Source organism: Pogoniulus pusillus, chromosome 23 (genome assembly GCF_015220805.1).
Source record: "Pogoniulus pusillus isolate bPogPus1 chromosome 23, bPogPus1.pri, whole genome shotgun sequence".
Lineage (NCBI taxonomy): Eukaryota > Metazoa > Chordata > Aves > Piciformes > Lybiidae > Pogoniulus > Pogoniulus pusillus.
In genome coordinates this window covers 13,203,960-13,275,182 of record NC_087286.1, presented here as the reverse complement: position 1 = coordinate 13,275,182, position 71,223 = coordinate 13,203,960, and the positions used below count along the sequence as shown (strand labels likewise).

At 43.5% G+C, this 71,223-nt stretch overlaps 1 protein-coding gene and 2 long non-coding RNA genes across 7 annotated transcripts; 2 read left to right on the top strand and 1 right to left on the bottom strand.

Annotated features, from left to right (window-relative positions):
* Positions 1–8,867: 8,867 nt before the first annotated feature.
* FZD8 (frizzled class receptor 8) lies at positions 8,868–12,200 on the bottom strand. Its single transcript, XM_064162572.1, has one exon. The coding sequence runs from the start codon at positions 11,493–11,495 to the stop codon at positions 9,492–9,494; it is 2,004 nt and encodes a 667-aa protein (XP_064018642.1). The 5' UTR covers positions 11,496–12,200; the 3' UTR covers positions 8,868–9,491.
* A 5,934-nt stretch (positions 12,201–18,134) lies between these two features.
* On the top strand, positions 18,135–56,970 carry LOC135185658 (uncharacterized). 4 transcript variants are annotated; one of them, XR_010306560.1, is made up of 7 exons: positions 18,135–18,206; positions 44,771–44,889; positions 51,261–51,311; positions 51,473–51,596; positions 52,264–52,340; positions 53,153–53,244; positions 54,939–56,970. It is a non-coding gene; the product is annotated as an uncharacterized LOC135185658 (long non-coding RNA). The 4 variants fall into 4 exon arrangements; XR_010306559.1 differs by having other exon boundaries at positions 54,744–56,970; XR_010306558.1 differs by having other exon boundaries at positions 54,741–56,970.
* Positions 56,971–56,979: 9 nt separating this feature from the next.
* LOC135185659 (uncharacterized) lies at positions 56,980–68,088 on the top strand. Of its 2 annotated transcripts, none has more exons than XR_010306563.1 (5): positions 56,980–58,112; positions 58,948–59,135; positions 60,684–60,804; positions 62,434–62,605; positions 67,979–68,088. It is a non-coding gene; the product is annotated as an uncharacterized LOC135185659 (long non-coding RNA). The 2 variants fall into 2 exon arrangements; XR_010306562.1 differs by having other exon boundaries at positions 60,135–60,804.
* Positions 68,089–71,223: the final 3,135 nt, after the last annotated feature.

Genomic DNA, 71,223 nt, shown 5'->3' with positions numbered 1-71,223 from the left:
TCACTAAATATCTAAGCAATGATCACAGCTTGGAGAAGTACTGCTGTAGAGGATGTTGTATTTCATCAAACATGATACTGGCTTTGCTCAGCAAAAGAGACAGAGGAAGCAAAGTCAGGAGTATAATATTGTGATTGACCTGGAATATCATAGGATGTCAAACATCACACAGTAGAATCATTTAGGAAAAGAGCAGGAAAACCAAACCCACACTGCTCATACCCTTCATAGAGTTCAAAAGGACTTCTTGCAAGGACCTACTGCAGCACTCTGAACTCTTCTAAAATGCAGATAGAAAAATTGACCCTAAACTCTTACCTTTCACAAGTAGGGTCAATATTGCCCCACAGCTGCAAAGTGAAATCTTTTATAGAATAGAATAATAGAATCAACCAGGTTGGAAGAGACCTCCAAGATCATCCAGTCCAACCTAGCACCCAGCCCTAGACAATCAACCAGACTGTGGCACTAAGTGCCTCATCCAGGCTTTTTTTTCAACACCTCCAGGGATGGTGACTCCACCACCTCCCTGGGCAGCCCATTCCAATGGCAAATCCTCCTAACATCCAGCTTATACCTCCCTTGGCACAACTTGAGACAGTGTCCCCTTGGTCTGTTGATGGTTGCCTGGGAGAAGAGACCAACCCCACCTGGCTACAGCCTCCTTTTGGATAGTTGTAGACAGCAATGAGGTCTGCCCTGAGCCTCCTCTTCTCCAGGCTGCACATCCCCAGCCTCTCCTCACAGGGCTGTGTTTCAGGCCCCTCAGCAGCTTCTTGCCCTTCTCTGGGCACATTCCAGTACCTCAACATCTCCCTTGAATTGAGGAGCCCAGAACTGGACGCAGTACTCAAGGTGTGGCCTGACCAGTGTTGAGTATAGGGGAAGAATAACCTCCCTTATCCTTTTAAGTCTGATGTGTATTGTTGCTAACGACTTACTTGAGAGAAACACCTAAAAAGAAGGGCCCTAGTTAGGCAGGAGTTTGCTAGGAGATGTAAATGCACAGCCAGAGCAATGCTTCAATAGAAACAGAAAGATTGTCCAGCGTTGACAGAGAAATGTACTCCCTTATCATCAGAAAACACAGCACATCACAATCAGTCACCTCAGGGTGTTTACAGGTAGCCACACTGCATTTTAGGAGACATTAAATAAGGTCTCCCTGTCCAGTGGGACAAATCACTGGGGAAAAAACAGCAGGAGTTTCTTAAAAGCACTTGTGTTACTCCTCTCAAAGATGGAAAATAATGTAACTTCATGTAAGCCAGCACATCTCATTTCTTCCAGGAGACAGGTATTGTCTATAGAATACCTCATGTCCAAAATCTTCCATGATGTAGTTGGGATGGAGGGTCTATAAAAGCTGTGCTATGAACAGTCTTCACTCTCAGCTTGCACAGATTCTGGTTTTTGGTAGTTTGTTTTTTTTTTCACTATTGGCTTTTGGACCTTAAAGAAAATTCCACCCTGAATAATTCTCCTCAGGATAATTCTCCATTACCTTCTTTTAAGACATGCAAACAAGCAAATTACTTAAAAAAAAAAAAAAAGAAGTTCTTATCTATCCTATTTTCCCAGGAAGAATTATGTTTGAAAGCATTGTGTGAATTCCTGAGTTAAACCCTGACTCAGAAAAGTGCTCTTGTTCAGGAAAACATTTATGCTCACTTTGAGCACCTTATAAAATTGCACTGAAATCAATGGGACTTTGGCATGCACTTAAATAGTCCTTACCACCCTACATGCTTATGATGGACTTCTATTCAAGAAAGCAATCAAGCACAAGTTTCTGAATCAGGATCCAAAGGTATTCTGTGGAAAAAAAAAACCCCACCACATTTCTATTCCAAGCTCTACTAATAAATTAGGGGTCTTGTGATTTTGTTGTTTTGGTTTTGTTGGTTCTTTTATTTTTCCCATTAAGAATGTATAACATGAATGTGCTTTGCTTCGTTTTAAGCTGCAAAGGCCCATTTTATATACTGCTTGTTAAATCAGATTCTAATGATTCTTTCCTTCATGCAAATCTTTCCTCTCATTCATGGATTGTATTTAAATTCTGCTCAGCTTGCATTCATGATGCCTTGTCAGTGATTTGCATTGCTCTGATGCGTTTGCCCTGGTTGCACCTCTCACTCACTTTGGCTGGAGAACATAGAAGCCACAAATAACTCTTCAGCTGCTAAAAACAACACACACCATTCTTGTACGCTAATGAGCTAGAGGATGGCAGAATGAAGCTCCTTGTGGGTCTCTCTGCTTTCCTGATCAGACTATTCCCAATGCCTTGCTCCACGTTTCAGAAAATTGCTGTTTTCCGACTTGTTATAGGCAAAATACTGCTTCCCAAGAGTTTAAAAAAAAAAAAAGTGACTTCAGCTCAAATCTCAACAGTAAATGTGTTTTCTGCCCAGCAGCTTTTGGAAAAGAAAGCAGAGCAGCTGCCTGCTGAGGGGCTGGTCTGCCCTCTGCACGGCGCTGGGAGGCTGTAGCTCCAGATGGCAGCAGTGCCCCAAAGCTGCAGGTTCTGTAGCTGGATGAGAAACACTCCCTTCCAACAAAAAAAGTCAGATTTAGTTTTATTCCTGCCCTATATTTGGACAGAACTCCAAAGTCAGTCGCCGAGTTTCACAAGCCAGGTTGCTGCTTTACCTTGATAGGGATTCTTTCACTTTCAGCCACTGAGAAATGCTGAGGGTATCCTATCTAACATGCATTTCCAATCAAGGCAGTTCACAGCATCCCTCTAATTTCAGAAGATGTTAAAATGGGCTCTTCTCATCCTGTGTTTATTTTGTGGGGGGAAAAAAATCCAATAGGAAAAAGGTAATCGAGACTAATGTATCTTGGTGAAAAATGTAATTTAGCAATGACAAATGGTTGGAGTAAAGAACATCTAGGTAAGGCATTTGAAACACACGAAAACCTCTAACAAGTCACATCCAAGGCAAAAATGATTGGAAAAGAACAGTTATTATGTTTTTTTCTGCAATAACTGAAATCAGGAAGCAGCCAAGAGAGGCAGCCCAGCTTTCTCCTGGGTACTCTACTGAGTATGAATATCTTGCCCACATCTCCCTGACTATATGTATGTTTTGAGAAAGGACATCCTGGCTCTGTATTTTTCCGCACTGGTTGTGGTGCCACTCAGCTCTACCCGGAGAGTGGCCGCAGGAGGTGTGTGCCAGGCGGCAGGTGCCGGGGAAAGGGCATCACCCCCGCCTCGGCCTCCACTCGCAGCTGCGGCAGCGCAGAGCTGAGCGTGCCGCTACCGCTACAGGTGCCAGGGCAGAGAGCAGGGCAAGCGCCTCGGGGTGAAGTTCCCAGTCTCGGCCGCGTGGGGGCACTGCTGGATGGCGAGCAGCTTGCGGGGCTCCCGCCGCCGCCCGCAGAGCCTTCTGCCGCGCACCGACTCCTACGACGGCTCCTCCGTTTGCCGGGGTTTCTTGCCCGGTGCAACTTCAAAACTGTTGTAAGCTCTCTTTTCCATAGCTGCCTGGCTTAGAGATCAGGAAGAATGCGCACTTTTTTCTCTAGTCCTCTAAATACCGAGTTCACAGCATGCCTTCAGCACAGGTAGCGCGGGTTTGGCTTGGCAAGCCCAAGGCAGGGACTCTGCGCTGCTCTGTTTCTTTTCACCTGACTGCTTCAGATCTCTCCCTGCCTTTTCGGTGAAGAGGACTGCATCTCTAACCCAGGCCCACGTAAGGAGCAGGCTATTGTACAAGTTGCAAAGGCAGTAGCGGGATTGGTGTTTGAGGATGTCAGCTCTGTTGAAAACTGGTGATGGATTCGGTGCTGTTCCTGGGAAGCTGCCTCCACTGTACTGGAGCCATGGCCTTGTGGGGGAGTCCTGGGGGACACTGGTGGGGAGGGCATAGGTGCGAGGGTGTGCTTGTAAAATGGAGTCTTATTGAAAACAGAACAGTCAGGAAATGCCTATTCTTCCCCCAGACTTGCAGTTAACTTTTGTCAGCCTGGGTATTATTAGTGCAATTTTTGTCTCCCAAGAAGAAATTTGACTGTTAATTCACTAGTGAATGTGAAGTGTTTTGAGATAACAGAGATAAGAGACTTGTAGGAGTGAAAAGGTATTACCTCAGCCTTCAAAACCCTTGGTTCAGCATTTGACCTTAGGTACTAGTTTCTGGAGTGATTTGACTATCCTTAGTCACCTCAGATTATGGCTCCACATTTTAATACCAGACACTAGTTATTTCCATACCACCATAACCTTCATGATGTGCAATCCTTTCTGCTGAATGAGTGAAATTCATGTTCCTGATTACAGTAATGATGGGCATTTATGAAAGCTTAAGTAAGTAAAGCTGTCTGAACATCTCTAATTGAGTTCTCTTAAAGACTGCCTAGAAATCATCACCACCACATGCAGGGAGTCTGCCCTGTTTAATATTTCTTCTTTGGACATTCTTTTGTAAATTACTTTATTCTTATTAGGCTTGTCCTGTTGCTTTCAAGGTGACCTTTGCTGTCTGGACTTTTTAATTCTAGAAAGAGGTGTGCTAATTTCCCCATACCATCTAGTTGTGGTATACAAAGGCAAAGAGAGAGGGAAGATGGCCAAGATGGGCAATGGAGACAAACTGTTCCTCACAGAATCACAGAATTAACCAGGTTGGAAAAGACCTCTAGGATCATCGAGTCCAACCTATCACCTAACCCTTCTAATTAACTAAACCATGGTGCTAACTGCCATCCAGTCTCCTTTTAAACATCTCCAGGCACGGTGACTCCACCACCTCCCCAGACAGCCCATCTCAATGAACAATCACTCTTTCCATGAAGAATTTCTTCCTAATGTCCAGCTTAAACCTGCCCTAGCACAGTTTGAGGCTGTGTCCTCTTGTTGGGTCAGAAGCTTGGTTGGATATGGAGGATGGGAGCAGGAGAAATGTGTGCACAGGCTGTGTGGCTCTGGAAACAGGGTGCAGGAGCAGGGCATGCTACAGGCAGGTTGTAACAGGTACTTTGGAAACTGGTTGTGATTCTGCAAGCTGGTTAGACTGGCCCCCGATGAGCCTTCCTCCAGCAGTGTCTTTATGGTAGGTGAGCTTTCAATCTAGGAACATCTTCTGTCATTTTTCAATGCTCATGATCACCAGTTCATTTTCTCCCTGTATTAGGTGACCTGTCAACCCCATATGAAATTTTTGCATCTTTATTGATGGAAGTTAATTTAGTGGGCGGGTGTGTGCTTGTGAAAGCAGCATGTTGAGCACATTCACTGGGATCAAATGTGGTCTTGTACTGAAGATTTTGCATTTCAAAGTGGGCTTAGAATTCTCCCAAAGGCTCTACTATGTCTTTCTCTGATTCCTTTTTAAATCTGGGCGTTCTGCTTTGGCTCCCACTACAGGATTCCTCTTGGGAAAAACTGTTGCTGATTTTTCCTATAAGGTGCCTAGCAAAATGCCTGCCCAAGTAAGTCTGGAAAGGGCCTGGCCTCTGAAGCTGGGTTGAAGCTCAGTGTATGCAGGTATGCACACAGAGGTGCCCCTGCCTCCAGCTTTCCTGCTCTACCTGGGAGACTTTTCAGCACATCTGAAGAATTCTTTAATAGGTGAGCATCCTGATACTTTAATTTTAAAACATTCCATAAGAAAGAAGGGGGGAAAATACAACACAAACCAACCAAACCATCAAAACAGCCAACCTTCTCAGCCTTCACAACCCTCTCAGGAAGCCTGACCACATTCACAGTATTTGAATATATAAGGATTTCCCACTTTCTCCCTGTTTGAAGTCCTTTCCATTCCATGATTATCTACTAAGGTTCCAGGAAAGCTTCCCCTGCACAGGGAAAATTTGTATGGCGCTTCCAGGTATCTGCCAGGACCTCAGCATCAGGGTTTAGGGGAAGTGTGGTGCCCCTCCTGAGGCTCTGCAGCACACCTGTGCTGCTTTGCCTTCTTAAAAAGGCCCACTGGCAGCTGGGACAGTTCCTTTGGAGACTGCCAGGATTATTCAGTTGTTACAGCAGGAGGAGAATAATCCACAGGATTTCCTACTGAAGCAGGAACATGGAAAGCAGAGAAGGGTCCTGGAAAGCAAGTGAACACTAAGGTACGTTACTTTCTGGAGAAGGAAAAATCCCAAGCTTTGTTTCTCTGCTAGCTCAGTCACTGTCCTCCACAGAGCAGTTAGACCTTTCTGTGAGCTGCAAGAGGCCAAATGTTGCCATACAAGCTGTACTATGGCGCCACAGCGGTGACAATGAGGCTCTCCTGAGCTGCCAGGTGCCGCCCTCGCCCATGGGCAAGCCCATGCCAGCAGGGACGCTAAGGGCACTCTTGCTCCATCAGCAAGGGTTTGGGCCATGGGTCTGCTTGGACAAATTTAGGACAAAGGCTGTTCATCATCAGACTTTGAAGGTTTACAGGCAATTCCTACCACCTCACTGGTGTTTTTTGGATCTTCATAGTACACTTGTCTTTGAAATCTGCTAAGGGGAATCATAATAATGTGATGTTCTGTGTAGTTGTGTATTTTTATTTCTGGCATACCTAAATGCCTTGCTGTTCCTTTTCTTCATCTGTTTTTCTTAGACCTAAATTTTAACTCAAAATAACCTGCACTTGTAAATTACCTTCTTTAGCACTGTTTCCCCTGGCTTGTGTTTCTAGCAATTTGATGTCTCATTCATTCAACCTCTATTATTCACAGCCAAAGCAGACAGTTTGTTAACCTAACTAGATGTGAGGCTCCCTTCCTGACAAAGTCCACCTGCACCTCTTAGCTCATTCCAGGGTAGGTTAAGACATAGGGCTACTTCCAACCTGTTACTAGAAATACTTTGATCTCATCACTAGCAACCTGCACCAGTAGTCTGCAGAGACCTACCTGAACTCCTCAGAATAGTTGTGGCTCTCTTTCTCCAGTCTTCCTTACTAGAACCCGCTTGCAGGGGGAGGAACAGAGATTTTTACCTGAAGATATGTGGTTTGATTGTGCTTTGATATGTGGGGCTTCCCTAGCAGGAAGAAGACCTCTGCCTTCATCCCACTGGCATCAGAGCAAATTGCCACGTTGTTTTAAATGTTCCAACAACCGGTAAAAAATGCTTCCAGCAGTACAGGAAAACAATAGAGCCTTTTCAACTTACAGGACTATCAATATTCTGATCCTGGTCACTTGCTGTATAAATAGGCAGCATGCATACATCCCAACATCTTTTGCATTTGAGAAGCTAAAACTACTTTTCCTTCCAAGAAATTAGAGACTGGCATTTAAAATTCCTCCTTTTCATCATCCTGGTAACTTTGTAGAAGTGGAGGAGTCTATTAAGTTAGGGGATCTTTCAAAGGGATACCAATAATCAAGTCAGTGTTCAATGGAAGGAGGATTTTCCCACAAATCATGACTGATGTCTGTGTCATTAGTAGGGTAGCTGCCCATCTCTTATTGTGATTGATAGGTTAATAAGGGACCTGGGGCTATCTTTTCACTACTAGCACACAACCTAACCAATTGGTTTTAAATGATTGCTAATTCGACAGAATATAAGCACAGGGCATTAAAAAAAAAAATCTGTAATCATGTCTAATGCAGTTTTTACTCCTGGTAGAATATTCTGATTCCATTCTAGAAAACAGAATGTAGTTAACAGATTTTATGGTTGTTGAGTTTTTTTTAAGATACTCAGGTTTTAAAGAAAATCTTGTAGTTGTTCCTTAGTTCAATTAGGAGCAAAAGAGAAGGGAGTTTTGTAATGCAATTGTCCTGTAAAGGAAAATGTTTTAAATTGGGGAGATTATGTGAGCAGACCACCTGTAGGGCATTCATAGCCCTTTTCTATAATGCTCCAAGCCATGCCTTGCTGCCTGCAGTCTGGCTAACAATGCAGGGAAAAGCTGTTTAAAAGGCTGTTCTCCCTTTTCCCTCTGGTGTTCACTAACTGTTACAAGTCTTCCTCTTAAAAAAAAAAAAAAAAAAGTTTAGGGGTTTTTTTTTTAAGTAAAAAAAAAAAAAAAGTCCCACGTCCCTTTAATTGAAGAACTTTAAGGCTCCATGGTGGCCAATTGGTCTGCAACAAGAGGAACTGGGCAGCAGGCAAAGAAACTTCAGACTATACATCACGTTTGGTGAAGAGAAAAGATCAAAGTTTTCCCAAACTCAAAAGAAACCAAGTTCCCTACAGATTAACCCTATTCATTTAGCTCCTCTTAAAGGAATGATGTTCTGAGCCACTGGGCAGACAGGTAAAAAGTTCAACAATTGCTAAAGCATTCTTCTGTTAATTCAACAGCCTTCTGCTCAAATAAATTAGCTTAGTCCTGACAGAAGAACAATACCTTTTCTCTTGAAAAAGGACCATATTTGATATACAAAAGTTAAGATGTTAGTTTAATCTGTTAAAACGAGATTGAACTAACAAATCCGTAGTACATGATCTATGAATTTAGAACATTAACCTTTTACACTTCAGCATGCATCCCCAGAAAGGCAGGTGCTTACAGAAGTGGAGACAACAGATAGGAGTGTGTGCACATTCCTAAAATAACAGCCATTTAAAAAGGATACTCAACAGGCCCTGTGAGATGAGCCTTTTCCAAAGTCTCACTCTGAAGACACTGCCATTTTCCAAAAAAGCAACGGAGAACAGGGTTAAGGCACCTCACAGTTTGGGCAAACACTTTTTCAGTACAACTTGCCGAGTGACTTTTCCCCCCGCTCTTGTTTTCACCCCCCTTGTGCCTATGTATCTCGCTGCTTTCACGGAGGCAGTCGTTCGTTACACAGTAACGACTGGGGCACAAATGTTGAGTGTAGCTTACGGAACCACCTAAAGACACAGCAGCTAGAATAACCAGCGCAGGAGGAGGAGAAAAGCTTGAAAAAAGTGATTTATCAAAAGTCATTTTTATTGACAAAATAGAATACTCATATTTGCTCTTACAGGGGTAGCCTCTAAACTTTTTTACAAAAAAAATTTACAGACTGTATAGCTTTGGATATATACATATTTTACACATCTGTACAAGGTAACAAATAATTATATAAATACATCCCTTAATGTAGGAAACCCGTATTTAGCTGGGGTGTATAATTAAGACAAGTTTTGATTCAATCTGTAAGGCATTTGCCTGGTCATCGATATCCCAAAAACCTGCAGTCCCAGCAGGCTCCCACCTCAGGATTGGGCGGGGGAGGGGGAAGCAAAGAGCTGCTGTTAGTCCAGAATGAATCAGAAGCTGCTTTGCCTTGCCCTCCGCAAGACATGGGTGAGCCTCTACCCTCCTCTGCCAGCAAAATAATAAGCTGGCTCCTTGAAGTACATGCTCCCTGCATATGAATGGAGGGGAAGGAGGAGGGGGCCGGAGCCTGGGGCCTCTACCAGCTGCATTGTTCTATACAAGCTGTGGCTAATAAGGACCATTAGAGGTTCATTAATGGCACCAAACAGTGAGGGGGCATTTTAGGCAGGCCAGTGTCCCTCATTCCCTAACCTTTGGCCTCTTTACTTCTCCTTACACTTGAGACAGGGGCATCTGCTTGGGGTACGATACAGAGCTGGCAGTGCCTGATCTCCACGTCAGTCCAGTGCTGACATCGCTGTACAGAGAGCCACCACCTCCAGCCCCAAGTCCTCCTGCTGCGGTGATTGCTGCCTGCCCACTTGCTCCTGCCCCTGTGCCCCCAGCCACAGCAGCACCTTTGCTGGCCCAGCAGCAGCGGGTGCAGAGGGCTCTCCAGGACTCGAGGGTCTTGCCAGACCAGACCCAGACACCAGAGGTGATGCCCACCACCAGGCACATGAAGTACTTGAGCATGAAGACAGCATAGTCAGGGCGGCGGGCCTGATCGGGCTGCTGGTCACGCAAGCAGGGGCAGTTGTGCGTGGCCTCCCAGCGGGGCCGGTTGTGCTGCTCGTAGAAAAGGCAGGCCACCACGCTGGCAGCTGGCACGGTGTAGAGCACAGTGAAGAGCCCTAAGCGGATCATCAACTTCTCCAGCTTGTGGGTCTTGGTGGGGCCACCTTGCTGCTTGATGACACTGCGGATGCGAAAGAGCGACACGAAGCCAGCAAGCAAGAACATGGAACCAATAGCCAAGTAGATGAGCAGTGGTGCCAGCACGAAGCCCCGCAAGTTCTCCAGGCTCTGGTTGCCCACATAGCAGATGCCAGCCACGGGGTCACCGTCCACGGAGCTGAGTGCCAGCACAGCGATGGACTTGACACTGGGGAGCAACCAGGCGGCCAGGTGGAAATACTGGGCGTAGCCGGCGATGGCTTCATTGCCCCACTTCATGCCGGCAGCGAGGAACCAGGTGAGGGAGAGGATGACCCACCAGATGGAGCTGGCCATGCCGAAGAAGTAGACGAGCAGGAACACTACAGTGCACAGCGCCGGGCCGGTGCTCTCGTACCGCACGTGCTCGGCCACCGCCAGCTCCGGCTGCAGCTCGGCCGCCCCGCCCGCCGCGCCGCGCCCCCCCGCCGCCGCCGCCCCCGCTGCCGCGCCGCCGCCAGCCCCCGCAGCCCCGGCCCCCGCGCCGCCTGCCCCCGCCCCGCCGCTGCACGCCACCTTCTCGTGTCCCGCCACCAGGCGCACCAGGTAGCCCAGGGAGACGAAGAGGTAGCAAGCGGCCAGGAAGATGATGGGGCGCTCGGGGTACTTGAAGCGCTCCATGTCTATAAGGAAGGTGGAGACGGTGGCGAAGGTGGAGAGGAAGCAGAGCACGGACCAGAGCCCGATCCAGAAGGCGGTGAAGGCGCGCTCGTCGGGGCTGAAGTAGGGATTGTGGCACGGCAGGGCGCAGTTGGCGATCTGCCCCGTCTTGACGCGGTTGTAGAGAGGGTGCCGCTCGCTGGACACCGACACCATGGGCGCCCGGCACTGGCAGCCCGGCTCGCAGGGCGGCGGCGGGCGCGGCTTGCGCGGGGCTTCGGCCGGTGGAGCGGCGGCAGGGAGCGCTTTCGCAGGGCCGCCGGGTTTGGAGCCGCGGGGCGGGGGCTTGGCCGGCGGCGGGGCGGCAGTGGTGAGGTCCGTGCGGTTGTAGTCCATGCAGAGAGTGTCTGGGCTGCCCTGCTCGGGGAGGCGGTCGCAGCGCATCCTGTCGGGCCAAGCGAAGCCGTACTGGCGCATGAGCGGGGCGCAGCCGGCCTTGGCCCGCTCGCAGACGCTGCGGCAGGGCGGCAGCGGCTTCTTGTAGTCCTCCAGGCAGATGGGGGTGTACATGCTGCAGAGAAAGAAGCGCAGGTCGCTGGAGCACTGGATCTCCACCAGCGGCCAGAACTGGTGCACCTCCAGCCCGGCCTCATCCTGCGTGTCGTGGTTGAACTGGTTGGGCATGTAGGTGTAGTTGTAGCCGATGCCTTTGCACAGGGGCACGGTGATCTCCTGGCACGACAGCTCCTTGGTCGAAGAGGAGGACGCGGCGGCGGCCGAGCCGGCGGCGCAGCCAGCGCGCTGCAGCAGGGACAGGGCGGCGAGCAGCGAGGCTATTTCCAACAGGTAACTCCACTCCATGCTCGGCGGCGGGCGGCGGCTCGGCTCTTCTCCCGTCCCGCTCAGCAGTCGCGGGGAGCGCGGCGCCACAGAAACCCCCCAGCCCCAGCTACCCCTCGGGGGGGGCGGAGGGCGGTCCCCTCCGTGCCGGCTGCAGGTGAGAGGGCTCGCAGCCCTCGCGAGGTTCCGTCGCCCGGGAGGGAAGCAGCCTTTCTCGCACCCGGTGAGGGGGAGCCGCCGGCAAGCCCCAACGCTGTGCCAGACGACGGGGGTCCACTCAAGGAAGACCCTTCAGCCGCCGTCGCATGGCTCCTCGCGGGGCTGGCTGGCTGCGTAGGGGGAGTCGCCGCTTTTCTCGCCGCCGCTCCAGCGCCGGCCGGACAGAGAGCCACAACGACAAAGAAGTTTCGCCGTCAGCCCCCGCGCGGTGCGGTCAAGATGGCTGAGACGTCCCGGGGACCAGGCGGTGTGCCCTGCGGCCCCGCGCTCCCACCGCCCCGAGCAGGCGGGCAACGACAGGGCCGATCCTACGGTGGCCGGAGCGGCTCTTCCTGCCGCCTGACCGACCCTGCAGGTGATCGCCAACCGGCCAGTCCTCGCTTCCTGCCGCCTTTTCCTCCGTAGGACGAGGTAGCTGCCGGGCTCCCGGGGCCGCGATTGCGCCACCTGAACCGTGGAGCGATCGCGGCGGCGCCTCCGCACAACTTCTCGCTCTCGGGCCCCGGCAGCGCCACTCCGGCTACCGCGCGCTCATGAATATTTATAGCGAGTGTCGCCATGCTCCGCCTCCGTAGCATCTTTCGCCTATCAGTGAGGCCCGACCGGGCGGCGGGGGGGCCGGCCCCAGCCCTCCTTAAGGTGGAGCCGGCATCCTGCCTGTGGCACGGCGGGTGCACCTCGAACCCCTGAGCGGCGGGGGACGTGGCGGTGGGTTTGTTCGGGTTGTACAGTCCCTTGTCTGTACCGAAAGGTGCGGTTCTGCATTCTGAAGCGCTCCTTGCCGAGTGCGTGGGCTACCGTGTGGTGCTTCCTTCCCGTCGCAAGGGCTCCCGATCAAGTCAGGTTCACTCCAAGAGCAGTTAAGCAACTGCCCAGTCTCTGCGGACGCAGTGTTTTATTGAACCTTTGGTGTCCGCAGGAGTTTTCAGCGGTTTCTGGTTTGAGCGCTGCAGACGCTGGCGTCCTGCCCCGCGGTGCTGAACCCGCGCTTGGGCTGGCTGTGGCACGTGTGGGGAAGGAGACGGGAGCGCGGCGAAGCTGCGGACCCGCCGGCACTGCGCGGTTCTTGGCCGGCACCTGGCCTCGGTGCCTCAGGCTTTCCGCATCTCCAAAGGCGCCTAGCGCACATCTGTCAGTACCTGCGTGTACAGCGCACAGTCCAAAAGCACTATCGGTGTTCTTGTGCTAGGGGTCACCACTAAGGCCAAGTAGCAGGGACAGAGTCAGCTTCACATATCTGGAGTTCCTGAACCACGAGCAGTCGCGAGTTGCAGTGCGTTTGCCAGGCAGAACAGCTGGGGAATGGGCACACACATACTCGCGGCTAGCAGGTATCCACGCAGCGGGGAGAAGCCGACGGCTGGAGTTCCCCTTAGGACTGCGGGGCAGAGCCCCGCGCCCCGGCAGGTGAACGTTTCCCGGCAAGGCAGCTTCTGCAGCGGAGGTGCCTGGGTGGCCGGTAGCTTCGAGCTGCCGCCCGTTCAGACAGGGGAGGGATAGAAGTCCAGCTCGGTAGCCTGTGGTGGACGCACATACAGCCGCACACCATGGCTGCCCGCAGCTCGCATCCCGCAGCTGGCTCGGGCCTCCGGGCAGCCGGTTCTGCCTGGGCCGCGGCTCCCCTGGCTCTGGCGTCAGCCTGGCGCCTGAGGCGGTGACTGGCTGAAGAGCTGCGTGCAGCTGCCCAAGGCTTTGTGACCCGCCTGGTGCCCCGGCGCGGTGAAGAGCCTGGGGCGCCTCCCTGCTGAGGCGCAGTGCGGTGACTCCTGGTTGCGACCCGCGGGTATCCGCCACTCCCGGCGGAGAAACCGAGCCGTGGCAGCCGTGAGGGCCCGAAAGAGCCGAGGCGCCAAACCCAGCGCCTCCCCTCGCGCAGGCGCTGCCGCGTCAGGCCGCGGGCTGGCCCCTGCCGCGCTGCAGCGCAGCCGGAGCCCGGCGCCCGGATGCTCTGTGCTCCCGGGGCCGTGGAGCGGCCCTAAGGGAAATTGCTGCCTTTCCCAGGTCGCTCCAGGGAAGGGGGAGTGGGGAGTTCCAGCGGCCCCTCTGTAGCCAGACCACCTTAAAGGGAGCGGCGTTGTGCGGCGGGCGCGGGTTCGGTGCGCGGCGGGGCCGTCCCGGGGGGTTGTCGTCCTCCCAGGACGGGGCGTTTGTTTGTTAATTGACGCGCTGTTGCGCTTCGCACTCGTGTGGAGCTCACGCTGGGGCTGTAATGACTGTAATCTCGGGAACACGCCGCTTGGGGTGGCGGCGCGGCGGGGTTTGTCTTTCGGCGGCGTGAAATTCTGTGATTCGCCGCGTTTCAAACCGGGAGAAGTGGAGCCGGGGCGAGAGTCCTGGGGAGAGCGCACCTCGGGAGGCGGTGCGGTAGCGGCGGAGCGGGCGCCGAGAAGGAATTAAGCACATGAGGCAAAATGAAAAAGCAATCCCAAATTTGTTGGCTGTGCTAACAGGATCCTCAGCACTCCTGCCCGCTTGTCTGGCTGTTTAAACGAGCACACGGATTACCCTGTTAAGAGGAAATGGGCAATAATGGGGCAATAAACACATTTACTCTGTAATCACTATGGTAATTTGCAAAACCTCTTTCTCGACTGCAGCGCCTACCTGAGGGAAGATCTTGCGCTCAGACGGGACAGGGAAGTGCTTGGAGGACGTGGCCCTGCTCCTGCGTGTTTCACAGCCCGGGCTGTGGAGTCAGTCCCACTGCTTCTACACGTTCGTTTTTATTCCTGGTCGAAATCAGATTTTCTCCAAAAGTTACGTTAGTGTTAACTTAGTTAATACCCTACTGAAAAGTGTTGGGAGATTGAAGACTGCCCAGCGAAGAAAACGGAATGAATAATTTGTCTCCTCTCTGAGATTTCTGTGACTGTCAGAGGTTTAAAAAGTCCCTTTTCAGTCCTAGATGTGATGCTCCACGTTAAGGAATGACTCTTAAGGCTGGTTGGTGGCTGTTCGAGGCTTGCCTTATTTAAAATTCTCTCCAGAATGTAAACGAGTGAGTCTCGTCAGGAGAGCTGGGCGAGGCTGTAAATTACTGCTCTGTCAGGTTTCCTATGGCCTGTTACAAAGTACCTTTTTACGCTGAACTTAAGCTCTACACGACTGAGACAGCAGATGTGAGGTGATGGCTTCCAAAAGCAACACAGATGCTGTAAAATTTCCATTGCAATATTTCAGCGAGGAAACTCAGGAGACATGCTGAATGTTACAGTTTAGAGTTACACTATAACTCTCCTAGAAATAAGAGAATACCAAGTTTCTCAACAGTACATTTGGCTTCATTCCTACTGTCATTCACATGCTCTTGTTTTACAGCATGAAAAGAGATGCAGCACAAAGATCCTGTGTGTCTTGAAGCTCTTCAAGTAATGATAGAATTGGTAAGATGGAACTTTATGGCAATTTAGTAATGACTGCACATCCAAATTCCCTAGTAAGACCATGATAATTTTTGGAATTGTCTTTCAGGTATATGAAACAGTACAGCTGTGGGGAGGCTGCTGTACTTAATGTGACTGAAAAGCAGCCTGGATTGCTCAAAGCTATGGAATCACAGCCTAGTCTGTATTCCTCGTATATTGAGACTTCCCTGAAGTCAGTAGAAGTACTGAGATGAAGGATTCAAGGGTCACGTCTTTAAAATGGTTTGTGTGTTTATTCCAAAAAATACAGCAGCTGCTCTTTCTGAAAAGCTGAGCTTTGCCATAGCAATGCAGATTACTTGAGAGCACTTTTTGCAAGGATTTCCAAACAGATGTCTCCTCATCCAGTTGTGCAGAAATACAAAGCCAGCAAGAGTGTTACAGAGACCACAACCTTTTGCAAACACATAGATTTTGCATGCTACTAGTCTTTGTTGCCACAGATATTCATGCTTCTCATTCAAACACAGGTTTGTCACTGGCCCACCTAACATAAACTTAAGATGTGTGTGCATGTGAGGCTTTGCATTTGGGATTATATGGGTATTGGTGAGTACCAGGCATTTTGGTTTGAAATTGGCTCTTGAAGTTGTTTATGTATTTAGGTATGTATGTATTTAATTATTTATTTTTAATGGAAAGGGAAGGCAGGATTTGAGGTAGCATTTTCTTTATTTTAAAATGCAGATGTTTATAACTGCAGAGTTGCAAATGAAAAGTTGCTTTTTAATTCCCACCTAAAGTTCTCCAGGAAATTCTAATGTGTCACTGTCTGCATTGGATAGGTCAATGAATGGTGCTTTTATAAAGATGGTTGAAATGAAGACCTCAATAATCTTGTTAGAATGAAGCTTTGACCAAAGCCAGTAATTTCATGGATTAAACCCAGAAGGGGCTGTCTAGTCTGATCTTCCAATTGCCAGCCACAGAGTGTTTACTAGAGACTGTCTACACAGATGCTGGTTAGCTACAAGACAGAGGATTTTGAATGACAAATACATTGAACATCATCCTGAAACTAGAAACTGTGAAGCTTTTTGAGGACAGGGGAAATGAGAGCAGGATGAGAATTTTTACAGGCAAGTTGGTAAACAAGGTAAGGTGGAGTTAAGTGAGTGGGACTTTACTTGACCTGTGAAATTTCTTGCTTGAATTTTTGATTAAAAAATACAAAACCTTTTCCACTTTTGTCTTTATTTTCCTGGGAAAACTGCATGCTTTGACAGAGTTCAGAGGACTGGAAGGCTTTGATTGAAAACTAGAACAGATTCATTTGAAAAATGTTGCTGTAATCCTCTTCCAGCATTATAATCTGGACATCCACTGGTTCTGTTATGCAAGGCTGGGTCTGCCTGGCATCTCCAACACTGGGCCATGTTCTTTCCTGTTGAGTGAGGTACTGGAAGTAGGGAATCCCTCTAAGTGATCTATTATCAGAGTTGTCATTTGAATGATAAAGTTAGCTGATAGAGGAGTTCTGCCATGTAAGGCAAGTGAGCCACAGATTCAGTGAGGTGCTACACTAGCGTTTTTAAATAACTCTTTTTGTTTTAAAACAAAATATTTTGATTTGTAAGTGGTGGGAAAGAGGATGGAGAAAAGAAATAATGTTGGTGTATAAGAGTGAGCTTCTGTGGTGACACCACTTCCCAGCTGCTCACATGTGGAATCCAAACACTTTTTGAAGCACAATCAATTAACTTTCCTTCAAGTAGTCGTTTCATAAGAAAGAAATTTTAGTACATTCATGAATTGGAAAAAGCAGAAAAATAAATTATGCCCCAAGTTTTCCTAAAAAAATATGTGAAAATATGTAAATTCTTTTAAAAGTGACTTACAAATTTAGTGATGTGAGAGATTGGAATCCTGTCTCTAAAGTGTGTCAGGAATACCAGAATAGTGCAACCTCTCTCACATGACTTGTATGCCTTAATCTGAATCTTAGCAAGACATGAGAAGCAAGCAAAATCTTTCCACTCCTGAAACTGAAAGAATTGTGGGAAGTAAGTGGGTGTGAAATAAGCATGTGTGCACAAGTAATTGGATTGAGATTATTAAATGTCTTTCATTTAAGTAGTAGGGAGTAACTACTTATATGTCAAGGAAAAGACAAGATTACGTCCTCCAAAACTTTCTCATGCAAAATAGTCAATCCTCAGGTCAGTAATCCTGGTTATTTTAGTGCATCTGCTTTCTTCATGAAAGATTTATCAAATCAGGTCTTTAAATAGGAGAGGGGACTAGGAAACAACAAACAAAATTCAACTTGCAGTGCAGGTTAACCGTTGGAGCTGTGGAGCCCAGAATGGACAATGAATATGAGAATCTCTTCAATGTTCAGTATTACCAAAACTGTTTTTCTTACATGTAGCCCCTCATCAGTAGAAAATTTGTGAGTCAGTGGAGGAAAATGCTATGGTGAAATACATAGAAATAATGCCCAAACCCAGAGAGTTAAGGGGTTCATCTCCTACAAGTTTAGGAAATGATGAGGGTAAATTAGAAAAAGGTTTTCTATACTTCAAAAGCCTAACTGCCAATTTATCTATCAGTCACTTGTCTCTTTTATGCAGCTGTTTGTGCTAGCTCACTGGTGTTTTTGAAAGAAGCAGTATTCTTAAAAAGGTCCTTAATTTGGATTGGGATGTAAGAAATAATTGTTAGTTCTATGGGTAGTAAATCTGAGTATTAGAATTTATTCTTTTCAGTGACCTGTTTCAGCATGTGTGTAAAACAAAATGACTTAGGTATGCTTAGTTTTGTAATTAACAAATGGAGAGGTGATCAGAAATATCTTCCCTAGTATGATGCATGAAGATTAGGTTAGACTGTTTTACAGAGTAATGTGGTAGTGATGATTTCCTTAAGAGACTAAAAAAGCAGCATCTAAGTTTCAGCTGACATTTATTGACACACAGCATCAGCTGGGAGCCACATCATCAACTTCCTATTCTTTTCTGTTTACCACCTCCTGCTTTTATTTACAGTCAGCATATCTGTTAATTAGCCTCAGGTAAAGCCAGTTCTTTAAGAAGATCTCTTGTCTTCCTGGTGATGGCCCCATGAGGTGACCATGTACACACAGTCTGTGAGTGAATTAATCTTTAATTCATTAATTTTAATGCCTCATTGTGAAATGTTTAATTACTGGCTTGGTTTCCTGTTGAGCAGTTTGGTTTTGGAGAACTGTGGATGTTGACTTGCACTGATTGAGTGTCAGGAAGGTGTGCTGGTGAGCTCTCAGTATCTCATGATTACCTCATTGGAGGTCATCTTTTTTGTAGTTTGTTGGTTTGCTGTGTTGGACCAGAATGCAGATAGTGCATTGGTGACTTCCAAGCCACTCACAAGTACTCTATGGGGAATAATAACAATTATTTCATAGAGTCTCACCAATCTCAGACCTTATGATGGTATGAACCTGTTTACAGCAGCAGCCTGAATGCTGGGGGTGATGGTGGTGGTGTGCTTCTGTCATAGCACAACTCGTTTTTAAAAAAGAAAAAAAAAAGAGCTATATTTGGAGGAAAATTTCAGAAGCAGAATTTGGAGATCTCCTGCTGAAGTCTACAAGGTATGCTGGAAGTGCTTTGAGAGGTGTGAGCTGATCTGTGCCTCTCATTGGGGTGTTAGAAATCTTGTTTCAGAGCTAATGGTTGTGTTTGTTTTGTTTGAAATCTAAGGAAGAGAAAAAGTGGGCCACTTACCTGCACACTCAGCTGTTGGTGCTGACCAAGTTCCTCACTTCTGCCAGAATGCAGTTTATTCCTTCTGCATCCTCCAGCTGAGGAGTAGCCAAACTCTGAAGGCCTAAACAGAAGTTAGAAATGCCTTTGCAGTCCAGCTAGAGCAAGAGTGCAGGGCCATAGAGTACACTCTGTGATGTGAGCATTTTCATAGTCCAATGAGAGCTTTACTGATGACATGTCACTGCTGTGGTCTAAAAGAAAGCAATAATAACAGTGACAAAAACATCAACAAAACCCACCCACCCCAAATAGCAGTATAACCCTTGCAATACATCCAACCTTTGAACTGGAAAAGTACCTCGTAGTAGTATGACTTTCTTCAGAGTGTAAGTATTTGTGCTGATCTAAGACATTTAATGCTGGTCCAACTGCATTCCAATATCTAATTATTGTGGAAAGGCAGACTCAGGTGGAGTAACTTAGTTGTAAAGGAATTAAACCCCCTAATTCCTTTAAATCTGATTCCTAGGACAACCAGGTATTCCAGGATGCTGTGAAGAGAGGCAAAAATAAAGGAAGAGGTGAATATTTGCTTTTGATGACTCGGGGTTAGTGCTGTGACAAAAATAATCAGTCAAAGACTGTCAGTCAAAGTTTCTGCCATCTTTAATTGTACAAAGCCAATGCTGAGTGGTCTGCTAGTGAATTGTGGGGAAAGCTGGCATGGAGGGGAAAAGGTGGGTGATAGTTCTTCAAAACATGTTAACTGCTTCCTTGCATTTTGTGTTTGAAGAGCAGAGAGATGCTGGAAGTATTGTCAAGGATTTAGCAGCCCTTCAGCAGTATTTTATAGCTAGTGTTTAAGCTATCTTTGTTAAGGACAAGCTCCTTTGCTATTCATATGCTGTCATCTTTCAAATCTCATCAAGGCAGCAGGAGGATTTTTTTGCACAGATTTTCTTTGACATACACCCTCAATAAGTATGGAAATTACAACTTAAATATCCTTTTTTTCCCCTTGCAAAGCAGTGCAGTGCCCAAATTCATTGAATTTCAACTTTTTTTTTTCCTTAATGTTGAAAGACAGATATGCAAATTTTACTAACAATATGCATCGTTAAATATAGCTGTAAATTCCAGTCAGAGATTTCTGCTTTGTTTATTGTCCAAGTCAATATGTCTGTGGAGAGAACCTCCTGCTGTGCAGTAATACGTAGTCAGCTACTTGGAAAAGTGGAAAGTTTAATTATGAGAGTTTGTTCTGTAAAAACACAAAGCAAGCACTGGGTTTTGGGTTGTTTGGAGTTTGGTTTTGTTTTTGTGTTATCACTTCAGCTGACAGAAATGCAGTGTATGTGGTTTGCTTTGACACTGTTGCCAGACAAACCACTTGATTTTTCTCTAACCTGGTCATCTGTGTAACTGAGGGGGTATGAAAGAAAGTAGAGATCAGGAATCTCAAACTTGCAAGGCAGATTGTGACACAAATGAAATAAAATCCAAGCGTGAAGAAAAAATTAACCCATTTATTGCTGAGAGCACCTTCATTAAAATACAGTTTACCCTATGAAGATATTAGTTACAGGTTGCCTGAAAGATGCAAGTTCTCTGTGCTGCTTTCTCATAAGCTGTTTTTGAGTTTGTGCCTGGTAAGAGTGAACTATCTTTACATGAGGTTTCTGAGTGGAAAGATAAGTTGTTGCTGGGGATTATATACACAAACATTACAATGCTTATAGCAGAAAGCTCTCTAAGATTTTAATTACTGGAGTGGTTCCCATTTCTTCACTTTTTATAAGTCATTTAAGTAGAATATATTTTATCTAGCTAGCTATAAAAAAATCCCACTGCATGCAGAGAAGGCTTTTCTCCTGCCTCCCTGCAGTAATACTCTAACAGTCTGTGTTCTTCCTTATGGTTTGATGCAGGTTCCTCCTTTCTAGTCCTGTTCAGCTGCAGTATTAAGAATGTTTTTATGATAATTCTATGATGGATAATAGTAATTTGACCTACTCCAAGTCAATAAAGTTTTTTAAACCCATATCTTGGCAAATACTTGGATTGAATTAATGTCCTCAGATGTATGGGCATGTTTCTTTCTTCCCCCCCGCCTTTTGCATATGTATGGGACTGATTCATGACTTGACCTTATAGGTTCCACTGTAGTACAAATGGTGCATAACAATCACAGAAGGTTAGGGGTTGGAAGGGAGCTCCAAAGATCATCCAGTCCAATCCCCTACTGAGGTAGGATTACCTAGAGCAGGTTGCACAAGAACACATCCAGGTGGATTTTGAAAGTCTCCAGAGAAGGAGACTCCACAGCCTCCCTGGGCATCCTGCTGCAGGGCTCTGCTGCTCTTGCCATAAAGAAATGTCTCCTCATGAGCAATTATGCCGGTGGAAAACAGCATGGGATCTGAGCTTCTTGGAAGCAAGGGCTTTTGCATGTCATGAAAGGCTACATAGCGAGCATATCATTAGTGTAGAATTCTTCTTCTGTCGTAACTGGAATACTGACACCTGCTTTGCACTGAATCCCCTCCCTAGCCCTGCTGGCAGCACTGCTCTTGCTGCAGCCCAGCACATGCTTGCTGTCTGAGCTGCACTCACACTGCAGGCTCATGTTGAGCTTTTCATCAACCAAGCTCCCCAGATCTTTTTCCTCAGGGCTGCTTTCATTTGCCACCCAGCCTGGAAGTGTGCTTAGGATTGTGCTGACCCAGGTGCAGGACCTTACACTTGGCCTTGTTGAATTTCATGAGGTTGGCCTGGGCCCACCTCTCCATGCTGTTCATGTTCATCTGGATGGATCTCTTCTAGGAAGCCGACTGTGCCGCACAGTTTGGTGTCATCTGCAAACTTGCTGAGGGTGCACTTGATTCCTCTGTCTATATCACTGACAAAGATGTTAAACAGCACTGGTCCCAGCACTGACCTCTGAGGGATGCCACTTGGCACTGCTCTCCAGTGCCTCCAGGCCTGTCTCCTGTCTATCTTTTGTCTACAGGGCTGTCTTACAGCTGCAGGTTGCATGAACAATGCCTGCAAATGCATGGATTTTCACGTGTCATCTGTCCTCTTGGTGATTCCAGGCTTGAAGAAAGTTTTGGGACCACACTCAGAAGATGGTATAGGCATTAGGATTGCTTATCTGAACTACTTGCAGGAAGAGAGGAGGCTGGATGCAGGTGTAACAAGGAAAAGAAAGCAATCGAGCTCCCTATCAGTAAAGTGTGTGGTGTCCAACACACAAAATGAAGCATGAGAAGTAAAAAAAATGTAGGCTCTTGTGGGACAGTCAATTCCAGAAGCATGTGTCAGCACTTGATGGATCAGAATTGCTCTTTGCTGATCCTGTGTGCAGCATCATAGATCACAGGTAGCTCTAAAGAATTTGGTATTGGAACAGGAGAGTAGAAATTATGTGAGTGAAATCAGATTGTGACTTGAAATCTTCCCTTGTCTCTTAAAATACAGTTATACAGTTCCTTAAAATTCTCATTAAGATCTTAAGATACTCTTTTAATTTAGATGGAATTGATGACCTAAAGAGTGGGCTCTTAATGATTCTCTTATGCAGAAAGAGACCCTAACTAAAACTTAAAGCTAGCCTCAAGCACATGCATATTTTTATTTGTTCCAGTAATTTTCTAACATGAGAAATGAAGGCAGGAGCAGATACAGGAATACATTGCCTGCAATAGCAGAAATAATTTCACATCACACTCTGCGGGAATTCTGACTTGTTCTTTTTTGGGCCTTGAAAGAAGAACTGCTTGAACAAGAGAGGTGATGTTTTGAGACAAAGGTTTCCTTTTTCCTCAAAGACTTTTTCAAGAGATGTGGAAAGTGTATTTCAAATAGTAATGTCAGAGCCAAAACTGGACGTGGAAGCTCTGTGGTCCTGCACTGAGGTTGATTAATCAGCCCAGGTTTATAGAAAGCTGTATTTTTTTACTTCAAATCCTAGAGATTTGGAAATACATGAATTTGCAGGCTAGCAGCCTTCCTAATAGATGTGAATCTAGTCTTGAAGATGTTAAGTAGAGATATAACTGTGGCATTGGATGCAATCATAATCATAAAAGGGAGATATTTTGAGATACAGAAATTGCAAATTCAGTCCCTGCTGTTACTAGTCCAGCCACAGGGGCCGTTTAACAAAAGATCCCCGAGTTAATGATTGCTGTTCTGTGACAGGGATATTGGACTTATTATATGCTGAACACAAAGGTCTCTGATCCATATTCGTGCCTTGTTTCCTGCTTGGGATTCAGCACCACATGGTGGTAACTGTCTGCTTCATGCAGGAAAGAGTTCTGCTGTGCTATCAGCGAGCGACCGTATCAGAGGAACATCCCTTTTCCACGGATTTAAACTGTTACAGCAGTTAGGTGCAATTACCGAGAATCCCCGTAGAGTCAGACAAAAAATGTTGTCTCTCTCCAAAGGTGTTGATTCTGGAATGCAGCAGTGCCAGTCTGTGACATGCTTAGTTTGGGGTCTCGGTGGCTGCAGTAAATTGTCCCCTGGAAAATGGGACGATAAAGTCTAGTGCTGCATTTCAAGCTCTATTTTAAGTAGCGGTGGCTTTGTCAAGCTACACGTGAAATTTAAATCAAATTGATCTGGTGACAAGATGTTGAAGGTGAACCAATAGAAGAAGACAACTTCACAACAAAGAACGTTGGCTTGTATGTTAATTTGCTTAACTTAATGCTGTCTCTTGTGTATTGCAAAATTGTTCAAGTGAGAATAATAGCTTTTGAACTACTTACAGGCTAATAGGTAGTGATTGTAGTCGCTAAGGCTTTGAATGGCTGTGGCTGTTGATTACACAGATTAAATGTGAGTGCAGTTTTCAATATGGCTGGTTTTCAAACCCCTCATTTTCTGTCCATCCTTTTGACTTTCATGGCTAATGACACCAACTTCTAGTGCATATTAAATTCTGGGAGTGGGGAATTGAAATTGTCTTCCTCCATCTCCTAGCAGAAGCATTCCATGTGCTGCTTTTACGTTGTCCAAGACTGAATCCATATTAGTCAAATATAAGCCTGCCATTAGTGGTGATTCCCATGCAGTGGGACATGCTCTGTTTAAGCAGCTGATAGATTATAGATGTTTGTGGCAATCATAGCACTCACTTTTCATGCACTCCATCCCTTATGTTTTTTCTCTCCTTATATCTGAACTGTCTGCCCATCTCTGTGCATCCACTGTGATTTCTCAGTGAATGCTGGTTCCCAAGTTCTTTCTCTGTTCTCTCTCTCTCTCTCTCTCTCTCTCTTTTTTTCTTCAGGGCCTAATTATGAAACAGCTTCAAATAAATACAATTTTTTAACAAAAAAACATTCAGCTTCCTGTGAACAATGGGCTGAATTTTTCTCTTTATTCTTGGGGAGTTCTTATTCAGTTGGAGTGCTTTGCAGTTGGCTAGGCCTGAGATTTCTGGGAGCTGTAATTGTGTCTCATTAATTCTTACAGTAATGTAGGGTAACTATAAGGAGCATGCAATTAGTGGTCTGGTCAATGAATAGAGCAGTTAATCAGCAGACAAAGGATGGGGCTCAGGACCTATTAGGCTGAAAGGAAGTGTTACTATTGTCACAGGCAGTAGGAATGCATGCAGACGTGCCTTAAAGTTGAACTGTTTAAGGGAACTCTGTATGTCTTTTTGCTAAACCATTTTCCTACCTATTCCACTACTTGAGAGAGATTCATTTAAGGTTGCCTGTTAGAAGCCAGAGACTGTATCAAAGGTTTCAACAGACTGAACAGACTGCTTAGTGCATTTAACAGAGGCAACTTCAGGGCTTATCAAAAATAAGAAGTGGCCAAAGAGATAAAAGGAATCCTTAGGTATTCCTCCCAGGTGAGAAAAATGGTAGGTGAATGGAAGGGACTGATAAAGTTTAAATCAGCCTTCGTGTAGATGATCACTCAGTCATATTCTGCATGTTTGTCTTTGGAATGAACCTTGCTTGTTCCGAATGGCTGTGCTTTCAGTGCATGTTAATGTATACTCTTGACACTTTAAAAATGGTAGGTCTTATGGTAACAAACAATGCTTTTTGCTTTTACTATATTTAGGCTTTAAAATGCAAGAATCACCCCAACTCTAGACAGTGCTTTTTGTTGGCTCCGGATCAGAGCTTCCAGTTGTGTCTGCCTTTGAACAATTACAGACCTCATGAATCCTATGAAATGTTATGACACATGATTTTATGTATATAAATGCTTTATCACTAAAACACTGCCCTTGAGTAACTCTTAATTTCTAGTAGGCATTGCTTCAAATAGGAAGTAATTTCTTCAGTAAAACAGACACTTGGTGTAAAAAAGCAGTAATTACAATAACTTTTGTGTGTGTGTGTGTGTGTGGGAACTGAACGTGAATAATTACCTTCCATCCAGCACATAGTGCTTTTCTCAAAGCTGAAAGTAATTTTTCACTGTCTCCTTTGTACTAACAGGTCTGTGGTTTTATCTCTTCTCATGGTATTCGCATCAGCAGCAAGTAACGTTAGAAGAATAAAGTCTCTCAGGCTTTATATTAAGGATTCCATTATTCTATATAATTAGCCCAGATATGTTAAATATTTGAAATATTTTCTACTCTCAGGTACGGAACAGCATACTGGAGTGATCAGAACCACAACTGGCTTGTACCTTTACTCAGAAAATGCATCTTATCAATTAATAAGGAAGATTAAGCCTAAGTCTCTCTCTCTCTCTTTCTCCTTCTCTCTTTTTCTGTTTGGATTATATTCCCACAGGAGATATCAGTTTTGTTCACAATATCTCATGTATTTCTATTCCCTTGAAACACAAAGAGGCAATGGATTCTGGTATAAATTAGGTAGATTTAATGAAATTTATGAGTTGTAACTTGTGCCTCGCATATAAAATATTTGAGTGAGGCATAAAGTATTTTGCTGATGCTATCATTGTCATCCATCTCTTCTTTTCATTTGTCTGTGCCTGGTTTTTAAACACTTAGGGACTGTGGAGTCCTGGGAATTTAAAAGTTTTTGTATGCCATACACAGCAAATCTTCCAAGGTCACATTTTCCTTTACTGTGCCGCCTTTTGAGGAGGCAGGGCAGGCTTACCCTGCAAAATGATGAAATGTTGCTACTTGCACACTCAGAAGCTGGCTCTTACCTCGTTTATATGCTGCTTTCCCATTTAATTAAAAAGTGATTTCTCATTTGGTGTCAGCATCAAGAAAAGTTGCTGCTCATTCTCTCTGTTAAGCATTGCAAGTTTAAGAGAAATATCCTTTCCCCCCCCCGCACCAGTAAAGTTTGTCCTGTTGAAACACAGATTCAGTCATAGGAGGCTATTGATGTAGAAGGGATCTTAAATACTTCTGAAGTTGCTGAAATGTTAGCTGGGGAGCTACACATGAATTGTCATCTTCCATGAGAGCACAGTGTTGTGACTGGAATGGGTGTTGTGATAGAAAACACAAACACTCCCTCACGTGTAAAGATTGATTAAAGGTCCTTAACCTTCTTTTGTATGAAGAAAGTTTCTATCTCTATATCTTTCTTTACACAGACACACTAAGGTAGATTAAAGAACTCCACTGCTCTCTGAGGACTTATCTTTTTCATAGTATAGTGGGAATTTTACCTGGCCTGTTGCATAGAGTGCAAGAATCCCAGAGCAGGGAAAGTTTATAGCTGCTAACTAAAAAGTTAATATCCCTATATTTAACAGTGCATTAGCTTTAGTTAAATCCTTCTGTGTACATCTTATCTCTTCTGGTACAAGATGCCAAGTGTCCCTCTAGTTGAAGCTAGTTGTCTGTGCTCCATCTGTTGTCAGAAGAGGGAGAAAACGTTGCTCTCTAGCCAGTTGTTGTATCTGGTTTAGACTTGGTTCATGAGTATTCTTTAAAGTGGCAGATCTTACAGATCTGACCTTCTTAAGCTGCTGCTGCCATCAAATCATGCTTCCAATATGAAATATATCCTAGCTAATGAAGAAAATACTGCTTCTTAAAAGATAGCTGAAATGAAGTGAGCTAAATACCTCCACAGTGAAAAGTCATATAATTAAAACAGATTCATGTTTTATTTATACAGCATTTCTATCCTAAAGACTCATCGTAGGATTAAGTTGTGGTGCACACAACCAGTAAGGAGTTTTCTTGAGGAGTAAATTTGTGGAGTGCACTGCACTGCTAAGAGAAGTAGATCACTGAAGTCTCTCTTTTTTTTTTTTAATTACCTAAAATGAATTTGGAAAAGTAAGCTATTTAAGTAAAAAACTGTGGCTGTAAGAACATCTCCTTGACTGCAACCTGGCCTTGGAAACACCTCAGCCTGGTGAACAACTTTACCATTCCATGGCGTCTGGCACACTGTTGCATTTGAGGTCCAAATCAACCCCTGTTTTGGCAGAGTTTATCGCCCTGCTCTTCAAGTTTGGCTGGGATGCAGGAAGCAGATGTTCTGGGGTCAGAATTACCTGGGAGAGCTGATCTGATAAATATTCCCAGAGCACACAATATCCATGGACAGCTTCATCTGCTCGTAAGACACCCTGACAGCTGCGGCTGCTGGGAGAAAGAAGGGGTAGCTCCCTTGCTACATAACATTACAGCATCTAGATAGTTACCCAAGAAATGTCTGAGTGGGCCTGCATCCATGTGGTGCATTGCCTTGAAGCTCCTAGAGTGCAGGCAAGTCTGAGCTAGCAAAAGAAAGTACTTCTAGGCCTTAGTCTGGAGAAGAGAAGAATGAGAGGGCTGGGATCAGGAGTGGGGGGACAGGCTCTGCTCAGTTGCTCCCTGGGTTAGGACAAGGAGCAGTGGATATAAGCTGCAGCACAGGAGGTTCCACCCCAACACAAGGGGGAACTTCTTGATGGTAAGGGTCCCAGAGCACTGGAACAGGCTCCCCAGAGAGGTTGTGGAGTCTCCTTCCCTGGAGACTTTCGAGGCCTTTCTGGATATGTTCCGGTGTGATGTGAGCTAGGTTGTATGCTCTTGCTGTGGCAGGGGCAATTAGACTTGATGATGTCTTTGGGTCTCTTCCAACCCCTGACATCCTGTGAGCCAGTGATCCTGTGGCTGTTGGTTGTGATTTCATGGTAGTATATACTGCATTAGGAAATAAACCCCTTCCTGGCCCATCATTCCAGCTGTGCTTGAACTGTGGTGATTTGGGGTCTCTGTACAACTTGGAAGTTATGACTGACACTGTGATGGTGATGTTAGATTGCAAAATACTTTTGCATATCTACTTCTGCTTCTAAATACCTGCTACAGGGACCATGGACACTGCACTTACTGAATATATTTTGACTTGCATCTAAGAGGGACTTGTGGGACTGGGAAGATTTATTTTCTTGCTAAAGCCTAGAAAGTGCAGTGCAGAAGATGTCCACATCTGCAATAGGATGATAGTAGATCCTAATTCTCAGAGAGGAAAGAGTGTTTGGGGTGTTTGTGAAAGAATGAAATAGTTACTGAAGGCCCATAGGAGGGCAGGGGAAGTGGTTTGACTGTTAAGGTGCCCCATGCCCTAAAAGCATCTCCTGAAATGTATGAGAAGGATTTTGGACAGTATGAACTTCTCCCAAGGGTGAAGTCTGTGGTGATCAAAATTTGCCCAGAGTTGACACCCTTCAATTTGAATCCTCTCACTGTTGCCTGCTGTGCTTGCACCAAGTTTCATGTGATCCCCCTGAGTTGCACATAACTTTCTTCCTATCCACTTTTATGTCTTACTATCACAAAGTAAGAACAGTCATGCAGGATCAGACTAAACATCTGTCTAGCCAAGTATCCTGTTTCTGACAGCAGCCTAGGGGTGCATATAAGAAAATGTCAAGCATGTAATGATCGTTTCTTGGTGTACTCTCCTACCTTCTGCTGAATCATGGCCTTGAGACTTCCTGAGCCAGAGATAATACTTACATTTTTCATCCCTCCTCTCAGTTCCATTAGTGGTGCAAGCCCTGGAGACTTACTTTCTGCTTTGCTTTAAACCATTGTCTTATTTTCTTACATGCAGTGTCTTCTGCAAGTGCTCTTTCTTGCGCCAAACTGGAAAGCTCAGACATCTGTTTTTTCCTGTTTAAATTCTTCCTTGGGATCACTTCTTCCTTCACAGCTACAGGATAAGTTAGTTGTGAATTTATTTCTCTTTGCCCTGTTAGTTAACCATTCATTAACGGGAGGGGAAGGGTATGGGGGGTCTCTAGAGAAGCTGCTGGCTATATAGGCATTGTCTGCAGGAGCAGGATGGCTCCATTTTAACTGCTGTGCTAGAGAACAGGGAAGAGTTAAGGTGCTTAGTCCAAGACAAAATAACTGAAAACAGTCCCAGGAGCCTCCAACTCTGCAAACCTGCCATTCCTGTGCACAGCAAACTTGTACAGCCCAGGCCCCAGTATGACAAGAAGCAAGCTGCTGGCTTTGAATGATGTGCATAATAAAGCAGTAAAATAATTTGTTTGGCTCCTGTTACCCAGCAAGTTGTGGCTGGTTCTTTTCTGAAAAGAATAAATGGTGCTGCACTTTACACTGCCTTGCAGCCCCTTCTTTGCAGCAGCAAGCAAATACCTCTGTTGAAGAATTGTGGTGTGAGCAAACACAGTATTGAGCCAGGAAGTGTTTATGGGGGAGGATGTGAAAACCTGAAGGAAAAGGAAGGTCTGAAAAAAAAAAATCCCATCTCCAGCAACTGCTTTGCCTTTCCCCTCAGATGTTAAGATGTTAAAAAATGCTTCATGTTTTAGTGCATGTGGATTATCCTAAAATCATAGTAGTCCTATAATTCTGAGTTTGATCATTTTTTCCCAGCTGCAGTATTTGCTGCTTGGAGAACTTGCTAGGCTAGTGTTGGTGTCAGCAGGAAGAGCAGACCCACAGCCTTTCTATTGGTAGTGCTCAAGCCTTTAGGTGCCTGCTTTTGAAAAAGAAATTGCCCTTGCTACTAAACTTCTAACTGTGGAAGGAGGGGATGAAGGTTGACTTGAAGAATAATGAAGCTGACACATTTATGGGGCCTTTCTGCCTCTGAGGGAGAACATTGCTGAAACCAGCAACACAGTTAAAACCAGAAACATGTAAGCATGGGAAGTGTAATGGAATTAAGGGCTTAAGTCAGTCTCTTGGTATACAAATGGGTACAAGGGGCTGGGCAATGGGGTATAAATACAAGTGAATATGAAGATGAGTATCTCACATTTTATGTAGTAGAGAGGACTGTATGACAGCTTAAAGTGAAAGAAGGGCATAGGTAGTGACTTGCAGATGAACTAGTCTCTAAGGCCGGGTTCAGTGTTCTTGGGCATTGCCATTCTGTCTTGAGGATCTGGAGATGTGGGACTGTGTCTTGTAGACATCCAGATATTGAATCCACTCATCCACTTTTGCTTTGTCTTCATAAGGTGGATCAGGTGTTAAAATATGACCTAGTGTGGCTGACAACCATTGTCTCATTCAATACAGAATTGTATTTCTATCCTTTCAGTATCCCTGTCTGAGTCACTGTATCCCATCCCTGCATATTGCCAAAACTACACAATTTCTGTCCAGCCACGGATTAGCTCTTGCTTTATACACTGGTGCTGGTGAAATCCATGTTCTGGAATTGCAGGGTGATGTTCCTGTGCCCATTAACCACCTGAGTTGTTAAGGTGCTAATGTTCTGCTGTGCCAAATGGAAATTGAGGATGCCGCCAGTAACTAAAAGCAGGATGGAGAGTAAGTAGTGTACTCCAGAACACCTTTTAATGGAAGTGCAGCCAGACTTTTTGCAAGGTGTCACACAGCAATGGCTGAAACTTGCATAACAAGTTCTAAGCAAAATGTGATAGAAAAACGTTTTAAGAGTCAATTTTCCTGGCTGTGTGTTGTGCATTTGATGCAGCCTTTCCATTCATCCCTCTGCTAGATCCACTGTGCCATTACTCCTTCACTCTCCATGTTTCCTGCCTTCAAGACTTTGATCCTGTGTGCCTCCTCTTGCTCTGCTGTATGAAATTTACATTGCATTGCAAGGGCTTGGTGGCAAGTGTGCTGTGTGTTGAGTTAGAATGGTGGTAATGGCCGGCTGGATAACTCAGACACTTTGCTGCCCTTTTCAGTCATTTCGAATTTTAAATCACATTTATTCCCTGAAATGGTATCTCTGTTGTACTGACTGTGTGGGTTACCATTTGTCTTGCTTGCTGCATTTTAAAAACCTAATGCCTGCTATCTTATCCAGTGTTTTATAGATGTGGGAAAAGCTCTGAAAGCAGTTACATGGTGGAATTTAGCAGTGCATGGTGTATTTTATTAGGATTAAAAGCTCGTGAATTAGTACAGTGGTTCTGAGAGCTTCAGGATATATCTGCCTGAAAAAACAGCAATGCTAGCTTGGTATGATATTTGCGTGTTGGCTTTTAGTTTGCAGAATGTCTCTGAGAGACAAGCTTCGTGCTAGCCAATTTATTTTGCAGATAAGAGGGACTGTCTAGAAGTACATTCAGAAGGAAAACACAGTAATTAATTTGTCACTGAAACCTGAGGGGTCCTCTTCCTCCTATGGGTGATAATGAAGGTTTTGCATGTAATTAGTAGGAATAATTAGCACGTTTCTGGTAACAAATAGACCGAGTGGTTCTCTGCAAATAAATTAATTGTTGTGCTAACACAGGCAATTGTCTCTTTATTGTCTGACAATGCCCCTTGTTTGCGCTAAAGCCTATTGCAGACCTTAGCAGCTTTGCGCAGACAGGCAAAGGAATCTATAAAACTGTACCTCCTCCGCCTGCTTCTGAGCAGCGTCAGGACCACCGAGGGACTTGTTTGTCAGGACTTGTTAAACAATTTGTAATCTTGAGCGTGCGTTTCGCTCTATTAACAAATGAATTGTTCAAACCAACTTAGTGGGTAAGCATGAACAAACACAGCAAGCAAGCGCTGGCTCCGGGCAGCTGGGGAAAAGAAACCTCTCTGACAAATAATGTAGTGGTAAATTCATACCAAAGCTGAACAAATCCTAGAATGCCACATCTAATCACACAACCGAGTGGAACTGGTTTTTACGTGCTCGATGGTCCTCGTAGTGCAAAAGTTAGGCTGCAATGTGCGTGCCCTTTGCTTCGCTGCAGCAAGCAGCTGAGTGCTTCACAGGTCTGCCACCGCACGGCCTCTCAGCTGATGGAGTTCAGTCAGGGCTTAGGCAGTCCACAGCCTGTCTTCATTTGCTCCTTTCAGAAGACTGAAAAGCTACTGCTGAGCTAGTCTTTCTTCTTCAGATGTTTTGTTTCATCCCTTTCCTGCCTTTTATCCTGTTTTCTCTCTGCTTAGACACAACTGTCATCTCAGCAATAAGTTTACATTACCTTCTGGATCTTCATAAATACAGAATCGTAGAACCAGTCAGGGTTGGAAGTGACCACAAGGGTCATCTACTTCCAAACTCTAGTGTGAGGGACGCCTCACACTAGAACAGGCTGTCAGGAGCCTCATCCAGCCTGGCCTTAAGCGCCTCCAGGGATGGGGCTTCCACCGTCTCCCAGAAGCCGTACCAGGTGCCAGTGTATAACCTATCCTAAGTGCCTGCAGCCCCTGTTTGCTGCACTCCTTAGCGCAGCTCTGTTAGTCTGTGGGGTGCACCTTAAATCCTGAGATGGGGTTGGGAAGTCCAGCTGTTTAAGAAGGATGTATTCAGTCACAGGATGAGAGAGATTTCTGTGGTGATCTCAGCCTGGGGTGCACAGTGCTCCATTGGCAGTACTCTTGGTTCCAAAGAAGGGGTAAGGCTCTGGTAGATGGCCTTGATAAGTTCTGCAGCCACAGGGCTGAACATCACAAGACAATGGGTTAAGTGGCTTCATGATTTGTGCTAGTGACAACTGTTTGCTAAAGAAAGATATAATCTAGAATTAATATTCTTCTCCTTAAAATGTTTCCTTTGGTACTAACTCTACCTGCTGAAATATGCTATTCATATTTGAGCTGCTGCCATACACTGAATTTGGTAGGATGAACAAAGTCTTGATTCTTCAGCTTTTAAATAAAGCATAGATTACAAAAAAAAAAAAAAAAAAAAAGTTCTTTTTTGTTTTTTAACCTCTGTTGCTTTAGAGGCTTCTATATGTGGTGACAGCATTGTGTTTATGAAATAGATGTCTTCTACCTTTGCTTGTGTTCTGTTTGTAACAATGACCTAAATTCATATATTTTGCTCTCTGAAACCACTTGCAAAACTGTTATTCAATATTGCATCTATCCAATCCAGTGTCAGTTTCTGATCCTGCATCTCAGTGCTTTAACTGCAGTTTACAAAGGTGAAATAAATCAAGAGTGTGATAGACAGACCTTAGCCCATTCCTGGTGTAACTCTGTAAGAGTTGAATAACACCAGAACTTCTTGGAATCGCAGCATGGCTGTACACAGCAGTGGGTAATGCAGACACAAGAATCTGTAGTGCTTGCCCCAGTCCTGTGCTAGAAGGTTTTCTAGGGGGATAGCTTTAGGGAACTGTTTATCTTTCTGTGCTGCTTTTCTCTGAAGACCCAACAGAACTGATAACTTCCAAAAGCCTTCTGGAATTTGCTTTTAGCAGCTGCTAGTAGCTTGACTTTACATCTTTACATGGTAGGATTAAGTGAGGGCACTTTCAAGAGCTGGAAAAGGTTTTCTTTGGCTGTTATTTAGATTTATTTTTTTCCCCTCTCTTGATTTAGTTTTAATCTAATCTCTTCTGGGCACCAAGCAGAGCTGAAAAGGGAGTGACTTTTTATCTAAATTGAAGTGATAGCAGTTGATCAGGTTTTCATCATCTGTCTTTGCTGTCATTGGAGCTTCCTTTGTGATCTGCAGCTGACTGAAAGAAATGAAAACTTAATTGAATTCTTTAGCTCACTAGACAGTTATTTATAGATAGGTGTGTTGAAGCATGGTCAGTGTAGGGCAGAGTTCTGTTTCTTGCCATGAATATAAAAGCTTTATTGATTTAATTGACAGCAGGACCTTATTTGACTTTTGTGAAAAAACAGGATGAAACTTAGCTTCGTACCATGACTTGGGAGTTGGTCATGATGACTGACAACAGGCAACTGGATCATCCTGGTAAGGTTTCAGGTAATCCTGATCTCCCACCTTGTCATTTTGTTGCTGAGTCAAGGATTGAGGAGGTTTTTAAACAATGTGTTTCACAAAAATATGCTGGCCTCACTTGTTCTGTGAAATATGATAAATTCCTTGTAGAGTCTTCAAAAAGTGTTGCAACCTTTTGTCTTTACTTCGGTTTCCCTCATATGTAGTTGACAGTGATAGGAACATTTTATCACGCAGGTTTTGTACCATTAGAACAACATCATCGCTGTGCCTTAAGTCACCAAGCAGCAGAGAGAAATTCAGCCTTCTCAAATAGTTGTAATACAAAGCATGCAAAAAGCATTTACCCAAAATGCTTCATTTTTTATTATCTGCCAGAAGTATTAGCTCAAACTAGAAAAGCAGAGATTTTAATTGCACTATATATTGCAATAAATACTATAACAGCTTTCCAAGGTCTTATTTCAGGTAGCTATATTGTCACTAGCAACTATTCTAGTCACTGTGCATTGATTCCACATGGGGAATTTTTCTACTCCAAGTTAAATATGAACATAGTTTTCTGCTTGCAAGCTCCGTGCTGCTTTTTAACTTGGAAAATAAGCTCTTTGACCAAGGATTTCATCAAATGAGGGAAAAGAAATACCCAAATAGAACTTTAGTTTAAATTTAATTTCTTTAGAAAGGAGCAGGGCATGATTTCAGTTTGGTTTTTTTTTCCCCATTGAATTGCATTTCCAAATGTTATTACAGTGAAACAGATTTAGGAGTTTGGGGTATACAGAATATTTATTGTGATAAATGTCCTTGGATTTTCCTTGCTTAATTCACTGTGTATTTGCAGAGGTGACCTAAGCACTAGAGCAAATATTGACAGGTCATCTTTTTGGGGAGGATGAGAGAAATATCTAAGAGTCAGCAAAGGCTGCAGTGTGCAAAAGTTGCTCAGAGCAACAGCTTTCTTTTTGTTTGACTTTACTCATTCCTCTTCCTCAACGATGTTCACTGAAGTTCACCACCAAAACACTTTGAAACATTTATCCACTCACAGGCTACAAATTACAAATAGCAGCTTAACCATCGTTGCACATTTTTAATATCCCAGAATGACAAAAGTAGTTTCTGTGAGCACTGGAATGTAAAGGTTCCTAACAGTACTCAAATGTTTCCAGCAGTCCAGTAAAGTTATGGGTAAAACTGGACCATATTTCCTAATAGGAAAACAGATTCTGAAGGAGCAGTAGCTGCTTCTGCCCCTGAGAGAGTAATGAATTCCAATCACTCATCAGTAGTACTCTGGTGTTTAATCTGAATGAGTGCCTGTCATATGAAAGTTGCTGTGGTTGCCACTGTCCCTTTCTAGATTGAGGAGTGTTTATTAGTTTGATAGCAGGAAATGCAATCATATGTACAGGGCTAACAAAATGTCACAGATGCTGTCGCTGCATGCTGAAGTGTTGAGATACATGATGAAATAGACCTGATAATGTCTGGGATACTTGAAAAGGATATCTCTGGCTTGCTCTCATCAATTATTTTTGCAGCTTAATAAGGAAACAACATTAATGAATAGTCTTAAACTTCAGCAGGAGGGAAAAAACCCCTAATTTTCAGAATAAACAGAAAGCTTTGCACTCTGGTTGTGAGAAATATTAATAGACAAATTTGTCTACCACTACCTGAAGAGAGCATGGAGTGAGGAGTGGGCAGCCTCTTCTTGGTGGCAAGTGGTAGGGCTAGATGAAATGGTTTCAAGCTGTGCCAGGGGAGGTTTAGTCTGGGTATTAGGAAATATTTCTGCACTGAAAGGGTTCTCAAACACTGGAATGGTCTGCCCAGGGCAGTGGTAGGGTCACCATCCCTGAAGGAGTTCAAGCAGCAGGAAGACCTGATGCCTAGGGACATGATTTGGTGTTGACTATTTACTACTGGGTTGAAGGCTGGACTGGATGATCTCTGAGGTCTTTTCCAACCAAATGTATTCTGTAATTCTATGAGTTTGAATTCATTGTCAGGTTGAGGGTTCAGCTACTGGATCAGCTTTTGGTGTGGAGGAGCTATGAAGGGAAGACTGGATCAGGAAAGAGCAAAGAATGCCTTGCTTTCAGAAATAAAGGTAGAGCAGCACACCACAGTGATTTCACAGCAATTATCTTCCACGTGTCCAAAATATTGAGTACCAGTCTAAGGCAGCCTTTCTTTTTCATGGGTGGTAAAATGTAGTTTCAGTTAAAAGAGAATGGATAAAAATTCAAAAATTTAGATTTTATTTTGGTGACTCCTCTTAAAAAAAAAAAAAAAGCTAAGATATTTGCCAAGTTTCAACTCTACAAAGTCAACTCAGCCCTCCTAGGAGCAATTATGCAATAGCAAAGGCTGCCAAGTGCTGTTTTGTAACCAGTATCACTGGAATATGCAAGACTCAACAAGATGCTTATCTGTCAGGGGTGGTGTAGGATTAGTGAAAATATGCTTCAGGAGGCTGGGATTTAGATGGCCTTTGAAATCCTACAGACTGAATTTTGTCCCGGCCCAGATGATTCTAGGAACACATTGTAAGAGCTGTTACATAATGGGATCAGCACTAAAAGGAAAAGGAGGTATGTATTCTCCAAAATATTTGAGGTGTTTTCATTAATGTGTGCCACAGTGCTTTACTACTGGAGACCCTGAATGCCTGATGCCTTGTAGCACTGAGCCCTTGGAACTCAAATTCATGCGTTTCAGTGCCAAAATGGGGAAGTATGTCTACTCAGGTGTCTAAATGTTGAATGCTGAATCTTCCTGAGAATCTGGCCCTTAAATATCAAACCTGGTAATCTCTACTGATAACCAGTTCAGCAGAAACCTACAGTCAGCACTTTCAGTCCAATGCTGCCTGTCACTTAGACATGCAAAGGTGGGGATTTGATACAAACTAGATAACGTAGGACCTGCTGGAGTTGTTTGCTTTGTGGCTTTAGACATACAAATGGAGTTCTGCTCCAAACAATGTAAAATCTAATGCTTAATTCAATGAAAACACCACACATTTCTGATAATGAAGTTGCCTTTCATTTCTGAAATGAGTCTTTCCAGAATGCCTGAAAATGAATTTGCAGCAGCAGTCATTATGATATAGATTACATCATGCTTGTTTGGATGCACATAAAGCTTCAGACCTGGTCCTAAACCAGCATTAGCCTTTACTCTCCTTGCTTTAGGAAACATTTTAGTGCTAGCTGCTATTTAATGGATGTAGCTAAGGCTGTGTTTATCTATTCAAGGCTTACTGGTTGTGTTATGCTTATAAATCTCCATAATTAGGACTGCACATTCCATAATTACAGCTGCAAATGAGAAGCCTTTTGCCAGAGCTTGTTTTGACTGTTGAGTTTATGAAGAAGGTGTTTGGTCTGGTTTGGTTTTTCAGGGGTGCTACTGCTTCAATTTGCCTGGATTTTTATTGGTTTACCATAATTCTTACCTCCTTTTAACAAAGCCACGGCAGTGAAGGGTTAGGTTGTAAGCAATTTGTCTGTTTTGTTTAGTTTCCTTGAGATTCTAGTTGCTACTTGTCAAATAGCCAGATATTGAGGACAGTCTTGGAAGCTGCAGATGATCCTGCATTTAACTTCATTATCCTAACATACATACAAAGAGAAGCACAATGGGGTAGCTTTTAGTGGCTGTTCTATATTCATAGGATCAGTCAGGGTTGGAAGTGACCACAAGGATCATCTAGTTCCAAGCCCTCTGCCATGGGCAGGGACACCTCATGCTAGATCAGGCTGTCTAGAGCCTCATCCAGCCTGACAGACACCTCTGGGGATGGGGAGAAATGAGATCAGTATTATGCAGCAAAACAACAATTGCAAGCAAGAAGTTTATAAACAAGTCATGTTGTTTTTCCCTACATTAAAAAAATATTGCCCACAGTATGAAAGATATTTATGAATTTAATTCATCAGCAGCCTGGGATTCATCTTTTGTGGCAATCTTATACTCACAGAAGTTGACTTAGTGGCATAGGAATTTCTTTAATGCATCTGAAGTAATTCAGGCTTGCAATTTTGCCACCAAAAAGTATCATCTTTGGCATTTGTGACCTTTCAGTATCTTAAAGGGTCCTACAAGAAAACTGAGGAGGGACTTTTTAGGCTGTCAGGTGGTGATAGGATTGGGAGGAATGAAACAAAGATAGAAATGGTTAGAGTCAGACTGGATGTTAGGAAGAAGTTCTTCACCATGTGGGTGGTGAGACCCTGGAATAGGTTGTCCAGGGAGGTAGTCGAAGCCTCATTCCTGGAGGAGTTTAAGGCCAGGCTGGATGAGGTTCTAGACAGCCTGATCTAGTGTGAGGTGTCCCTGCCCATGGCAGGGGATTTGGAACTAGATGATGCTTGTGGTCCCTTCCAACCCTGACTGATTCTGTGACTCTGTGATTCTATGATTTTCTAGAAAGTTTTTCTCTATCGATGATGAGTAAAAAAAAAAAAGAGTAGGAGTGATGTCTGAATAAATGCTCAGCATGGCACACAATGTAGTACAAGATGTTACTGCTTCTCAGGCTGAAAAGATCAGGACAAATTTAGAGTTTCTGCCCCATGAAAGGAAAAAAAAAAACCCAAAGTTCAAAAAGGTAAAAACTCGCAAAAATGAAGAGACTTCTTGAAAGGGAATTTAAAAGAGCAACCAACAGGGCAAAATGATTAAAGACCCTACATTAGAAGCTCAAAGTAAAGGAAAAAAAAAGGGAAAAAAAAAAAAAAGAACCTTTTCCTAAAACCAGCTTGGCCAGCAGGACAGCAACAAGGTACTGCTCAGAAATGCAAATGACAGATCAGCAGGATGAGATGGATTTTGTCCCAGGATTCACAGTGCCATTGCAGGAGTTCTAGAAGAACTCAAATATGGAACTGCTCACTTACTAGCTACAGTGGGAAATTATTCCTATTATTGAAGGGATGAATAGTGTTAAAATGTTTAAATGTTTTGTCTTTGTATAGAGTAACGGCTAGCTACGGATTAAAAACAGGAGGTAGAAAAACTCATGAATTTGCCAGTGGGGCAGTCAGTGTCTTCTCCTGTAGAGTCTACAGTGCAACCTGAACTAGTCAATACATTTATAAGTAGTTTAAGAAAAGCAGATGATGAGCTGCTAAACAGAAACAAATGGGTGGACATAGCTTTCTGGGTCAGGCTATCCCCAAAGTCCAAGTTGCCAAAACTGCAGTGGTACCATAGAAGAAATTCTTGTTTTGTTTCTCTAGTCTTTTCTGAGTACCTTGTGCCGTCCACCTGCTGCTTCCAGGCAGACATCCATTGTGATCTTGCTTGGCCAGTTGTATATTCTGTGAACTGAGGGGCTCTTGCCTGTTTTATTGCTTGAATGTGTCCAGAGCAGGGCACCAAGGCAGGCGAGGGGGCTGGAGCACAGGCCTAGGAGAAGAGGCTGAGGGAGCTGGGGGTGTTCAGCCTGGAGAAGAGCAGGCTCAGGGCAGACCTCACTGCTGTCTGCAACTACCTGAAGGGAAGTTGTGTCCAGATGGGGTTGATCTCTTCTCCCAGGCACCCAGTGACAGAAATTGGACACAGCCTCAACCTGTACCAGGACAAGTTTAGGCTGGATGTTAGGAAGAAGTTCTTCACGGAAAGTGTGATTGGCATTGGAATGGGTTGCCCAGGGAAGTGGTGGAGTCACCATCCCTAGTGGTGTTTAAGAGGAGGCTGGATGAGGCAGTGCCATGGTTTAGTTACTTAGAAGGGCTAAGGTAATAGGTTCGACTCTATGATCTTGGAGGTCTTTTCCAACCTGGTTAAGTCTGTGATTCTGTGATTGATTTGTAAGACTTCTGAAATGAGGGAAAAAATTCTGGGACGTGCAGAAGTTGTTTCAGTCTGGATTCTGAGGAGGCTGTAGACACTTTGCTACTTGTACAAGATAATTTACAGCACTTTTTGTGTGGCATGGGTTGCTGGACCCTGTCTATTCACTGTTCCACTACTTCCTCTGTCATTCAGAGCTCACCAATTTTACTGTATTTCAGGCTGGTACCTCTAAAGTTCACTTCTTAGAAAGTTCCTCTCATAGTTTAGGCTTGAAAAATAGTTTCCATTTTTCCCCCCACATACATCTAATGTTTCCCAGAATTGATCCTGGTTTCTTCCTGAATGAGGCAGACAAATTCTGCCTCCAAACATTTCCTATCTTCTTCCTGTATTTCCCTGAAAACCCATGACTGCAATGGCAATTAAAAGCTTACCTGATGATTCAGTCCAGCCACCCATATCTCAAACACCACAGACACATGCACTATTGATCCTCTCTTTAAAAACTGCCCATGTAAATTTATTTGAAAGGCTCTGGAGCCCTGCAGTGTTGCTGAATAAACACCTAATTGTAATAATATGTTTGATACACGAGCTCCAGTGTTAGCTGAATTCCACTTCAGGATATCGAGGATCACAGACACCTCCTTCCCAGTTAATCGTTGTGTTTAATTTGCTGAAGCAAGACAATACTTTGCATTATAATAGAGCCCAAAAGGCCTCAAACTGTTCATTCCCCAGGGCAAGGCAAGAAATGCAGAAGAGACCCAAACATGTTGAATATCCACCAAGAAGAACAGCTAGTTTCTGGCCAGTTTTTGATAACAATTTGCTGACATGAAAATTGACTATTATGTAGTGCTTTTGAAGTCCTCCTGTACTGTGAATCCCTTCGGTTTCCGTGAAGCAAATATCTAATGGTAGCAGACTGCTTATTTTGGACAATGTGAAATGACCTGAAGTAAGCATCTTAAAATGAGACCTTGGCTGAATAATCATGAAACTGGGGGTGCTGGTGGATGAGAAGCTCAAGGTGAGGCAGCAGTGTGCACTTGCAGCCCAGAGGGCCAACCAGAGCCTGGGCTGCATCAGGAGAAGTGTGGCCGGCAGGGCCAGGGAGGTGATTCTCCCTCTCTGCTCTGCTCTGGTGAGACCTCACCTGGAGTACTGCATCCAGTTCTGGAGCCCCCATTACAAGAGGGATGTGGGCATGCTGGAGTGTGTCCAGAGAAGTGCCACAGAGATGACCAGAGGGCTGGAGCAGCTCTGCTGTGAGGAGAGACTTGAAAGAGTTGGGGCTGTTCAGTCTGGAGAAGAGGAGGCTCTGAAGTGACCTTATTGTGGCCTTCCAGGATCTTCAGGGGGCCTACAAAAAAGCTGGGGAGGGACTTTTTAAACCATCAGGGAGTGACAGGATTAGGGGGGAATGGAGCAAAGCTGGAGGTGAGGAGGTTCAGACTGGAGGTGAGGAGGAAGTTGTTGAGCATGAGAGTGGTGAGAGCCTGGAATGGGTTGCCCAGGGAGGTGGTTGAGGCCTCATGTCTGGAGGTGGTTAAGGCCAGGCTGGCTGAGGCTGTGGGCAGCCTGCTCTAGTGTGAGGTGTTCCTGTCAATGGTGGGGGTTTGGAGCTGGATGATCCTTGTGGTCCCTTCCAACCCTGACTGATTCTATGACTCTAAACTGATTGCAGTTCTGAATCATTTTCTGCCACTGGGTAGGCAGCAGCCAGAGCAGACATGGTGTTTGCTGGTGACTGTTTTTGTGAGGCATGTTTGTGCAAAGTAAATGTCCAAGGTGAGAACTCATCATCCTTTGACAGTCATTTTAGGAAGTAAATTCTGGTAAGTCCATCTCCTCTGAACGATAAGGTAAAATCTCAGGGTACTGGAACTGCTGAAGTGGGACCTGTTTGATATTAAAGATTTGTAGTTAGCCTAAAACCAACAGGTGGTTGGCTTTTCCTTTTCTGCTTCCCTCTGAGCAGGTCAAACTTTGTCACATATATGAGTTGTCTGATGGTTTTTATTCTTCCTAAACAGAAAAAAAACCCCACCCAACCCTATAACTTCATAAAAATAACATGACTTACGGTTTTGTTGTCTCTGAGGTAGCCTTCAATACCAGTTATTTAATCCTTAGTTGGGAGACTTTCCATAAGGAGAACTTTAAGCAAAGCATAGTTGCCCCAGATGATCAGAATCTTGGGAAGATGCAATGTGAAGCTACGAATCCTGCAGCTTATTTTTCCTTGCTGACTGCATTCCTTTGCTGTACTTTGATTATCTGCTTTCAAGATTTCTACCGTTGCTGAAGTAAAGAGCAGACATGATGTAAAAGGGTAGCTCTCTACCAGCTCCAAAGAGAAGCCATAACGGCCCAGATAATCCTCTGGGTAAGCAGTGACTTCCTGAGGTGGTAATTTATGTGACGTTTGTGTGTGCCCTGTGTGTTTAACCAACAGGACTGGGCATTTGCAGCCTGAAGAGGCTCTGTGCATTTTGCATTTGCAGCCTGAAGAGGCTCTGTGCATTTTGCATTTGCAGCCTGAAGAGGCTCTGTGCATTTTGCATTTGCAGCCTGAAGAGGCTCTGTGCATTTTGCATTTGCAGCCTGAAGAGGCTCTGTGCATTTTGCTTACAGGTGCTGAGTTCTTTCAGAGGAATGCACTGAAGCCTCCCTTTGTGCCACGTTTGATACCCTGACCATATTCATACCTGACTTCTGCCAATATGAATGCCCAAAGAGTTCTCTGAAAATGTCTCAGTGGCTTTGGCCCTGAGGGTTGCTCTGGAATTCATCAAGTGCACTGACTCCCTGCATTGCCTAGTAGCCTGTGAAGATTCAGCTCACTGTCAGCCCCGCAGTTCAGCAACCTAGAATGATGCAGCATAACTTGGGAAACAGCAGCACTAAATTAGAGATGCAAGCTGCAGACTGTAGTATTAAAAATGTGTTCTCCTACTGTGGCCTAATTTGCTTTTTTCTTTTTATGCTGATAATGTATCTGAACCCACACTGCGAGCAGTGTGCAATGAGTTTCTAGGCTTTTGGCATCTGGCATGGACAAACTGTGGATTCTCTGCAGCTTCAAACAGCAAATGAAATGAGAAGATCGATGGAATTCGTGTCTAGATGTGTGCCATGGAAATATGCCTAAACAAATGTAATTCTGCAGCAGGAGCACTGAAATTGGGTTGAGGCTAAAAACCCAGATCTTGCTTATCACATGAATTAATTAAGTGCAAAACATTTTCTTTCTCCTGTTGTTACACAAAGTAAAGGGCTGGGGATTTGAATCCTGTAATTCAACACATATAACTGCTGTCAGAACTTCTGGCTCAGGAAGCTCTGAAGCCGCAGGGTGCTGGAAGTGTAACCAGGGGAAGGATCACTGTGTGCTTGCCTTGCTCTGGTCCTTTTCCTTAGGCATCTGGTACTGGCTGCTGTCACAGCCAGGATGTCCAACTAGATAAACCTTTGTTCTGAGCCATCATGGTCACTCTTATGCAAGGATACATCTGATTACGAGTGAGTTTGATCTCCAGCACCTTCCAGGCCGAGACCACAGCTAAGGATGAATGAAATGAAGGGGATGAAGGCAGCGAGGAGGAAATGATTTGGGGGTCATGGAAGGTTGACTATGAGCCAGCAGTGTGTATTTGTGACCAGCAGAGCCAATGCCATTCTGGAGCGTATTAGGAGGGCTGTGGCTAGTAGGTTGAGAGAGGTTCTTCTGCCCTTCTAACTCTGCCCTGGTGAGGCCAATCTGGACTACTGTGTCCAGTTCTGGGCCCCCCAGTTCAAGAGGGACATAGAACTGCTTGAGAGAGTCCAGCACAGAGCCACAAAGATGATGAAGGGAATGGAACATCTCTCTTATGAGAAGAGCCTGAGGCATCTGAGGCTGTGCTGCTTGGAGAGGAAGAGCCTGAGGGAGCTGGGGCTGTGCTGCTTGGGGTAGGTGACTGAGAGGTGACCTAATCAGTGTTGATAAAGATGTAAAGGTGAGTGCCAGGAGGCTGGAGCCAGGCTCTGCTGGGTGATGCCTGATGACAGGACAAGGGGCAATGGGTGGAAGCTGAGGCATAGGAAGTTTCATTTAAACATGAGGAGGATTTTTTTTCCCTGTGAGGGTGACAGAACGCTGGAACAGGCTGCCCAGGGAGGTTGTGGAGTCTCCCTCTCTGGAGATATTCCAGACCTGCCTGGATATGTTGCTGTGTGATCTGGTCTAGGTGATCCTGCTCTGGCAGAAGGGTTGGACTGGGTGAGTTTTCAAGGTCCCTTCCAGCCCCTGACATTCTGTGATACTGTGAAACCATGACTGGAGTTTTAAAACACTGTTACTCAGATTTGGAGTAATTTCAAGGAATGTTGTGCTCTCCAAATATATGAAAATCCACTAGATGAACACAGCTCTTCAGAAGAAATAAACTGTATAGCTCCATGTGTTCTAAAAGGTTTTGGAGTAGCAAAGAAGTGGTTACCTTGTGATTCAGCTGCATCAGCTGCCTTGATGGATGCTATAGTTAAATCTGTACCCTTCCAGCACAGCCTGGTATAAGTGTGTGCCTCAGTTCTACAGTAATCACCTGGAAATACACCTTTCCCCCCCTCATTCTCTTTGTCTGTGTTTCTTTTTTCTGTTGGGGTGTGTGTGCTTGTTTATTTTTAGTTTCTTTGGGTTTATTTGTTTGTTTGTTTTGATTCAGGTGTTCTTTTTTAAAAAGAACCTTTGTTTGTTTTTTTTTCTTTCCTAAAATAGTACATCCTTTGTAGCAATATCTCCAGCATTTATGGTTAGTGCACCTAACACAAGGAGCCCTAATTTTGTCTGGGGTTTTTAGATGCTGCTGCATTGCACATCTGACCAGCATTTGAAGCTGAAGTGGTAGGAGCCAGTTTTACTGTGATATTCTGCAGTCTGCTTGAGATGCTCCCTCTCTTTCCAGATCATAGATATTTATGTAAGGCTGTGAAAGTGTGAGTTAAAGAGTTTTGCTAGCAATGCAATAAATAATTCATTCTTTTGTTTAAATAATACACCCTCTTTCCCGAATCTTTGCTGTCAGGAAAGTAGGCTTGGCCCTGGATGATTATCTCCTGGTGAGCATAAGAGAAGAGAGGCCTGAATTTGACACCGCTGAGTTGTCCTCAAACCTGCAACCGAGGCAAACTGTCCTGGAAGAGGGTGAGTGAATACTGATTTGACTCCAAGGGGTATGGTCAACTTTAGCCACATCTACTCACATTGCAGTGAGCAAAAAGTTGGAGAGGAGCTGAATCCCATTGTACTTGAGCCAGCAGCTAAGCTGTTTGCAGTCTCTGTTTTGAGTCTGGAGAGTGTTTGGACAGAAGCAAAATGTATTGGGCAGCTGATGGCAAATAAGGGAACCTTTGACCGTGAGCAGATGTTTTTGTTGTTATTGACCTTTCAGATATGGAAAACAATGCTACAGCAGTGTAAGAGCTCATACTTGTGACCCAGCTGTCTTTTGGTTAGTGCCTGAGACATACCAGCTAGAATTAAAACTATGAAGAACAGTATAGCACCATTTAATTTGCCTTGGGAAGAGCTGCTTATCCCATGCAGTGTGGTACTCCAACTGTCCAAATTAGGTGCAGTTCTCCTTCAGATGCCCTTTGGAGAGCATGAGCTAAAGGAGCTAAATCTATTCTGCAGTATGGAGACAAAAGGAAAAGGAGAGACCATTGCAAAGGAAGCAGGAAGTCTGAGACAGTCTTGATTTGATTTCCATAGATGTTTGTTCTAAAGATGCAGCAAGTACCAATATGAAAAAGCTATTAAAGAAATACCATTTCCCTCCCCCCCCTTTTTTTTTCCCCTGGATTTTTGCTGATTACAACTCCTTCTATAACAGTTTGTTTTGGTTTGTCTTTTCCCCTTAGAGTGCTGTTATTCTGCGCAGTTGTAGGAGTCTGTATTTAAAACTCATGCAAAGGGGAAAAGAAAATCCTGCAGTCTCAGGAGCACATATCTGGAGGGCCACAGTTTCTGATGAAATAAAGTTGTTAATGGAATTAGAATCACAGTGACATACCGTGAAAGGCTTCTCTTTATTACACCCCTAAGATTTATTAAGGAAATAGTCCAGACTCCTACATATTTCTGTGAATAGTGAGCAATATATATGTTAGTGTGACACTTGATGTACATATGTGTGACAGATTAAAGCAGATTTTAGCTGAGATGGCCTCTGGGAGAAGTTCACTGCCTTCCTGGCACTTTAAAAGTCCTCTTTTATTGATCAGATGCTTGAGAGCAAGAGATTGAATTCATTCAGTCTGAATTAGTTTTATCTAAATCTTCAACAGATTTTAAGAGAGTAATCACAGAATGGCTCAGGTTGGAAGTGACCTTAGAGGTCATCTAATCCAACCTGGAAGTGACCTTAGAGATCATCTAATCCTACTTCCCTGCCATGGGCAGGGATGCCTCTCAACTAGACTCAGCTGCTCAAGGCCTAAAGCATTAAAAAGTAATTTCTTCACTTTAAGGAACACCAACAACAGACTGTAAGAATATCAGATGCAATGAGTTTGAATAAAGAAAAAGCAAAGTCCAATTTGCCTATAGAGTTGTGCAGATAGGTAGGTGAATTTTTGTATACAGTCCAGTAGATCTCCAGGGATTACCTTGGTATTGCACTGGGGCTGTGGGAGTGAGTGCTGAGTTCTAGCTCATTCAATCAAATTCAATGTGGGTATGAGAGAATGAAGTCCACCAAATACAGGATCTAGGTCTCGCTCTTGCAATACATTACCCCTTCTCTTCTCCTGAGATCTGATATCTGAGACAGCCATCAGCCATATTTGTGGTTAGAAGAGGAGAAGAAAAGGCTCTGGTGGGATTTACACAAGATACTTTAAAAACAGTGAAAAGGACTGGCATGAGAAGTGGTAATTGTGATGACGCTGTGGAGAGAGCTTGAGACTGTGGAAGGAAAGGGGAGAAAGGAAGCTTCAGAGATTAGATAAGCAGACATAATTTTCAGGGCATAGCTGATCCAAACCTCAGAAGACATTGTGGTTCATATATCATTGGATTTTGACCTATGCTGGAAGTTCTTTTTAGCTGTGAGGCTGTAGTGAATTGGCAAAAAATGTATAAATTTTCCTTGAAACCTTTTGTCTTTGTGCCAAAATAAGCAAGATAAAAGCTTTTACCATAAGCCTTTAGCTTTCCTATAGCCCACAATCTTTGTTTCACTCACTCAGCATGCTTAAGAAGTGGGTTAAGGGTTTTTTTCTTGACTCTCCCACATCTATCTATGTATCTATCACACAGTTTTATGGCTTGATCTTGTATTGTGTGCAGGGAATATCTCATTGGCCACTTACTGTCTGCATGTCTTTAGTTGTCTCGCATTCAGTAGTCACAGCATATCAATGGGCAGCACTGAATACTTAAACACACAAAGGTGAATAAGACTCTTGGCCCCCAAATGGCCCCATAGGCAGAAGGTGCCATTTAGCATGAAACTATCAATATATATTTTAGGCTGAAAGCATAGAGACATTTAAAGTTTGAATCACAATCATAACTGAAAGAGTATCAAAACCATTAGTGGAATGAAGCCAATAATTTATCAGTTTTTCAAGACACCATTTGCAAGAGGCATTTTTGATCTCTTACTTTTGCATGTTCTTTTTTTACACATCCATTGATATTAAGCAGGCTGCATACTGATTGGTGACAGAAGGACCTTTGGAGTATGAGGTGGTGAGGTTTGCTTCTTCAAGTTTTAACTTTTGCTGCTGTTTAATTTGGAATTGGTCCTCGTTGCCATTCATTTTGGTTGTCTGCTGTGAGTTTAGAGTATACTTGGCATGCTTCCATTTTAGCCTTCCTTGCCATGCTGGAAATGGGCTCTGGATCAGACATTGCAAAGGACATGCATTTGCAGTCCTGCTTTTGAAAGTGGGCCTATCCCCAGCAGCACACATCTGCTTCTTGATGCTGCTTCACAGCTCAGAGTAGTTGTCAGAGGTGCCGTTGTTCAGTGTCTAATAGTGGGTGAACCCACACAGTGGAAACTTATGCTAGCTTTAATTTCATGGATGTTTCCAAGCTCTTTGTGAAGGCCAAGGGATTGGAAACTTTGATCCTGGAGCATCTAGAGTCTTTGCCTGATTGTCTCCATCCAATGTAGAATCATAATGATAGAATCAAGCAGGTTGAAAGAGATCTCCAAGATCATCCAGTCCAAACTATCACCCAGCCCTATCCAATCAACTGGACCATGGCACTAAGTGCCTCATCCAGTCTTTTCTTGAACATGTCCAAAGATGGCAACTCCACCACCTCCCTGGGCAGCCCATTCCAATGCCAATCACTCTCCCTGGGAAGAACTTTCTCCTAACATCCAGCCTAGACCTCCTCTGGCACAACTTAAGGCTGTGTCCCCTTCTGTTGCTGTTTGCCTGGCAGAAGAGACCAACCCCACCTGGCTACAACTTCTCTTCAGGTAGTTGTAGACAGCAGTGAGGTACCCCCTGAGCCTCCTCTTCTGCAGGCTGCACACCCCCAGCTCCCTCAGCCTCTCCTCACAGGGCTGTGCTCCAGGCCTCTCACCAGCTTTGTCACCCTTCTCTGGACATGTTCCAGTATCTCAACATCTCTCTTGAACTGGAATTGGACACAGTACACAAGATGTGGCCTGACCAGTGCTGAGTACAAGGGGAGAATAAACTCCCTTGTCCTGCTGGCCACACTGTTCCTGTTAGAGGCCTGATACAAGTTAGGAACAAAAGATGCTCTAATGGAGGGGAGGAAAATTCAGGTGTGAAATTCAGGTATGAAAATGCAATGTTTTATATGCTTTTGTTTTTGCTATTGTAGTGAATAATCACTAGCATTCAGAAATAAGTGGATAATCTGTTTTTCTGTCACTTGGCATACCTCATAAGCATGGCCTGATTCTGTGACTGTACGTCCTCCTGAGTTCCACTGCACTTTTTCTATGAGAAAAGTGGGCCTCAAAGAGACAGGAAATATATCAGTAAAGTCTCTCAATTCCTGCTGTGTGACCACATAAAAGTGAAGCAGAGTTTGGCTTGTGGTGAGAATTTTCCTAGTAACTCTATAGAGCACCTTTAAAGGAACCCAGAATTTTCTGCTTGAGTAAATTTTGCTTTGCTGATGAAATCTGCGATGCTTAAAGTGGAAACCTTCTTTGGTAAGTGAACAAAGCCATCAGGTGTGTTATCTGACCTGACAGCCTGGTGTTTGATTAATCAAACTGTTAATTTGATTTTTAAATGGCTGTTGCTCTTTTAGTACATCTGACTTAAGTGCCTGTTTATAATTACGGTACCGAATCAAAGGCTCTTCCCGAGCATTGTACAGATTAGTTTGTGTTTTGATTTTAGTAGTTGTAAAAACATCTAGCACTGGTGTTTACTTTAAAGCACCAATATGTTCAAAGAAACACATAGTTAAAGTGATAAAGCAGTGCCCTCACACTTTTTATCCAAAAAAAAAAAGGGAATGCAAGGGTGCAATTTTTAATAAGTTATATAAACAGCAGACTTTACCTTCTAAAAGAGAGAACCAGTCTGGGGGCAGCCAGAGCAGTTTGATTGGAGGGCACTTAGCTTCAAGTGATGCACACTTATCATGCAAAACTTTGGTAAAGCTGCTAGAGGGAGGGGATTCAATCCTCTGTGCATCTAATTTGCTGGGGATTTGTAAATTCCCAGTGAACATGGAAACTAATAATGTTAGCCCATAGCAGATGATAACTCTCTGTGATGTGGGCTGTAGTAAATGTTCACATATTAGGATACAGAAAGATTTATATTTTTACAGAAACAGCCAGGTTGGAAAAGCTCCTCAGTGTCACCAAGTCCAACCTATAACCCTACTCTACAAGATTCACCTTAAACCAGATCCCTAAACGCCACTTCCAAATGACCCTCAAACACATCCAGGGTGGGTGACTCCACCACCTCCCTGGGCAGCTCCTTCCAGTGCCTGGCCACTCTCTCCATGAAAAACTTTTTCCTAATGTCCAATCTAAACCTCCCCAGACTCACCTTGAGGCTATTCCCCCCTGTTCTGTCTGCAATTGCCTGTGAGAAAAGCCTAGCAGTAGCCTTTCCACAATGTTCCTTCGGGTAACTGTAGACCTTATTATGAGTGAAGGTCATGCTTGATGGGTAAGGTTCTACTCCTGCAAAAACAGCCAAGAATATGCTTCCTTGGAGTTATTTCTGTGGCCTCATTTGGTCTCATACAAACTCTTAAAGGCAAATCAGACCTATCATTTTCCACAGGATTTCAAGGTATCTGTAGCTGCAAGAGAGTGTTTGCATTTGGAGAAAGCCCTCTCTGATTCCTGCAAAAAACACTCTAAGTTAAGGCTAATCACTAAGGGTTAAATTCTATGTCTAGTAAATGCTCAAAACACTTTAAAAGTATCTGTCCTGGTATAGCAAAGAAAAAAAGTGTCTGGAAGCATTATTTTTAAACTCTACATGTCTCAGATAATGCATAATCATCCCTAATTTTCCTCATGAGCTACTTGAATATCTCAGGGGTGTATATTGCAATGCCATAACTATAGAGCTGATAATCCAATCCCCTAACAATGACATTACTTTTTCCAAGTGTGTTTTTGGGCATTGTAGTTAAGTAGGTGTTAAATTTTTTTTTTTTTCTCTCTCTCTTTTTTTTTTTTTCCTTTTTCCATTTCCCCTCTCTCAATTTAAAGAGAGTTTTCCATGCCTCATGTTTTGATTTTCCAGCTATATACAGTTTTAAGAGGCTTGATTTTCAGAAGAAAGATCCTTGACACTTTCTGGAAACGAATCCCCACCAAGGCGATTCAGGCACCATGGCAGCCAAAATCATTACTCATTCCTGAAAATCTTGGCTGAAGGACACCAGACAACACAATCTCTATTTCTGTTTTCTGTTTCTTTTTTTTCTCACATCATAATTTCATAAATTTGTCAGTCACTGCAGCCTTTTCAGAGTACACAGAGGTGGATTTTGTCTGTAAAGCCAAGCTAAACCACCTTCTTGGTTCTTCCCTGTAGTTTTTTACATATCATATAGAGCCATATGAAAGGATAAGAAATCACTGGGTTTTTTTTTTAACCTTAGCCAGACATCTTTCTGGGAAATAGAATAACAGAATTAACCAGGTTGGAAAAGGCCTTTGAGATCATCGAGTCCAACCTATCACCCAACACCTTCTAATTACCTGAACTATAGCACTAAGTGCCACATCCAGACTCCTTTTAAACAACCTGGTTTCTCAAGCATGTGGGGAAATACAGTTTTGTCTCTCCCACATCCCCATCCCAACAGTTGAATATTCTCATTTAGCATTCCTAAATAACCTTTATTTTGTTGGCATGCCACTAGCCTCATTTTTTTTTTAACCTGGTTTATTGAAAGAAGACTGAACTAGGCTGAGTTTATGACACTTGGAATGGGGTTCTGCAAAGCTGTGTCCCTTGACTGTGGTAAAATGTACCCTGAGAAGAAGTTACATAAATACATAGATCTGATGAATTGTTTCTGTTTCACAGCTCTGTGTTCTTCCCATGACAAATTCACAAGCAGATTACTTACAAGGCAGGGTAAGTTTGCCAGAGTTGTGTATTCCAGACATTCTCAGGACTCTGGAGTGGACTGCTTCCTGGGCTGTGGATGTAAAGAATTACCCCAGGCTCTCTTTTCCTTTTTTCCATCTATTTTCAAAATGGGCCCCCATGTAATTGTTCATTTTATTCTGCCTTAGACTGCTGAAGATCCTTCCTGGGGATTGCAGTGGTTTACAAATGAGGTTGAAGTGTCTACCAGGAGCATTGAACTCGGGCGTTGGGCAGTGGCAGTGGTTATGACTCTCTGAAGCCATGGCACCGGTGAGAATGGTGTTCTTCAGAGGTTACCAGCAGCCTGCAGGGTCAAGTGAAGCAGGAGTGTCCTGTGGGTTTCTTGGGTTTATGTGTAGAAATGTTTTTTGAGAATGAAGAGAGAAAAAAAGAAAACTCATTTGCTGAAAGGACCCTAAGGACTTGGTCCACAATTAATTTCAGCTAATTTGAATACCCAGCTGAGATTAGGAGCCCTGTTCTGCAGCCCGTGAGAAGAGGCAGTTTTAGAGTATCAACACTGACTTAGGCATTAAAGCTCTCTCAGCATTGATGTCGGTAGGCAACCTTTGTTGATGGGGCTCTTCATCAGGCAACCCAGAGAAATTCCTTCAGTTAGTGAGATCCATTTGAAATCAAACTCAATTTCTTCTCCTGTATACAGCAAAAATTATCTAGAAGAACATAGGAGCAGCTGGTGCAGAGGCAGCACTACCCAAGTGGTCTCTAAAGTTTCTCTGAAGCACTTTTTTCCCTAGTCAGACGTAGCTGTCTGCCCCATATTCTGTCTCCTCCAGAGCAGGATGGTCTTACAGGGCTGCAGTATTTGCTCCCATCTGCCTGTAATTCACTTTGTGCAAAGTTATGGCTTTTCCTAATGTGGCTTTGACATTAACATATTAACCCTGTTGAGAAACCCTCTCTCCATTTATTCTAGACAGAGTCCTCCTCTGCCAGGTGAAGCGTTTGGGGTATTCTCCAGGGTGGGTGGACTGCAGAGAAGTGAGTGTTGAGGTATGTAAGCTGATATTAACAGAGCTAATTTCTGCGCAAGGGTTGATCCAGTTTAGAGCTTTGTGCAGGTCAGTGTTGTTGTCACCCAAGTTAGCCTGCAGAGTTCTGTGCTCTGCAGCCAAACTGTTTTTGGTATTCATACCAGGCTTTTAAAAGCTGCTTTGTGTATTTCCAGCCTGCAAGTAGGTTAGATGTACATTCATGATCCTCCCTTGTCCCCTTTGTGTGTTTAAATCCTGAGGAGCCTGAGAATATTCCTAACAGAGGCATGTCTTTTTTTTCTTTCCCCCCATATAATATATGTCTCTGATGCTGTCAATCTATGAAATCCTCTTTATTTTTTTTTTTTTTTAAAATCTGCATTAATGAAGGCTTTGGGAAGTGTCCTGTCATGTTGCTGACTCTTGGAACACATGGGGAATTGGGAGGCAAGAAGAAAGTGCTGTGTATATTTCTCTAGACCCTTCTGCACAGACAATTCCAGTTCAGTTCGTTTTGCAGATTCCCACATTTCCATTGCAAAAAACAAACCTAAAAGCCCAAACCAACAAACCAGTTGTTTGGTCTGCAGCTCCCTAGCCTGATACAGTCAGTGCAAAGGATCCAGACCACCAGGGTCAGCTTATCTAGCACTTTACTGCTTTCACCTCCTGCCATCCAGTTGAATTGCACAAATTGTAATTAATTCTGAAATACACAAATACTTTTTTTGCAGACTTACTTTAATCCATGGCTCGTTTGCAAGTTGTTTTGTTTGTTTACTTGCCATTAATTCCCTGAGAACAAACACCTTTATTCCTTCTCCTTGGCAGAATAACTGATTCCTCTGCCCATCCAGGGACTGAATGAAAGACCCTTCAAAATGGCTGTGTGGGAATACTCAGCACCTGTGGATGTGCTTCTGGTAAGTACTCACAAGACCCGGTCATGTTTGCTTGCCAGTTAAAACATATGAATGATTCTAAAGGAAGTGCAGATCAGTCAGAGTGTGCCCATTTCTGCCAGGGAACCACCAGGGTACTGCTGTGCTATTGGCACACAGCGTGCCAGTGGGGGAATGAGGTGCCGAGTGTCCTGGCATCCTGCAGAGCAGTGCAACTCTGTGATAAAGATAGGAAGGAATCACAGTACAATTCTGAGATCCATTTGGCTCCCTGTAGTAAGAGGAATCTTTTGTTCAGAATGCAGGCACCACTGAGCCTAATGGTAGTTAGGATTAGAGAAGTGGAATTAAATTAGTGGTGAGTAGCTGGTCATTCTGCGGTGCAGATCAAGGCTTGTTTAGCTTATCTGGAGTGTATCTGTTGTGTACTACATAAGCTGGGGCTGGATTCTCAAGGAAGGTTTTATGATTACCTTATACAACCTAATATTTTAAAGATTTTTTTACTGTCTGACAGAAATTTCTAAACTCTGTCAGTGTGGGAGGGAGAATATCCCATTGAACACAGCCATGCTGAATATCTTTTCTTAGTAGGTTTGTTGATGAATCCAAGAGACACTTAAAACTGGCTTGGGCTTACTGAGATGATAATATTTTACTCCTTAATATTTTTAGGAAGCCTATTGCTTCTCTGTGGGCAGTGGTGTGCAGTGTGAGATGGATCATAATATCAAATATATAGATATACACTTCTATATTTGTGTATATATATGTATTTGTATACCTGTATCTGTATGTATATTTGTACACCTGGAATCTTAGAATCAGTTAGGATTGGAAGGATCATTTAGTTCCAACCCCCCTGCCATAGGCAGGGACACCTCACGCTAAATCATGCAGCCTGGCCTTAAACATCTCCAGGGATGGGGCTTCCACCACCCTCATAGTGAAGACCTTCTTGTGTCTGTTTGTATACACGGAGCTTAAATTTAAAACTTGGTTGTGGGTAAACTGAAGATGTGAATTGCCAGGGGGGGTTATGATTGCTACAGGGTAAGCTTAGCTGGTGAAGATGGATGTAATTAAAACCGAACTAGAGCAGACACACTGATAATATTGCTCCAGAAACAAGACTTGGTCTGTCTTCATCTACATGGTTTATTAAAACTCCTCCTTTTTCTTTGATTCCCTCATGTTGTGCTCACTGGTCCTGTTTGATGAGGAATTAAGCGTTCACGTTTGTTTCCTGAGCCTTTTCTTAAGCTTGTCTCAGACAAAACGAAAGAAAAACAAAGATTGCCTGGAAACTCTGAAGTGATTTAGTTTTATAAAGCCTTTCAGGAGATCCTGTGTTTGCTGAGTGAACTACATGGGGTTAATTTGCTAAAGTGTCCTGAAGGGCTTAGCCAAATAAGAAAAGAAACATTACCTAGAGTTGCTGTGCTCTGCCAGGAACAAAAGTAAAACAAATCAGTGGCAGGATGAGTGGATCCGGTTAAATAATAATGTCTCTCCAGCAGGAAGTCTGTCTATCAACTGAAAGGTGAGACAGCGACATAATGACAATGCCCTGTGGATCAACTCTGAGGGTGGAAAAAACTCATGCCACAACACACCTCCGAAAGCCCCTCAGTGAAAATAGAGGTCGACAGAATTCACACCCGCGTGTTCTGTGTCTTTAAGCTCAAGTGTCTGGAAACACATTTCTTCTGCAGGTTATTCACATGCAGATTCCTTCTGGTGGTGGGATGCCCCAGGGTAACCGAGGGCAGAATTTGGCCCTTTCTGTTTGCTCAGTGGGGCTAAGTGCCGCTTTCTGAGCGGAGTACCTGTGCCTCGGAGCCGCACAGCTGCGATACGCAAGAGCAGCTTTGGCATTTCCTGGGTTTCCGTACGGGAGGTGAGTCCCGCGAAAGCTGCAGGCTCTGCGTGGAAGTGAAGCATGCAAGGGGAAGTGTCGTGCACGGGTTTTGGCCTGAGGGAATGCATTTGTGGCAGCTAAGGTAGAAATAAGGCTTGACAAATGTAAAATTATTTAAACGCTCCCCCCAAGCATTTCAGTCTGCGGTGCTCTTGTTTGTGTTTCTGTTCCAGATGAGTGCAAGGCTGCTAGAGAACACAAAAATTCTCTGCAGTTTGGCAACAGTTGTGTTTGTTGCCTGTGAGAGAAAATCTCGTTGTTTAATGTCTGTAAATATGAATTTAACAGCTGACAGAAGCTTAAAACCTTTGGTCTCCATTTTAAAGACTCTCAGCATATAATTTTTCCGAATCGGTGCACTCATTATTTTTAAGATGTGAAGTCTTCTCACACTGCTACCAAGAAATCCCCAATTGCCATTTATGTGCTTAAAACATCTGCAGGAAACAAAGGTGTTGGGTTGTTTTGCAATAATCAGTTCAGTTCTCATTTCCATTTGGTAATTGCTGTGAAAGATTTACCTGCTGTAACGTAGTTTATTTTGCCCGCAAACGCCTTTGTTTCTCTGTGTGGCTGCTAAGCCACAGCCCAGATATTTACTGTCAAGGAAATAAAAGCCTCCTCTGCCACTTGGAGGCCCAACCTCATTGTAACTGAACTGCTCCTCTGGGTCATCGTATTGGAGAGTCAACTGTAAGCTTGGTTTCCTGCCACACAGTAATTTAGCCTGGGACCTTTCAGTCCTTGCATTATCTGGCAAGATTATACCTACCTGGGAGTGTGCTAATGTCTCATCTATTATTTGTTTTGAGTGATTTTTTTTTCACCCATCAAAGGGTAAAAGGAAAACTTACCTGCTTTTTCAAACATAGAGTTACCTTCTTGGTTACTCTGGAACAACGAGGCGTCTTTTAATAAGTTCCTGCTGTGGCTAGAGCTGAGCCCTTCCCTTCTGTTACCTCCCTTGCTCTGCCCAAAACAGTATTCAAAATAGATCACTTGGAACCAGTCGGGATTGGAGGGGGAAGAAGAAAAGGAAAAGAATTGCAAACTCAAATCCCAGAAGGAGAAGTCAGACAGAAATGCTACTGTCAAAGGGAAATTGCCATGGAGGCAAGGAGATAATCAATAGTAATCAAGCTGGTAGTGCTAAAGTACAGCAGTTTCCCTTAAGACTTGTATTATGTTCATCTGCAGTGGGTCAGAGGCCAGTGCAGACTGATTGCAATTGAGGTCAGCTTTTCAGAAAGGAGATGGGATGCATTTGCAGTTTTCAGTAGCTGGAACCTTCTCCAAGGCTGTGGGTGCTAACTACAGCCTGTCACTATCAGCACTAGCAAGTGGGTTGCTCTTTTCTGTTTCAGCATGCATGTGTTTGTGTCCATGCCACTTTGGAAGCCTTGGGTGATGTCTGCCAGGTACTTGTACATGTGCAGTTGTTTGGGAGCTAGGTAGGAAGAGGCCATGAATTGGTCTTAAAGCACTGAGAAGTCTGTTGGGGAATAATTTCAAGAGTGCTGCTAAAAGCTGTTGTGAGGAGCAGGCACCTGATGTCTACAGCTCCCATGCACTGTGCCTCTCACTGTCCAACAGGCATATACAAATATTGCCATGTAGGCTCCGTAAATGAATTTGAAGCTTTCCACCAGCTATGTGCTGGAAATGAGTGCTGCTGCCCTTGTAAAAGAAATATCAGGGAAGCTGTGTCACCACAATATCAAAGCATTCTAGAATTGCCCTTTGCTGCTCTGGGTTTCAGCATTCGTGGAAGATAGACGAAGCCAGGCCTGAAAAATAGAATCCATTGAACTGACTTTGTGGATTTTGAAGCAAAGTCCTGCTGCACATTGGTTGGAATATTAATTTTGCAGGCTAATCCATCTGGCCATCTGCTCATCTGAAATTCAGACAGGGCTGCGTATTGCAAGTTAATAGCCTATAACAACCAATAGCTCCAAGTGATCAGCAGAATGTGTCATCCTGCCTCCCTCCTCCATCAGCCAACGGGTGTGACTTGTCATTTAATACTTCAGCTACTGATTATTCCTGATGGGGGGAAAAGGTGAGAAAGCAAATGTCTGAGCTGGTAGTGATGTTTGGCATGCATCTTGTGGATCCACTTCTTTGTTGCTCTCTCCTATGGTCCAATTATTATGGGTTGTGCCAAAGGCTAGAGGAAAGACTGTGTTTAGATCTTCAGATTGGAAGTAGCGTGACAAATAATTTCCTCTGAGAATTACTTTCCTGTGGAAAGAATTGGTCTTGACTGGATAGTCAAGACCAATATTTCAAGCTCTTGACTGGTCTGTGGAAACCATGAATATATGCAGTTTTTTTTCAAACCTAGTAAAAATTTGATTTGACACAGTTCCAACATCCAAACTGAGGATTGCTATGCAGAGTTGAGAAACGCGTGATGAGCTTTGAAATTTGTACCTGCCTTTATTAAAGGTTCACTGGACAGCTAACACTCTCTGAATCAATGCCTCTAAATCACCAATGTTTGCCTAGTGTTTGAAAAAATCTTAAGTATATCAGAACCAGTATTTGTCCTTGTCTTGTTTGTAATTTGAACCCTAAATTTGGATGAATTTGTTTGACACAGGCTGCCTTTGCAAATGATGTGGTTTGATTAGCTGCCAAAGTCTTGCTCAGATCAGTGATACACTTGAAATGTTTAATATTTTTGGTTATTATGACTAGACATTTTTATGTCTCACCTTGATGTGATTGTGGCATTAGTTATATAATAAATGTGAAACTCAGCAATAGTTATTCCTTCTTGTGTTCTTATGGTGCTGTAACATGGTGAGAGGAGGATTTACAGAAAGAAAATGTGGGGCATGATCCAGCTCTGAGGCTTTCCATAATGCTCATGTGCCTGACCACCTTTTGCACCTATGCAGATCTTCATTTCTATGAGTCAAAGCATTTGTTAAGAAACAAACCATGGCTTTCTACATTTTTGGTAAGTGAAGTTGCTTAATGTCTGTGTTTCTACTTCCTGTTATGTAAAATACGTACAGTCAAAATTGTTTCACTGAGGAGAGAAAAAAAAAGTTGAAGCAGAACTCATTTTTTCCCAGAACCTAAAGATAATTTGCTTTTGGAATAGTTCCCTTTATTTTCCTAGTCTATGTGAGGAATGGTGGCTGGATCTGAATCATAATGCTTGGAAAGTACTTTAAAGTCTTTAGAAAACTATAAAATATTATTAAGTGTGTAATTAATTGCTCAAATACACGGTCTTCCTAATGGGTTTACTTTGTAGTAAAAGGAAAAGTTGGATTGCTTGAGGAAATACATTTTTTGTAGGTTTGGAAACCACAGCAATTTAGGTAACACATTTTAGCCTATATTATGGTTATGAGATGCTGCATTACAAGGATTCCACATAAAACCACTTTAGACCATAAGAGGTAACATAATAATAATTATGAGGGAAAAAAAACCCAGATGAAACTGAGTGTATGTAAATTGTCACATCAGCGAGGAGATATTTTTCTTGTTTATGCTGTTGTTTAATACTGAAAAGGGAAAAAAAAAGACTTTTTCTTTTTTCCTTTATTTGGTGTCAGTCAGGGGGAGTCAGAGAAAGAAATCCTTTCCCTAGAAGCTCTGAGTTAACTTAGGTTTGTTTGGCATCATTCAGGTGCCACAGACCAGGGTAACAAAGAAAGCTTTCAGTCTGCCTGGTTGTTGAGGTTCACTGGAAGCAAGGAGTGTGACTGAAGGAAGAGTTTAGGTAGAGCCTTGGAGGCAATTAAGTAATATAAATATTTCTGTTTTCTTTTTGCTGGAAGATAACACAGAATTTGGAACAGAGGCAGGCTTTGCTATTTCCTACTCTGTCATTACCTGAAATAAAGAAGCAAATTTAAAACCAGCACCAAAATGCTAGCTGCAAAGAGGGGTTTCATTTTGGTGAAGGAAGAATTGTGAATGGAGAAGTCCTTGGTAGCTTTAACCTTCCCTGAAGCTGTTTTTACAAGTAAGTGACTTGAAAATCTCTCATTGTAGATATTGGTAAGGAACTTGCTGACTTGATAAAATGATTGTAGTGAAGAAACACTGTTTTCTGATTTGGATTCTCTTTCTATGCTTATTTTTATTGAGGACTTTCTACACTGTAATAAAACCAGAATAAAGTTCAGATTATGTGTTCAGTACTTTCTGGGATTGTTGCAGTCTTGGTTTAAGTTTGGGCCAAATGAGCAAGCTGTATGTGATTTGCAATGTGTTGATAGTGGGTGTGTGATGTCTGGGTCCCAAAGAAAGATACAACAACTCTCTTAGTGGTTCTGTTACTTCTGTTGTTTCTCTAATTCCTATTCTGACTACTCAAAATGTTGAACAAAGTAAATAAGCACTATGGAAACTATAGATAATAAAATACTCATATGCCTAGGAAAAAACCCCACATATTTAAGTTTCTTTTGGTCTCTTCAGGATGACTTTTGTTTCACTGTTTTGGTTTCAATAAAAGAGACAGCAGGCACTAAACAGATAAAATATCGATTTATGTTTGAGGATATTGAGCCAAGTTTTGCTATCAGCTGTGCTACTGGAAGTGTGTTGTGACTTTCTTGGAGTTACTGTGGCATTATCTTGAAAGAAGTAGAGAGTGATTAATGGGGAATATAGTTAATATATATTCTAGGAAATATTGACTAGTGGTATCTAGCCACGGGCCAGATTTCTCCCTTCATCTCTAAATGGGAAACTAAAATCAGACTCATGTTCTAGGTGCATTCTGTAGATGTTCATATATTGGTCTCTGTTTAATGCAGTGCAAGAGCACTTTGACCAAGCTTAAACTCAGTGGTTAGGCCATTGTCTTTGAAAACAGGAGGTGAACACCTTTTTTTTCTCAGGAGAAATGTTACCCAAGTCTCCTAGGATCTGATTAAATGCTTTAGTTGCTTTGCTGTTATTTAAAGCAAAGGTATTGATGTTTCCATCAGTGTTGAAAGTGTCCTGCTTTCTGCAGGAGAGAAAGATGATCTACCTTACAACCCATATGATGGAATGTCCCACCATTCATAAGCAAAAGAAGGTTTTTTTCTTTCTCTTCAGAGCTGTTGCTTCTTAGGTAATCTTCACTGTTTTTCTTGGATGATGGAACATATTTTTCAAGTACTCTGCCTGTTTACAAAGCTTCAGCCCTCAGAGAACAGAAGTGGTACTGTCTGACCGGTAGAACCAGTCAGATGGCTGGAAAAGCAAATTCCAAATGCTAAGCCCACAAGTGAATAAAGAACAGCTCATGTGCACCCACTTATATTTGCTTTGTTTATAAGCAGTGAATGCTAAATGACTATGAATAATTCACAAAAATTATGTCTTCCTTGCAAACAGCCTGAATGTGCAAACTGAAGCCACTTCCCTGTGACTAGGTTTTAACCAGTTCTCAGTGTAATAAGCAGATATTCTCTCTAAATATTCACTTGCATTTATAGATATAAATGTTATTGTTCACATGCAGCCAGGAAATCCTGCCTGAAGACTGATTGTCTCTGGTATCGTGCTTCTTATCTAGAGGCCTTCACTGTGCAAAACAAGTATCAAATGCTGCCACTCTGATGTAAGTACAAGTGATAACATGAGAGAGATAGGAACAGAGAATGCATCCCAAAGGAGCTGTGGTTTTATTAGCAACAGTAAGTCTTGGGTAAAAGTTTAACCAAGTTTCTCTTTTAAAATGATGCCTTGCAACCCAAGTTTCTTAATTACTTGTGACCCCTCTATTTTAGTCTGCAATAGATAATATGAGATAACCAAACAGAAATCCCCCCACCATCTGTCTCACAGATGTAAAAAAATATGTAATATTAGTCTATGGGACTGCATTAGTTTGTCTGTCATCTTCTGTGCTCGCTGGGTCACTAAAACTGAATTGGAGTAAAGCAATCTGTAAATGAGTATTACCCAGAGAGGGAGAATGCTGTGCAGTGTGAACAAGTTCAGATGATCAGCTTTAACTCTACATGTTTTGGAGACACACCAATATGCTGTAGTCACTCATGTTGCCATGAAAAGAAAAGATTTCATTCTTGAAAACAAGTATCCCTCCAGATAGAAGCCCCGGAAACTTTTGCAGATGCTTTTTTGTTTTGAGCAGGGGATTGTTCACTTCAGTATTTAAGTGGAGGAAATGCTGAGCCGTTAATTCCTGCTGATTTGGTACAACAGGAGTGGCTGCTGCAGTGCTATTGTGAATGCATCACCCATCAACATATTTTCTAAGGAAGCAGAAATCCCTGTGCTTCTTGTTTAAAGGAAACAAGACACTTAAGTTTGTGGATTCCACCATTGCCATCCCGCCTTATTTCTTCTTGAAGACTTGTAGAGGAAAGTCTGTAGTAGGAAGTACAGTGAGAAGTTTCTCAGGTGTAAGTCAGGCTCTAGCAGTGGTCACTCAGCCGTGTATAAAAGGATGTGTAGGTTTGTAGTTGTCAGGTTGGCCTCACCCTAGTTGAGAGATGTCTTCACAGATGTGTATTTTGTGTGTGCATGTGGAGAGAGTAAATTTGGTTTGGAGTCAATAAGCCTCTGGGATAATTTTTTCCCAACACTTCTCCACGATCACCAGAGCATGCCACCTCCTTTAGCTAATATTTGCAGTAACTTTATATGTTAAACAAGACTATGCAGGAGCTGTTGGTAGCTTAACTGTGTGGCTGCAAAATTAACCTCTGACCTTTCTTAGCCTAATCAGGAAATTGACTTTAGGAGTTATTCCTTAACCCAGGATATGTGGTTAAAGTTAAACATCACTAATAGGAAGTCTAGTAACAGGAAATGTGTGAATGCTAATCCATACAAATATAAACAAACCTCTGCTTTACCCACAGTTTTATTGGAATTTTTCTTCTTGATTCATTTTCCTTCAGTAAGTCAGAAAAAAAATTGCAAGCAACTTGTCAAAGTATTTAAAAAAAAACCAGGTTTTTGTTGCTATAGGTTTATTAGATTTCTACCTGGGTAGGATTTTGTCAGGAATCATCTCTGGACAGGTCCATGCTATTCACCTTCACTGCAGTTCTGGTTAATCAGCTTATTCACCAGAATATCTGGAATTTTCAGGCAAAGGATTAAATAGGAGCATTTTTCTGTGTGTTACTTAAAATGGAGTAATTTGGAGGAAAAAAAAATAGTGTCTATTTCCATGAGTTGCTGTCTCAGTAGAGAATGTTGAGGAAGAATTTCATTATCTGAAGGGGGCCTGCAAAAAAGCTGGGGAAGGACTTTTCAGTGCTTTAGTACTTTTTCTTCTCTTCCTGATACAGTTGAGGCATCTCTGTGCTGAGCCATCTCATCTGAACGAGGCTGGTGGCTTATGAAGGTAGAGAAGTATCCTTTGATGAGAAAATGCAAATCCCAAACAAAACGTTTGCAGAACCACTAATCACCATCTCCATGCAATTGAGCAGCCATGTGGTGGTACAGAGTGACTCAAAGGTAAGGCTGATTCCTTATATGCAGTGCAAAAAATAACTTCCTATACGTCCCCTCCATTTGTTTCTGCACCAGGCTCATTTTCCTCTCGTCACAGTTGGTGTCAGAATTCCTTCTGCCTTTGGTGAAATGGAGCAGTTTGGTTTAAGGACTGCACTATTAGTAGTGGGAGAGGTTGTGAAGTACAACAGGGTTCTACTTTGGTAAATAATGTCAGGAGGAGTTTCCTAGTGTGGAAAAATGTGTGGCATTCTGGATGTAATAATCAGAGATGCTGGGTAGCCCCAGCAGCCCTTAGCTTATGTGGTAGTGAATTCTACACTCTGCAATGAAGGAACTGGCTTTTCATACCTGGTAGATGTGTGCAAAAGTAGAGGTAGTCAAAATGTTAGGACAGTTTGGAAAGTACTGGACTTATTTTAAATCTTCATTGTTTTACTGTAATAATTATGACCTCGAGGGAGGTGATTCTCCCTCTCTACTCTGCTCTGGTGAGACTCCACCTGGAGAACTGCATCCAGTTCTGGAACCCCTATTACAAGAGGGATATGGAGATGCTGGAGAGTGTCCAGAGAAGGGCCATGAGGATGATGAGAGGGCTGGAGCACCTCTGCTATGAGGACAGACTGAAGGAGTTGGGGCTGAGTGTGGAGAAGAGGAGGCTCTGAAGTGACCTTATTATGGCCTTCCAGTATCTGAAGGGGGCCTACAAGAAAGCTGGGGAGGGACTTTTTAGACTACCAGGTAGTGACAGGACTAGGGGGGATGGAGCAAAGCTGGAGCTAGGTAGGTTCAGACTGGAGGTGAGGAGGAAGTTGTTGAGCATGAGAGTGGTGAGAGCCTGGAATGGGTTGCCCAGGGAGGTGGTTGAGGCTCCATCTCTGGAGGTGTTTAAGACCAGGCTGGCTGAGACTGTGGGCAGCCTGATCCAGTGTGAGATGTCCCTGCCCATGACAGGGGGTTTGGAACTAGATGATCCTTGTAGTCCCTTCCAACCCTGACTGATTCTATATCTCTATGACTTCATTAGTTACTGTTTATAATGTCATTGGACTATAAAAATAATTATCTTTATATATACATATATATGGGAAATTGTTTTGTTGGTATGTTTAAATGCTTCCCCTACTTAGTTCTGCTTTTGGTTTAAAAACCCCACATCAGCTCACATTAGACCTAAAGACTGATATTCTACTGCATTAGATCACATTTTATTTCTAGAGCTTGGCTAGGAAAGTGAATCCAAACCAAGCGTCAGAATTTGGCATTTTCCCATATCTGCTAGAATCTAGGACATCCAAATATTCAGCACTGAATGCCTCAGACATGTTTCCTTTCTGATTTAGATTCCCAAAGGTTGAGGAAAATAATAAAGTGAAAGGCCTCCTTTGCATTACAAATCAGACTGAGAAGCCCAAGGGCTCTATTTGCTGATGGAAAACAAAGTGGAGGACTCATACTTTCTATGTAGGGTATATGTGGAGCGCTAGGAGAAGAATGTAGGCACACTGACTCTAGTAAACTCAAGGCTTTTTTGTTTCCATTGTCATCAGAAAATTGCATGTACATTCAATATAAGTGACCCAGTAGTTGTATTCCATTTACCAAGTCAGACAGAGGCTGAGACTTAATAAATTTAAGATGTGATCAATTTCATTGTAATGTAGATCAACTAAAATAGGTCAGATGAATCATCTTGAAGTGCTTATTCTTTAACTTCAAAAAAAGACTAAATTAGCTAGCTGAGATATAGACATCTATGATTTAGGTGATTCAAATAAGGTGAGATGAACCCCACATGAAATATTCACAGTTTGGAACTAGCTGATGCCAGGTGGATGAAAAAGGCTGTACTTTGTTTGGTCTGGTTCATTTTGGTCCTTCCAGAATGTGTGCCTGAGCTACTGGTCTGTACTGAAAAGCTAATTTCCATCTTAAAAAGCTTAAAATTTTGGGGACATTTCTGTCTAAATGTATAGCTGCAGGTAAGCAGTGTGTTTATAGTTTGGCTCAGAAACTTGTAGGCATAAAAGAACTTAGTTCAGTAGGAAGAAACTCGCTCTTTCCTTACAGGCTTTCCTTCCCTTCTGTTCACCACTGGCCAATGGGTTGACTTTCTCCAAGGCTTTACAACCAGCAAAAGCAGAAAGAGTTTGTTAGGACCTAACCCCAAGGTTAAAAAGCCCAAAAATGTATGGGGCACTGAGCTGTCCCAAGTTAAAACATCCCAAGAGAAGGATATTTGATCTGGGAAGCTTTGGCTTTACTTTTATAGCGCAGGAAAGTAACTCAGAAAATGTCAGTGTCATGCTTGGTGGTGGCAGAAGGAATGCCCACTAATTGTCACTTCTGTTAGAGGAAATGCTGCATCTGTCACCATGCCAATTATCTAAGGAGCTCCTTCTGTAGGTCAAGTGGCTCTACATTATTAATCCCAGAGTGCAAGTATCAGAAGAAAAAGTCAAATGCTGAGAACATTAGTGCTGACTCCACAGCACCAAGCCATTTAGCTTTGCTGCTGTCAAGCACTGTGCTGGTCCAGTAGGGCTTCATTCAGTTCTCTGTTTCTTCCTGTTCATCTTCTGGTCTGTAGATGGGGAAGAGGAATTATAAAATTGTTTCCACTGGTATTTATTAATCTTAGTCCTCTCCAACTTTCATTTGGGGTATAACTGAAGCAGGGAACATGTTTTAAATGGAGATGAAGTTAAGGCAAGTTCCCATTACCGAACTGTCCTGCCCATAGTTTGAAGTTGTCTAAGAGGAACCAGATGTTTAAAAACATTTTCAGTGATGGAAGGAGTCTATTTTATGACAAATGTTAATATGCTTCAAAGGTAGAGGGAACAGGTGAAAGTCAAGCCAGTGCTTGTGCTAAAAACTGAAAACCACTCTATTGGTGCTCTCTATTTGCAGAGTTAAACTGACAGGCAAGTCTCCTGAAATATCTAGTTCCAACGTGTCGTTTGCCATCAACTAGCAGGCATTTGTTTCCCAGGCTAGTGGAAGCAGTTCTCATTCTTCATGCCTTCTCAGTGATTGATTTGTTTCTTTCTGTTTTGCTTTCAGAGAACTTAATTGCGCTATGTTTTTATTTATATTTTTATTTCCAAACCAAGCACATCAAATGTCACAAAGTTACCATCGCCATAAAAACGTCAAGCATTCAGTGCATTTGCAACATGTCAGAGTTTACTAAAGAAGGCATTTTTGTCATGCAATGAATGTGTGTCTCTGGAACTCAGCTTCGAATGGACAGCTCTTAAAAAAGATGAGAAGTGATTGCTGCAAATTACTCTTGTTAGGGAAAAGAATAGTTTGTCCCTCGAGCAGAAGTCTGTTGGTTTTAAAAAGCAGCAGATCCAAAAGGAATAGGCAGGTAGGTGTGAAAGGTCACCTAAGAGGAGGAAAGGCAACACATTGTACGGTAGTATTCTGTGCAAATTCTTGCTGTGCCTGTCTGACCCCATTGATTTCCCCCTGCAAGAACCTGGAAACTTGGATCACAAATGTCAGTGCCAGTTGTAACCTGAATGATCTGGATCTGTGTCCTGGGTAACGTTGTTTTTTAAGTGCAGGAACCTGACTGGTGCTGTATATTTAAGATGACTAGATGAGTCGAAAGCACTGGGTCCATGATGATAAATGTACAACTGTGTTGTTCTGAAACTTGTATGGGCTGTGTTGCACTGTTTGTACTAGCTGCAAGTGCATTATTTGGTCATTAATTGCATGGAAGGATTTGGGACTGTGAATCTCAATTGCAAGGGTGTGAGAGAAATGTGACTTTCAGATGCAGTCTGTAAAACAACCATTATTACAATTTAGAATCATAGAATCATAGAATCAACCAGGTTGGAAGAGACCTCCAAGATCATCGAGTCCAACCTATCAACATGTCCAGAGAAGGGCAATGAAGCTGGTGAGGGGCCTGGAACACAAATCCTATGAGGAGAGGTTGAGGGAACTGGGCCTGTTTAGCCTGGAGAAGAGGAGGCTCAGGGGTGATCTTATTACTGTCTACAACTACCTGAAGGGACATTGTAGCCAGGTGGGGGTTGGCCTCTTCTCCCAGGTAACCAGCAATAGAACAAGGGGACACAGTCTCAAGTTGTGCCAGGGTAGGTATAGGCTGGATGTTAGGAAGAAGTTTTTCACAGAGAGAGTGATTTCCCATTGGAATGGGCTGCCCAGGGAGGTGGTGGAGGCACCGTCCCTGGGGGTCTTCAAGAAAAGACTGGATGAGGCACTCAGTGCCATGGTCTAGTTGACTGGCTAGGGCTGGGTGATAGGTTGGACTCGATGATCTTGGAGGTCTCTTCCAACCTGGTTGATTCTATGATTACGTTTCTGCCTAGAGTCCCTTCATTTTTCTTGGCTTTTACAGAAGAAACCAGCCACAAATTTCAACACAATTACAGATTTGAATATAGGAACTCAATTTATTGTCAGTGCAGTAATTTGCTTCCCAACATCCTCTTTTGAATTGTTCCCAGAGCTCTTTGGTGACTTGTGAGAGCTAATCTTCATTGAGATCATGACTTCAGTGGTAACTGAGACTGCTATCTTAAAAGGTTCCTTGGCATTGTTTTTTCCATGCATGGAAAGACATAGAATCATAGAATGGTTTAGGTTGGAAAACACCTCAAAGATCATCTAGTTCCAACCCCACACCCTAGGCAGAGACACCTCCCACTAGAACATCTTAGCATAGATAGAGTCTACAGTGTTCTGATATGATCACAGGAGAGGAAAGCAAGTGTGCTGGTCAGCAGTGGTGTCCTTACTGCCTCTGAATGTTGTACTGCTGGTATTGCTGAGGAGTATCCTGCGGTGTCACAGAACAGCTCTCTCTTATTGCCTTGTTCAGATAGGCAGAAGTTTGCCTTTTGCACATGTTCACTTGTGAAAAAACAGAGAGGAATATAAATAGGTCACACAGCTGGCAAAATGTACCAAACAGGTAACCTTCTCCCTCTGAATGTGTTTGTGGAAAGGGACAGCTTTGTAAGCCACTCTCTTTATGCTTAGGACAGAGTCATTACAAGTAACCTTTCCTTTCTGTACTCCTGATATGTCCTAGTCTCTTTTAGGAACAGCTATTACCTGCCTGGTTCCCTCAGTGCCAGGTGTTGCTGATGTGGTGGTAGTAGGGCACTGATGGACTGCAACAGTCTATCAGGTTTGACAAAGAGCCCTCAGTTGACAGATGCTGCACTGGGTGAGAACTGGCAGCTGTGTCTGTGTCCTGTGACTACTCTTCTTACCTGTTCTGTCCCTTGAGATTTTTTTTGTGGTTCATTTTCCTTCCCTCTTTTTTCTTTTTCCTACAACTACCTGTCTGAGCTTTGTGGTGTGTTTTGTATTTGTTGACAGAGGTTGCAAGCAGCTGCATGTGGCTCTCAACCAGCAGAAAGGAGATAGTGGTGGCTTCAGGCTGAAAACTGGACCTGGATATGGAGGAGGAGTGTGCATGGGGATCCACTGCAGTGAGTGAAGAAGACGTTTTACTCATTACTTCTTCTTCACCTCTCCTTACATTCTCATCTGGCCTAGGAAATGTGACTTCCTCTGCTTTAGTTTTTGAATACCACTACTCTTTCCTAGTTGGCTGAGCATCACTTTGCCTTCCCTGAAGTGATAATGGGGTTATACTGGAGGTAGCAAAGTAATTGGCGTTGGCAGCAGTTAATGATGATAATAAAAGAGTTGCAAGGCAGATTTTGTAATCCATCTGCTGTACATCCAGGCCTCAAGGATGGACTCAAATGTAACTGTGAATGTTTCAGAAAACATTCCACACAACTGTGCTGTAGGAATAACCTCCCTCAGAATCCCAAGTAGTGAACTGCTTGCAGTTGGCTGTGTAATCTGCACTTTTCTGATGGTTAAATTCTTCTCTGTGCTCTGAGACAACACAGTCATCTTCAACAACTACAAACAGATCCTGCCCTTATCTTGGGGATGTGAGGAGCAGAGAAGTAGTGCTCTCCTGCAGAGCAGTAAGGCCTGTGTAAGTAATCAGGATTCAGGTATTGAAAAGCCTAAGCTGAAAATAATTTGTATGCATGTGCAAAAAACCCCAAACAAACCAAACTTGGGCAGCTTTCTTAATTATTTGCAAGTGTCTTTTTTAATCCATCTGTGAAAATGAAAAGAGTGGCAGAATTTTCCAAAGTCTCCCTTAAAAACGAGTGTTGAGGACAGTTTCCAGGTAATGTGCATTTCATATTCAGCAACTCATCTGATGCCGTGCAAGGTTCCTGCTCTGCCTCTGCCAAAGGCAATGTGAGATTTGACATTGATGTCAGGAAGACAGCAGAAAAATATGTCAGTCACTGTAGCCATTCACGTCTCAGTATATAGGATCCATCCCTGAGTCTGTCATGTGGGCCCATGTACAGCTGCAGGACCATGAGGGTTTCTAGAACTGTGTCTGCACTGCCAGGAGCATCTTCTGGCCTGATGTAGAGATGCCCTATGGGAACTGCTGCCTTTGTGCTTGTCAGGAAGGGACTCGGGGCGTACAGGCATGTAACCACGGGGCAGCTGCTGCTCCTCTGCTGTGCAGTTGAGGCTGTGCAGCTCATGAGTTGCTCTTTCTTATTCTTTCTATCCTGTGCACCAGAGTTGCAAGAGGGTGTGAGTCTTTGCACTGCCAGCAAGACATTCATGTTCTCCAACTGAATTTCAGCTTTACAATGTAAGTATCTCCAGTCTGCAGCCTGATTTGTTAACTAAAATGGAGGTTTTCTCACCCATGTCTGCAGATGATTCGTACTACCTTTTTGCTTCTTCCCTGTAGAAGACCTTGGCTTTATTCCTTAGCTCTCAGTCTACTCTCAGAAAGCACAAATGTCTTTGAATTGTGGCCTTCTACGATGACAGATGCTTTTTGCATGTAAAGTATAAAAAGGAAATGTGTAAACAAGATGAGAAGCATAGTAAGATGTCAAGGGCAGGATAACAAATGAGTGTGATCCAGAACATTACATCTCTCTATGGGTGACTTCACTAAGATACGGATTGAAGGGAGAGACTTTTTTACTGCTATTTCTCAGAACCAAAAGATAAAAAATTGCTTTGCTGGAGGCCACTTCTGCCTGTCTGCATCCACATACAGGTGATCTGTTTCAGTGCAGAGAGACATATCCTGCAGTGTTGAAGTCAGTGGGAATTTTGCTGCTGAATATAGGAAAAAGCATTTTACCTCTGTCTCTTATAATTGATGTCACCAAGATATTGGTGCTGCTCTTAAAATGTCTCATCTTGTCTTATTCCTAAAATGTCTCATCTTGTCTTATTCCTAATGCCTCTGCCAGAAGGGATGCTGTCCCTTGTGAATTCAGGGAGAAGGTTATGCACTGGAAAGGCATTTGAAACCAATGAGGGAGGAGAAGTCATTAAGAGAGCTGAATAGAGGAGGGCACATCAGAAATAACGATTTAACAAGGTAGATGCCCAAGAACAAGAAACAGGATCTGGAGAGGTGAGCTTTCAGGTGAACTCAGCACAGAACAGCCACGGTTATACCAGATCCTCAACTTGCTGCACTTTTGACTGCTCCTTCCTCTCTCCAATCTTTCCAGGGCAGATGGTGCAACTGAGGCTGCATGGCCTGAGGCCGAGCATTGAAGCAGCTGTTAGCTGGCTTAGCAAAAATTATCTTTGTGGGTTTTGGTTTTTTTTCTCCTTCCTCTGTCCAGGTAGTGTAAGTTAGGGTCTAGCTTTGGACTTACTGTTTTCCTCTGGTTGAATCCACAGAGGATTTGGACTGTAATAATGACAACAGGTTGTATCTTCTCTTGTCTTTGGATGGTCTGACAGCAGGTCAGTGTTGGCAGTGGTTCTCAGAGCAGGGAGGGTTGCCTGCCAGTCAGATTTGCTTTTTCCCCATTATGTCCCTCCCAGAAATGAATTACCCAGGGAGCTAGCCTGAACATAAGACTCCAAGATTTACTGATTTACTTAAATAAATAAGTCAAGATTATTTAAACAAATAAGTCAAGATTTCTGGCATTAGCTAACTTGCTGGAACTTGTGCAGACCTTGACAGTGCTCCGAGGCCACGCACACTCCAGTTTTCTAGTGCTAGTGGCATTTTCTTTCCCAACATCTGTCTCCAAGCACACTGAATCTGTCTTTCAGGGAGATCAGTATTTCTCCTAGTAATATTTTTGCACAGCTTTAGTTAATGGATCATTCTGAAGACCACCAGAACAGCTCTCATTCAATAGGCAGGGGTTACAAGTGGCTAAGTGGGGAAGAGCAGTCTGGGAATTTCATCCAAAAACTGGATTTTGCTCTGTGTAATCTTTCTCAGAGTGTGTTCTATTTAGATGTTATTCTGAGGCTTTCACATCTTCTCATAAAGTTGTTTTTATTTAGGTCTTCAGTAGAGTATCTAATTTTAGATATGTGATTATGCTCTTTTAAGAACCTGCTACTACCTAGGAAATACATTTCTCCATGATATTCTTCTAATTAGGATTCCACACTTTAGCAGTGTTGAAACGATGCAACTGAATTAGAACAGTAGCAAGGCTGAGCCTCAAACAGAGAAATACTCAGCCTTTCTCAAGGCGTGTTGAGACATCCCCCTGCAGCTGCAGAGGACTATC

Coding starts and splice junctions, on each gene's coding strand:
- FZD8 (XM_064162572.1), bottom strand. CDS start 11,495: ATGGAGTGGAGTTACCTGTTGGAAATAGCCTCGCTGCTCGCCGCCCTG.